The sequence below is a fragment of the Nelumbo nucifera genome, chromosome 8 (genome assembly GCF_055504915.1).
Source record: "Nelumbo nucifera cultivar China Antique chromosome 8, China Antique-T2T, whole genome shotgun sequence".
NCBI lineage: Eukaryota > Viridiplantae > Streptophyta > Magnoliopsida > Proteales > Nelumbonaceae > Nelumbo > Nelumbo nucifera.
This window is the reverse complement of record NC_142656.1, coordinates 36,099,215-36,171,303: the sequence shown is the minus strand read 5'-3', so window position 1 is coordinate 36,171,303 and position 72,089 is coordinate 36,099,215. Positions and strand designations below refer to the sequence as shown.

General features: G+C 41.0%; 2 protein-coding genes and 1 pseudogene across 2 annotated transcripts; 2 read left to right on the top strand and 1 right to left on the bottom strand.

Moving 5' to 3' along the window:
- Positions 1–40,000: 40,000 nt before the first annotated feature.
- LOC148789864 (uncharacterized) lies at positions 40,001–40,990 on the top strand. The gene has a single exon (XM_088893792.1). The coding sequence runs from the start codon at positions 40,001–40,003 to the stop codon at positions 40,988–40,990; it is 990 nt and encodes a 329-aa protein (XP_088749918.1).
- Positions 40,991–50,550: 9,560 nt separating this feature from the next.
- Positions 50,551–51,630, top strand: LOC104590725 (uncharacterized). Its single transcript, XM_010249463.3, has 2 exons — positions 50,551–50,999; positions 51,107–51,630. The coding sequence occupies exons 1-2, from the start codon at positions 50,810–50,812 to the stop codon at positions 51,226–51,228; spliced, it is 312 nt and encodes a 103-aa protein (XP_010247765.1). The 5' UTR covers positions 50,551–50,809; the 3' UTR covers positions 51,229–51,630.
- A 3,601-nt stretch (positions 51,631–55,231) lies between these two features.
- Positions 55,232–55,342, bottom strand: LOC148789863 (U6 spliceosomal RNA; annotated as a pseudogene).
- Positions 55,343–72,089: the final 16,747 nt, after the last annotated feature.

The window sequence follows — 72,089 nt, the reverse complement described above, 5'->3', positions numbered from 1 at the left end:
GGGCTTTACAGCAGTTAATCGATTGAATCAATTCTTCCTTTACATGTGATGTTTGGATGTTGGATGTGCTGCAACCATGGGCCATAAGCACCTGGCCCATGATGACTCGTTAGTGGCTCTTACGCACACCATGGCTGAATAAACATCATTGCCATGGTGTCCCATAAGGTCATTGGATGACTCCTCCAAACTTGGTGGGCCCCACAACCCTGAAAAGGGATGCGTACGGAAACCCTAGATGATTAAGACACACCAGAAATCTGAGTTTATGAAAGTCAGTGGGAGCCACTCTAGTTTGACCTAAAATTAGAACTATGGCATAATTTGGTTCCCTCCAGCAAATATGAGTGCATGTGATAAGGAGATCCATATGATGGACTCTCTAAAGGCCTTCTGTCATTAGCACAATGATGGGTCCTTCAGTAATGAGGAAACGCATCATAAAATTGGGCTATCCATTTGCTGTTGGATCTGTCAGAGTGTTTCATAAGATGATAGGGGCATCATAGACCAAAGTGGGAGGGGCTTCCCCAGAAAATGGGAACTCTCTCACGGTACCTTGGCGTAACCTGAATATGATGGGTGAGCACTAACTGCACAAAAAGGTTTACCTGAAAACGGCTCTGAACCACGTCTGACAGAGGCCAAAGAGAAATCTCATATGATGAGTGGATAGGATCCGTCACAGAAAGGTGGTAGAGTTTTACAGTTGAAACAGTTGGCCCCACGCACCCTATGTGATTTCCCACATTTCCAGAGATATTTCGCCGTCTCCATCACTAAAAAACCATATCTATGTAGGTAACATGAATCAAACTAAGGTTGTGGACTAACATCTTTGTTGTTTTATCAGAAAATGGAAAACGGTCAATTCGCAAAGCTTCTAGACGATAACAAGCTTAAGGGCCCAAACGTTGCCAACTGGTACAGAAATCTTATGCAGGTCCTAACTTCCGAAAAGTTAGATAAGGTGGTGAAAAATCCTGCCCCGAAGCATCCGGGTGATAGGGCTTCTAAGGCCCGTAGGAGGGACTACCAAGATTGGGAGGATAAAAACTCCTTAGCCCGCTGCTTTGTCATTGCCTCACTAGACAACTCAATATAAAGGCAGTTCGATCAGATCAAACTAGCCAAGGACATATTGGACAGTCTAAAGACAATGTATGAAGAGCATAATCGTTCTACTCGACAGAAGGTCCTGAAACTGTTCATGACCGCACAGACGTCCAAAGGGAAAAAAGTTCATGACCATTGTCTTCGGATGATGGGCTACATTAACGAACTCGAAGCCCTTGGATCCGAGTAAGATCTTGGCACGCAAGTGTATGCCATCCTAAATTCTTTGCCCTCTTCCATCATTGCATTCACAATGAACTACAACATGAACAAGTTGAAAGTCAACGTCCAGGAACTCAGCAATATGTTGCAGAGGGCCGAGGATCTACTTAAGAAGGATGAGCCTGTGGTTATGCTTGCTGAAACTAACAAATCGGGCAAGAAAAAGAGAAAGGCAAAGAAGCCCCAGAAGAAAGCTGCCAAGCCTAAGAAGCAGAAGAAGAACAAGGCATTTGATGTCTGTCACTTCTGCAAGCAGACTGGCCACTGGAAGAGGAAATGTCCTGCCTACCAGGAATCTAAGAAAGGTAACGTCGAAACTTGTGTCATAGAAACTAATATGTTAGTTACTTCTGTGTCCTGGTGTGTTGACTCTAGGGCTTCAACTAATGCGTGTAACTCACTGTAGGGGTTCAAAGTTGGCAGAAAATTGAGTGAAGGCAAAGTGACACTATTTTTGGGAGTGACTGCAAGTGTTGCAACTGCGGCAATTGGAACCATAGAATTAGTCATTAGAGAAGGAGTGCTTGTACTTAAAGATTGTCTTTATGTACAGAACTTGAGAAGAAATTTAATTTTTGTTTCTAAACTATGTGTTAATGGATGTACTATTTATTTTAGTAATATGATTATTGTTAAACGGAATAACAAATTCATCGCATGCGGGGAACTAGAGAACGGTCTCTATGTTCTACATCCTTCTCTGGAAACTAACTTAACCAAAACTACGTCGGTCAAAAAACCCAAGATAAGGACTTGTGATATAGTAAATCCCACGTGCCTCTGGCATTACCGACTTGGCCATATCGGTGTTGACCGAATCACAAGGCTGGTAAAGGTGGTCCTTTGGATTTTCTGACCGTATAAAATCTTTCCACTTATGAGCCTTGCCTCCAAGGTAAGATGACTAAACGACCATTTGACAGTAAGCCTGAAAGATGTGTAGGCACACTTGACCTTATACATACTGATGTATGTGGTCCCCTGACTGTTAGGACACGAAATCAACACGTGCATTTCATCACCTTTACAGATGATTTTTCACGATATGGTTACGTGTACCTAAAGAGACACAAGTCTAAATCCTTTGAAAAGTTCAAAGAGTTTAGATAGGAAGTCGAGAAATAGTTAGGGAGAGAAATTAAGGCCCTTCGATCGGATCAAGGTGGCGAGTACCTCTCTGACGAATTCAGAGACTACTTAAAGGTCAATGGGATAGTGTCACAATTAGATCCTCCTGCCACACCTCAACTCAACGGTGTTTCAGAGATGAGGAATAGGACCTTGTTGGACATGGTCCGGTTACTTCTCGTACGCTCAAAATTACCCACATCCTTTGGGGGATATACATTATAGACTACTATCTACATGCTGAATCGGGATCCAACCAAATCGGTTCCGAAAACTCCATATGAACTATGGAACGGAAGGAAGCCAAGTGTAAGACACTTGAAGATTTGGGGTTGTCCTGCACACGTTAAAAGAACAAGTGTGGACAAGTTGGAATCCAAACCAGTCGTTGCCTATTTATAGGCTACCCAAAAGATTCGGTGGGTTATCTATTCTATGACCCAAGTGAGCAAAAAGTGTTCGGCAGTCGAAACACACAATTCATAGAAACCAAATACATCCTGGACACCCATCGTCAGGAAATAGTTCTTAATGAGGAGAGCTTAGGAGCAGTGGGAGATGTCCTACAAGTTCCAGGAAGTGACCAACCTAGAAGATCCACTCGGGTATCCAAACCACCAGTCCGATATGGTTATGACCAGGATAGTTACCTGGTGGAAGCCTTGACTAGTGAGGAGGATCCCGTAACTTTCACGGAAGCTGTGTTAGACATAGATTTCCAGAAGTGGGTGGAGGCCATGAGAGTTGAAATGGACTCGATGGAGACCAATAGAGTCTGGACTCTAGTAGATTCGCCCTCTGGGGTAAAAGCAATTGGTTGCAAAGGGATCTACAAGAGGAAGAAGGGCCCCGATGGTAGGATTGAGACCTACAAAGCTCGTTTAGTGGCGAAAGGGTATACTCAGAAAGAAGGCATCGATTATGAGGAAACCTTTACGCCCATGGCCATGCTTAAATCCATTAGGATCCTGCTAGTTGTAACAGCATACCATGACTACGAGATTTGACAGATGGATGTCAAAACCGCATTCCTGAATGGAGATCTTAGTGAAGATATCCACATGCAGCAGCCGCAAGGCTTTATTGTTGTTGGTCAGGAACACATGGTATGTAAACTTAATAGATCCATATATGGACCTAAGCAGGCTTCTAGGAGTTGGAACATCTGTTTCGATTCTGCCATCAAAACGTTTGACTTTGAGCAGAATCCGGATGAGCCCTGTATTTACAGGAAGTCCAGTGGGGATAAGATCACCTTCTTGGTGTTGTACATGGACGATATCGTACTCATTGAGAATGATATAGGAATGTTGACTTCGGTCAAGGTATGACTTTCACAGCAGTTCTCTATGAAAGATCTTGGAGAAGCTTCATATATACTGGGTCTTCAACTCTATAGAGATAGATCAAAGCGGATAATTAGATTATCCCAGGCTGCTAACATTGATAAAATTGTCAAAAGATACAGCATGGAGAACTCCATGAAAGGAAATGTTCCTTTCAGGCACGGAGTCAATCTCTCCAAGAAAATGTCTCCCAAGACTTCTAAGGAGATCGAGGGCATGAGAGACGTTCCCTATGCCTCAGTCGTAGGGAGCATCATATATGCCATGCTGTGCACTCGCTCGGACATTGCTCAGGCGGTGAGTGTGGTAAGCAGATTCCAGGCCAACCCAGGGCAGGAGCATTGGACTGTTGTGAAGAACATACTCAAATACCTTCGAAGGACAAAAGAGTTTTGTCTGATATGCGATGGTCGTTCACTACAAGTTCTAGGGTATACTGATGCCGATTTCCAGTCGGATCCAAATGATAGAAAGTCTACATTTGGGTATGTTTTCATGATAGGATCGTGTGCTGTTTGCTGGAAAAGCAGCAAACAGGGGTTCACTGCATATTCCACAACTGAGGCCGAGTACATTGCTGTAAGTGAAGCTGCTAAGGAAGTCATGTGGATGACGAAATTCATAAACGAATTGGGAGTGACTCCATCCAGCACATCACCCATCCTGTTGTTGCGTAACAACAATGGAGCGATCGCCCAGGCTAAAGAGACTCGGGCCCACTCGAAGTCAAAGTAGATTGAGACGAAGTACCTCGTACTGCGGGAGATCGTTGGTAGAGGGGACGTCCTAATTCAGAAAGTAACATCAGCGGATATTGTGGCAGACCCATTGACTAAGCCACTGACACAGAAGGTGTTTGAGAAACACATGGAAAGTATGGGACTCCGGCTGTTCCTTGCAGCCGAGGGAGAGGTCCTCTCTTGTCGGGCAGTGCTTGATCATTATCGGCTGAAAGGTTAAGTGTGAGACCATTTAGGATAGTACCTGATGAGCTAATCTTGCACCTACCCACAGTCCCTGGGTTTTTATAAGATGGCTTGGCCCGGGGACCACTTAATGTAAGTGTTGGGCCCATAGGATCCATGTGATGGGCCCAGGGGTTCATTGAGCTTTTCAATGAATTCGGCTAGGCCTTGTGATAAAGGCTTGGCCGAACCCATGTGGATGGTGTGTAGATCAATGCTTGGGTCCCACACCATACAAAGAAGCCCAACTGGGCAGCAGATTGGAAACTAATTAAGCACTGAAAACTTAATGGTACAAAAGCCCATTTTGAGCTGGGCTGATATGATCACCCATCTATGAGGCAAATCTGGGATTAAAGTTAGCAAAAGGATTGGGACATTAACCTTATCCACTCTAGGAGACCAAATTCAAATCAGATTTGAATCTGGTAACCTCCTGATAAGATCAGGAGTAAGCTAACTTAATCTGTCGATAGGATTAAGATCATCCCCTATCCAAATACTGATTTGGATTGGGATAACTCCTAATTAGGAGGTTTCTTAATCAAGAAGAAAAGAGGAGAAACCCTAAGAGATCATAATCAGATTTTGAACCTAGGGAAATCATCCTGTGAATTGGAATTGGATCCCATACACACTCCAGAGAGAAGATGAGCAATTCAGCCATCTTCACTTCAGGAGTTCTCCTCCAGCCGCCGCCATTCTTTCTTACAAGATTCGATCTTTGAAGTAGAAAGAAATCAAGAAATTGGTTCTTGACATCAGTTTTGCATAAAAGACTGAAAAGATTTGGTGCTCAGAGTTTCCAGTGGAATTTTGCGAAGGATTCAGTGTGTAGGACGCACTCTGCTGGTTCCGTTCCACATACAGTTGTGTCATCTTTAGCAGGAGCAGATCTTGGTGTCCTCTTTGGGCGTGAACACAAACTTTGGGAGATACTACTTCTCTGGATCAGGTATAAGTCTCTCCTTGTCTTTTGGTTCAGATCTGGTTCAATTATGGTTCAGGTAGGATCCTTGAATATTGTATTCTAAATTTAGGGAATATGATTCCCAGTTAGAAGAAGGTAGGAAAAATTTTTGATATTCTCCCACCCATTCCGCAACCCTTTTGGCGTCCATACAATGGATCCTACCATTCTTTCACCTACCGGTCAAGTAATCCGATGGTAGGAGGGAAAATAAAATGCACTTACCAGCCAAGTCATCTGATAGTAGGACGGAGCATAAAATGCACCTACTTGATAGCAATTCAAATAGTAGGATGGAGCATAAAATGCACCTACTGACCAAGTAGTCCAAAAGTGATATGGATTATAAAATGCACTCACTTCTTCAGAGGAGAAAAAAAAAAGAAAATAAAAAAAAAAGATAGAGAAGAGAAAGAGGTTTTCCCTGATTTACGACATGGTTTGTAGTAGCAAAAATTGGATTGACTGATGGACGGGTCGTGTATCACTTGGTTGTGCTAATTTAATGGTTTGCAATAGTTAACCTAGAATATTTGTGGAGAAGGATGAAGGAGAGTTAAGTTTAAAAATCAGAAGGTAGTTAGTTTGTTTTTGTTTAGGTTTTGTCTTGCCCGAGGACGGGCAAGGTTTAAGTGTGGGGGGATTTGATGAGAGTAAAAAGTACCCTATTTTTATCCCCTAATATTCACTCTTTTTCATTAATTTATCACTTAATTGGACTCATTACTATTGTATTTCGATTCAGGGCAAGCAAGAAGGCAATTGGAAGAAAACAAGGCAAATCGGATGATTTTGCACAGTTTCGGCACAATTAAGTAATCGGGGCATAACTCTCAATTATCAACTCTGATTTGGTTAATTCAAGAGGCATCAGAAAGATGAAAGAAAGGCTAAAAACGTTTATGTTTTGGGTTTTGACAGATTCGGTCCGCATTGAAGACGAAACCGGGCCCGAAGTCAGAGCATAGCAAAGCCCATTTCACAGCTGAAGCCCAACTCGCAGAAGAACCTTGAAGCAGCCCAACTCGAATTCAAGAGCGTAGAATCCAAATTTCGAATGTAACCTCCAGAAAGAGAGTCTTATTAGATTTAAACTTTAAATATAATCCTATAAAGATAAGAAGATTGGATTACATCACTAGATAAGAGATAGGATAGGATTAGTTCAAAACAGATCAGGACTTGAAGTTAATCTCCTAGAAGGAGTTGGAGAGAGCCCTCTCCCTCAGCTATATAAAGAGGGGGGCGGACCAGCTCTAGCATCACTCACTCCAAGATCCAAGAGATCACCAAGCAACTCAAGCTACCAAGAGAGCAATTCGGCCATAGAGAAGAAACGCATGGAGGGTTCGAAAATCATGAGCAGCTAAACTTATCTTTTCTGGTTCAAGGGGGGAGGTTCGATTGAGTCATTGTGAGGTTCTGTATTTAATTTTAAGTTCATGTTTTCTAATTCAAGTATTCATTGATTCTTGTGCATATTTTCATTGGATGTTAATGTTAATTAGTCTGACAAAGTGAATTAATGTTGATTATCCTACTGCTATCCATGATTTCGGTGATCCATAATTGTCACGAATAGTGGTACAAGTAGCAATTAGGTTAATATCTTTTTGGGTCAATTGTTCGTGACAGCCTTTGACCAATGTATTGACATGTTTTAACCTAAGGGAATCGATGGAACAAGATTCGATAATTGCATCTATCTCAATTATTGTTGCTTTGGTTTAACTGTTTTCACAAAGCCTAATGCTATCACTAATTGATATGGAACGCTATCGTACCCAATCAATTAGTGATAAGTGTTGATTGAATGTTGGGTTTGGTCTACTGATTTAGGAAAATACAAGGTTTATTATGGCTATCCTAACAAATCTAAGGTTAAATGCTTGAATTGCAAGATTACCAGTGATACCTATGATCGATGGCCAATTGGTTAAACCGAACCCCTGAACCAGAATTCGGGAAGACTAATTTCTCTTGTTTGTTAAATTTGCTATTTCTTCATTTAATTTCAGTATTTAATTTTCCCACTCAGTAATATTATCCATTTGGCTAAGAGATTAATGTTAGCTCCCTGTGGGATTCAACCTAGTACCACTTTTACTGCAAATATCTTATTGTGGGACTAGTACTAATTTTGAGGGCTTCGACAAACCCGTCACTGGGCATAACTCTCAAACCTGGACTCCCTTTGGGATGATTCAAGATGCACCGGAAATATAAGGGAGAACTCCACAACTTTCATGTTCTGGGTTTTGACAGATTCGGTCTGCATCAAGGTCAAAATCGGGCCCAAAGTCGGAGAAAATTCGTAGAGAAGCCTAGCCCACAGTTGAAGCCCAATTCACAGAAGAGCCTTGTAGTAGCCCAATTTATTGAAGAAGCCCAACTTGAATTCAAGAATAAAAAGTCCCATCAGATTTAAATTTCAAATGTAATTCTAGAAGGATAAGAGGATTGAAATTACTAGATAAGAGAGATTACTAGATAAGAGATAGGATAGGATTAGATCAAAATTGATTAGGACTTTCTATTTTTTAGGATAATCTCCTAAGAGGAGTTGGAGAGAACCCCTCCTCCTAAAGCTATATAGAGGGGGGGGGGGGGGGGACCAGCTTTAGGCATCAATCAAGAAATCAAGCAATCAAGCAAGCAAGTAGTCCATCCATCTTGAAAGCAAAGCTAGAGGGAGACGACAACTATGAGTGGCTGAGCTTTTCTTTTTTTATTCAAGGGGGATTGTTGATTCGATTGTGTCATCGTGAGGTTATGTGTTTAATTTAATTTCTTGCTTTTAATTCAAATATTTGTTGATTCTTGTGCATGTTCTTATGGAAGTTATTGTTGATTAGTCTGACAAATTAATTAATGTTGATCTTCCTACTGCTATCCATAATTCGATGATCCGTAATTGTCACGAATTGTGATACAAGTATGATGAGACTGAAAGGAATACTATTTCTGTCCCCTAATTTTCATATTTTTACATTATTTTAGCACTTAAATGAACTCATTACTCTTGTATTTCGATCCAGGGCAATAAAGAAGGCAATTGGAAGAAAACAGGGCAAATCGGGTGATTTTGCACAGTTTCGGCGATAGTCAGTAATCTGGGCCTAAATCTCAATTCCGGACACCGAATTAGAAAATTTAAGAAGCATTAGAAAGATGGAAGGAAGGCCCACAACTTTTATGTTTTGGCTTTGGACAGATTTGGCCTGCACCGAGTATGAAAATGATCCTAAAGTCGTAGAAAATTCGCAGCTAGGCCCATTTCACAACTTAAGCCCAACTCACAGAAATACCTTGAAGCAGCCCAACTCGAATTCAAGAGTCAAGAGTCCAAATCTCGAATGTAATCTCTAAAGAAAGAGTCTTATCAGATCTAAAGTCTTGAATGTAATCCTACAGAGATTGAGATTAGATCATTAGATAAGAGATATGATAGGATTAGTTCAAAGAAGATCAAGACTCCCTAAAGATAAGATGATCTCCTAGAAGGAGTTGGAAAACAGCCCTCTCCTTGGCTATATAAAGAGGGGGGTGAACCAGCTCTGGCATCACTCACTCCAAGATCCAAGAGATCATCAAGAAGACCAAGAAGCTTAAGAAGGCAGTTCGGCTATGGAGAAGAAAAGCATGGAGATTGCGCAGATCATGAGCAGCTAAGCTTCTTTTTCTGGTTCAAGGGGGGAGGTTCGATTATGTCATTGTGAGGTTCTGTAGTTAATTTATTTTCTTGCTTTCTAATTCAAGTATTCATTGATTCTTGTGCATATTTTTATTGGATGTTGATGTTAATTAGTTTGACAAACTGAATTAATGTTGATTTTCCTACTACTATCCATGATTTCAGTGATCCGTAATTGTCATGAATAATGGTGCAAGTAGCAATTAGATTGATATCTTTTTGGGTCAATTGTCCATGATAGCCTTTGACCAATGTTTTAACATGGTTCAACCTAAAGGAATCGATGGAACAAGATTCAGTAATTGCAGCTATCTCAATTATTGTTATTTTGGTTTAACTGTTTTCACAAATGTTAATGCTATCACTGTTTAATATGAACGCTATCGTACCCAGTTGAGTGGTGATAAGTGTTGATCGAATGTTGGGTTTGGTTAACTGAATTAGGAAAACACAAGGTTTATTATGGTTATCCTAATAAATCTAAGGTTAAATGCTTGAATTGCAAGAATGCTGAATTGTACCTAGGATTGATGGCCAATCGATTCAACCCGAACCCTTGAACCAGAATTCGATAAGACTGATTTTCTCTTGTTTGTTTAGTTTGTTATTGCTTTCTTATTCTTTTAAATTTTAGTTATTTTCCCACTCAATTACTTTATCCATTCGGCTAAGAGATTACTGATTTGCTCCCTGTGGGATTCAACCTAGTACCAATTTTTATTGCAATTATTTGATTGTGGGACTAGTAGTAATTTTGAGGGCTTCAACAAACCCGTCAAAGTAGCAATTAGGTTAATATCTTTTTGGGTCAATTGTTCATGACAGCATTTGACCAATGTATTGGCATGTTTTAACTAAAAGGAATCAACGGAATAAGATTGGATAATTGCAGCTATCTCAATTATTTTTATTTTGGTTTAACTATTTTCACGGAGGTTATTGCTATCATTAATTGATATGAAATGATATCGTGCCCAGTCGGTCAATGATAAGTGTTGATCGAATGCTGGGTTTGGTCAACCAAATTAGGAAAACACGAGGTTCATTATGGTTATCCTAATAAATCTGAAGGTTAAATGCTTGAATTGCAAGACTTCTGATTTTTATCTATGATCGATGACCAATTGACTCAATTTGAACCCTTGGATCAGAGTTGGTAAGACCGAATATTCCTTGTTAGTTGTTATTTGCTCTTTTGTTATTTTAGAATTTTAATTATTCAAATTTCTCACTCTTTAAATTGCGCATTCGGCTAAGAAATTAATTACTGGCTCCTTGTGGGACTCGACCTAGTATCACTATTACTACAATTTTGTTGTAAGGTGAGACTAGAATTAATTTTGAGGGCTTCGACAACCCGTCAGTAGGGAGGTGCCCTAGGGTTTACTAAGGAGAGGGGAGTACGCTAATACAGTAGGAAGGGCACCTATCTGGGTTTGGCAGATAGGTGGTGCCCTCTTGTGCTCAGTTTTTCACAGAAACACTCCCTCTCTCAGCTAGAATCCACACCAACTTCTCAAAAACTGTATTTCAGCCCAGAAACTTTCCTAGTTTTCCCTAGGATTTGCACAGGGACCCTCAGAGGTCACAATATTGAATTTAACTAGGAAAAGGGCACATTTTGACTATTTTAAGGCCTAAAATACCCCTGAAATGATGCCCTTAAGGCAACAAAATACAAAGTTATCACACCCCCTAACTTGATCATTACGAGTCCCTTAGCAATGCAGCCTTAAAATCCTATTGAGTATAAAAAGAAGTCATTCACATAGCAAGATCATCCTTAAACTTTGTATAGATCAATATTAGGCTTAAGGGGTAAAAACGTCTTTCTTTGAATATTTTAGAAACTTAGCTTAAAAATCTTGTATGCTCTTCCATTTGCAGTTTGTCAAGAAAATATGAGATTGATTTCAAAATCGGACAGGTATTCTTCTTACCATTTCTGACAATGGATTTCTACCCTTGAACTTCAAGGAGAGGGATGTTAATATGGACTTGCTTGGATAACTCCTTGATCTCCTCGTTGCGAGTCTCTTTCATCTTTCGCAATGGCTCGGCTATGAAAGCGGTTGGAAAGGGAACTACATCCGGTTCATTATAGGTTCTTCTTCTAACTTTTCCTTTCCTTTTTCTCCCCCCCCCCCCCAACTTATGGTCTTCTTGCTCTTTTTCTTCTTTAGTGATGTTTTCAAATTTCTTTTTCTCATACGGGTCCTCTAAAATCCTCCCACTCCTTAAGGTCGTAATAGCCTTGGTCAAACTGAGGATTCTTAGGAGGTGGTTGAATCTGCTATGGAGGAAAACCCGGTGGTTAATTTCTAGGATTTGCAACCGGTTGACTTGGTAGTTGTCCTACTTCTCTTCTCGCATTGGCTTTGGCTAGCTGTCCTATTTAGCTCTCTAATCTAGTGATGGACTGCTACTGAGATAGAATCAGCTACTGAAGCTGCATGAATTTGTCATCAACTGTACTAGTCTGAGGAGCTTGTGGGTAAACCTGATAAGGTTAGACCGACTGGTTCCTAGGGTAAGTCTACTGGAATTTGCTCTGCACTTGTGGCCTATGAAATTACTGGGCCAGGGAGTTAGATGGATGGTACTACTAGGACCGTGTTAGGTTGATGTGTCCTCCAAAAAAAGCTAAGGTGATTTCTCCACCCAGGGTTATAAGCATTTGAAAATGGGTCATTATTAGGCCGCGAGAAACTCTGGGCGGCCTTAACCTATTCTTGGATAAACGGCGGAAACTGGGCCGTCGTTGGACAATCATCAAATTAGTGGGCCGAGCTGGCACAAATGGAACAAACTTCAGGATAAGGTATAGATGGGCCCGACTACTGGTTATAGGTGAATAATTGATCAATCTTTTGGGCTAGAATATCTACCTTGTCCAATTTTCTAGAGATTGCATTCAGGTTCATTCTTGCCTTGGGTCTATACCGTTCCTAACTTCATTTCACTCAATGTTTCGAAAAGAGCATGCGCTTCATCCTCACTTTTACTCATAAATGCCCCCCCACAGGATGCATCTACCATTTGCCTGTGTTGATCAATCAAACCTTCATAGAAGGCTTGACAATTTGCCACTTGGACAAGCCATGGTGTGGGCACTTTCTTAACAACTCTTTCAATCTCTCCCAAGACTTGTGAATTTGTTCACCCTGTGTTTGGTGAAGGGATGAGAGATCCATCCTATGGACGCCCAAAAGATTATGGAATAAGGGGCGAATTTCAAAAATTTTTCTCTCCCTTCAACTGGGAATCGTATTCCCCATTTAGAAAATCATATTTTCAAGGATCAATTCTGAACCATAAACTGAACCAGATCTGAACCAAAAAGGAGTGGAAAGGGTTATACCTGATACGGAGAAGTAATATCTCCCAACGAAGATGTTCATGCCCAAGGAAGGATCCAAAGACTGCTCCCACTGAAGATGGCACAGTGCAGGTGGAGCAGAATCAGCAGTGTTCTTCTCCAAGAACTCTATCCTTCGCAAGAATCAGCAAGATGGTACGTGAGCACAGCTTCCTTTCAATCCTTTCTCAAAGGACTGATGTCAAGATCCAATCTTGACTTCTCCCACAAGTGGAGATCGAACTGGCAAACAAGGCGGCAAGAACAGGGAGGCGGCAAGAGAGTATTTGCAGGGAGCAGAATTCTCTCTTCTTGATTTCAGCACTAAAGAAAACCTGATGATCTGTGTGCGTTTTAGGCTGCCGCCCCCTTCTTCTTTTATAATCTTAAAGGGATCAGCTCCTAATCAGATTAGGAGTTACTAATCCAAATCACATTTGGGTTAGAAGTCCCTTTAAGTGATAAGGGATAATCCTTATCTTATCTGGAGATCAGATCAGCCATCTCCTAATCTGATTAGGAGGTTTCCAGATCTAAATCTTATTTAGATCTTGGACTCTCTAAGTGGATAGGGTCTAAACCCAATCCTATTAGCTGATCCACTTCAGATTTTGCCCCTTTATTAACTAAATAAACAGCCCAGTTCGAAATGGGCTTTAGGCCCATTAAGCTTATGTGCTCACTTAACCCTCTTAACTGCTGCCCAGTTGGGCTTCCTTGTATGGCGTGGGACCCAAGCATTGATCTACACATCAGCCACATGGGTTCGGCCCAGCTTTTGTTACAAGGCCTGGCCGAATACACTGTTAAAGACAGTGCACCCCCTGAAACCCATCAAATGGGCTCTACGGGCCCAACACTTACCCTAAGAGGTCCTTGGGCCAAGCCACCTTGTAATACCCAGGGACTGTGGGCAGATGCAAGATTAGCCCATCAGGTATTATCCTCAATGGTCTTACACTTAACCTCTCAGCCCATAATGATCATACACTGCCCGGCAAGAGAGGACCTCTCCCTCGGCTTCAAGGAACAGAGTTGCACTCTCCACTCATATGGATCCCGGGAATTAAAACCTTCTTGCAAACATTTTAGAAACCATATATATACTTTTATATCTTATATAAAATATATTTTGCAAAACAAATCTCAACGGTTGAAATCGGCTGCCGGTAGTCTTGGTTTCCATCAGTGAGAGTGCATCCCCGATCATTACCTTTGTCCGACAAAGGGGCTGATCCTGTCACTATGATCACCCACTCAGATGAATTCTCGGACTGTCCCAACATACCCAGGTTTTGACCCCCGCTAAGGATCTCACTGATTGGTACATCAAAGATAGTCCAATCTGACACCTAGTGCAGTATCATAATCGAGTCTAGGGGTCGGGTGTAACTTTCCAGTTTGGCCCATCAATCTCCAAGGTCCAAGGAAAAACTGGAAATCTGGTCCAGTTCAAAGATTCAATTAATCCTACACTATATGTGCCTAGGGTCTCACCCTGGCAGCTGAGACAGGCCACCCCAACCGACTTGGTGGCACTACAGTGTCAGCCTTGTCAGGATAGGTCTCCCAGACCGACCCACTGGCTGTGAACATTCTAAACTAACACGAGTCTCATTAAGTGTCCAATTTAAGGGTATTACACAGAAACATACCAAGGGGACAAGAATCAAATATGTATCTTTATTCATTTACAATAAACTCATAAAGTACATCATTCTGATTGAAGCTAAGGGCATACAAAACTGTCTAACAGCTCCCACTTGCACTTAGGTCCAATCAGGTACTAGCCGGAGTCCCATGCATTCCACGTGTTTCTCAAACACTTTCTGTGATAGTGGCTTTGTCAATGGGTCTGCTACATTTTCCGCTGACGCTACCTTCTAAATCAGGACGTCCCCTCTACCAACAATCTCCCGTAGTACGTGGTACTTCCTCTTGATGTGCTTCGACTTCGAGTGGGCTCGTGGCTCCTTAGCCTGAGCAATGGCTCCATTGTTGTCACACAACAATGGGATGGGTGATGTGCTGAACGGAACAACTCCTAATTCATGAACGAACTTCTTCATCCACACAGCTTCTTTGGCAGCCTCACTTGCAGCAATGTATTCGGCCTCGGTCGTGGAGTCTACAGTGGACCCCTGTTTGCTGCTTTTCCAGCAAATAGCACACGATCCTATCATGAAAACATATCCAGATGTAGACTTTCTATCATCTGGGTCTGAATGGAAACCGGCATCTGTAAACCCTTGGATCTGTAGTGAGCTACCTTCGAACACCAGACAAAACTCTTTTGTCCTTCGAAGGTACTTAAGTATGTTTTTCACAGCAGTCCAATGCTCCTGCCCTGGGTTGGCCTGAAATCTGCTTACTACACTCACTGCCTGAGCAATGTCAGGACGAATGCACAGCATGGCATACATGATGCTCCCTACGGCAGAGGCATAGGGAACGTCTTTCATGCCATCAATCTCCTCAGAAGTCTTGGGAGACATCTTCTTGGAGAGAGTGGCTCCGTGCCTGAAAGGAACATTTCCTTTCTTAGAGTTTTCCATGCTGTATCTTTTGACTATTTTATCAATGTAAGCAGATTGGGATAACCCTATTATCCGCTTCGATCTATCTCTATAGAGTCGAAGACCCAGTACATAGGAGGCTTCTCCAAGATCTTTCATAGAGAATTGCTGTGAAAGCCATACTTTCACCGTAGTTAGCATTCCTACATCATTCCCAATGAGTAGAATGTCATCTACATATAGAACCAAGAAGGTAACTTTATCTCCACTGAACTTCCTGTAGACACAGGGTTCATCCGGATTCTGCTCGAAGTCAAACGATTTGACAGTAGAGTCAAAACGGATGTTCCAACTTCTATAAGCTTGCTTAAGTCCATAAATGGATCAATTAAGTTTACATACCATGTTTTCCTGACCTGCAGCAATGAAGCCTTACGGCTGCTGCATATAGATATCTTCAGTAAGATCTCCATTCAGGAATGCGGTTTTGACATCCATCTGCCAAATCTCATAATCATGGTATGCTGCTACAGCTAGCAGGATCCTAATGGATTTAAGCATGGCCACAGGCGAAAAGGTTTCCTCATAATCGATGCCTTCTTTCTGAGTGTACCCATTCACCACTAGACGAGCTTTGAAGGTCTCAATCCTGCCATCGGGGCCCTTCTTCCTCTTGTAAATCCATTGGCAACCGATTGCGTTTACCCCGGAGGGTGGATCTACTAGAGTCCAGACTCCATTGGCCTCCATTGAGTCCATCTCTGCTCTCATGGCCTCCACCCACTTCTGGGAATCTATGTCCAACATAGCTTCCACGTAAGTCACGGGATCCTCCTCACTAGTTAACGTTTCCACCAGGTAACTATCCTGATCATAACCATAACGGACTGGTGGTCTGGATGCCCGAGTAGATCTTCTAAGTTGGTCACTACCTGGAACTTGTGGGACATCTCCCACTGCTCCTGAGTTCTCCTCATCAAGAACAACTTCCTGACGATGGGTGTCCAGGATATAGTCGGTTTCCAAGAATTGTGCATTTCGACTGCAGAACACTTTCTGCTCACTTGGGTCATAGAAAAGGTAACCTACAGAGCCTTTTGGGTAGCCTACAAATAGGCAACGGCTGGTCTTAGATTCCAACTTGTCTGCACTCGTTCCTTTAACGTGTGCTGGACAACCCCAAATCTTCAAGTGTCTGACACTTGGTTTCTTTCCGGTCCAAAGTTCATATGGAGTATTCGGAACCGATTTGGTTGGAACCCGATTCAGCACGTAAATCGCAGTCTCTCATGCGTAACCCCAAAAGGATGTGGGTAACTCTGAGTGTATGAGAAGCGACCGGACCATATCTAATAAGGTCATATTCCTCCTCTCTGAAACACCGTTAAGTTGTGGTGTAGCAGGAAGAGCTAATTGTGATACTATCCCATTGTCCTTTAAGTAGTCCCTGAATTCGTCAGAGAGATATTCACCACCTCGATCTGATCGAAGGGCTTTAATTTCTCTCCCTAACTATTTCTCGACCTCTTGTCTAAACTCTTTGAACTTTTGAAAGGATTCAGACTTGTGTCTCATTAGGTACACATAACCATATCGTGAAAAATCATCTGTGAAGGTGATGAACTACACGTGTTGATTTCGTGTCCTAACACTCAGGGGACCACATACATCAGTATGTATTAGGTCAAGTGTGCCTGTACATCTTTCAGGCTTACCGTTAAATGGCCGTTTCGTCATCTTGCTTTGTAAGCAAGGCTCACAGGTGGGAAGATCTTCTACAGCTAGAAAATCCAAAGGACCATCCTTTACCAACCTTGTGATTCGGTCAACACCGATATGGCCAAGTCGGTAATGCCACAGACACGTGGGATTAACTGTATCACGGGCTCTCTTCTTGGGGATTTCAGCCGACGTAGTTTCGGTTATGTTAGTTTCTAGAGAAGGATGTAGAACATAGAGACCGTTCTCCAGTTCCCCGTATGCGATGAATCTGTTGTTTCTTTTAATAGTAATCGTATTACTAAAGAAGACAGAATAACCATCTACACATAGTTTTGAGACAGAAATCAAATTTCTTCTTAAATTTTGTACATAAAGACAATCTTTCAGTACAATTATTCCTTCTCTAAAATATAATTCCACAGTTCCTACAGCCGTGGCTGCAACAGTTGCAGTAGTCCCCAAGTAGAGTGTGACTTCTCCTTCACTCAGCCTTCTGCTTACCTTGAACCCCTGCAGTGAGTTACACGCATGAGTTGAAGCCCCGGAGTCAATACACCAGGACGCAGAAACTACCAACAAATTGGTTTCTATAACACAAGTTTCGAAGTTACCATTCTTGGATTCCAGGTAGGCAGGACAATTCCTTTTCCAGTGGCCGGTCTTCTTGCAGAAGTGACAGGCATCCGATGCTTTGTCTTTATTCTGCTTCTTGCTTTTTGTGGCTTTCTTCTGAGGCTTCTTTGCCTTCCTTTTTCTCTTGCCTGTCTTGCCAGCTTCAACAAGCATGGCTACAGGCTCATCCTTTTTAATCAGTTCTTCAGCTCTTTGCAACATATTGCTGAGCTCTTGTAAGCTGACATTCAGCTTGTTCATGTTATAGTTCATGATGAACGGATTAAAGGAAGGAGGCAAAGAGTTAAGGATAGCATCTATCTGGGTTGCAAGGTCCAGCCCGGATCCAAGAGCCTCTAATTCATTGATGTATCCCATCATCCGAAGACAATGGTCGTGAAATTGTTGACCCTTGGACATTTGTGTGGTCATGAACTGTTTCAAGACCTTTTGTCGAGTAGAACGATTCTGCTCTTCATACATTGTCCTGAGACTGTCCAATATGTCTTTGGCAAGTTCGATCTGATCGAACTGCCTCTGTATCGGATTGTCCAAGGAGGCAATGATGTAACACCGGGCAAGGGAGTTTTTCTCCTCCCATTCTTGATAGTCTCTCCTTCGGGCCTCAGAAGCCCTATCTCCCGGACGCTCCGGGGAAGGATTCTTTGCCACTTTGTCAAGTTTTTCAGAAGCAAGGACCAGCATAAGGTTTCTATACCAGTCAGCATAGTTCGGGCCCTTCAACTTGTTGTCATCAAGTAGCTTTGCAAAGGATCCGTTTGCCATTTTCTGATAAAAGAGCAAACATCAGTCCATGACCTAATTTGATTCATGTTCATTTCATAGATATGGATTTTAATCTACGATCCATTTCCATTTATTCGTCTCTGAGATTTCCCTCATTTCTCAATGACGGAGACCACAGGTTGTCTCTGGAAATGTGGGAAATCACATAGGGTGCATGAAACCAACTATTTCAGCTGCATAACCCCACCACCTTTCTGTGAAGGATCATATCCACTCATCATATGAGTTTTCCCTTTGGCCGCTGTCAGACAAGGTTTAGAGCCGTTTTCAGGTAAACCTTTCTGTCCAGTGAGGTGCTTACCCATCATATTCGTGAACGCCAAGGTACCGTGAGAGAGTTCCCATTTTCTGGTAAAGCCCCTCCCACATCGGTCTATGACGCCCCTATCATCTTATGAAACACTTAGACAAGTCCAACAGCAAATGGATAACCCATTTTCTGGTGTGTTTCCTCATTACTGAAGGACCCATCCTCGTGCTAATGATGGAAGGCCTTTAGAGAGTTCATCATATGAATCTCCCTATCACATGCACTCATATTATCTGGAGGGAACAGATAATTACGCCCTAGTTCTATCTTTAGGTCAAACCAAAGTGGCTCCCACTGACTTTCATAAAGCCAGATTTTGGTGGGCCTAAATGGGCTAGGGTTCCGCACGAGACCTCATGATGAGGTATGGGGCCCACCAATAAGGGAGGTCATCCAATGACATCTTTCAGGCTTACCGTTAAATGGCCGTTTTGTCATCTTGCCTTGTAGGCAAGGCTCACAGGTGGGAAGATCTTCTACAACTAGAAAATCCAAAGGACCATCCTTTACCAACCTTGTGATTTGGTCAACACCGATGTGGCCAAGTCGGTAATGCCACAGACACGTGGGATTAACTATATCACGGGCTCTCTTCTTGGGGATTTCAGCCGACGTAGTTTCGGTTATGTTAGTTTCTAGAGAAGGATGTAGAACATAGAGACCGTTCTGCAGTTCCCCGTATGCGATGAATCTGTTGTTTCTTTTAATAGTAATCGTATTACTAAAGAAGACAGAATAACCATCTGCACACAGTTTTGAGACAGAAATTAAATTTCTTCTTAAATTTTGTACATAAAGACAATCTTTCAGTACAATTATTCCTTCTCTAAAATATAATTCCACGGTTCCTATGGCCGCGGCTGCAACAATTGCAGTAGTCCCCAAGTAGAGTGTGACTTCTCCTTCACACAGCCTTCTACTTACCTTTAACCCCTGCAGTGAGTTACACGCATGAGTTGAAGCCCCGGAGTCAATACACCAGGACGCAGAAGCTACCAATAAATTGGTTTCTATAACACAAGTTTCGAAGTTACCTTTCTTGGATTCCAGGTAGGCAGGACAATTCCTTTTCCAGTGGCCGGTCTTCTTACAGAAATGACAGGCATCTGATGCCTTGTCCTTCCTCTGTTTCTTGGGTTTGGCAGCCTTTTTTTGGGGCTTTCTTTTTGCCTTCCTTTTCTTGCCCGATTTGCTAGTTTCAACAAGCATGGCAATGGGCTCATCCTTTTTAATCAATTCCTCGGCCCTCTGCAACATATTGCTGAGTTCCTGCAAGCTGACGTTCAGCTTGTTCATGTTGTAGTTCATGATGAATGGATTAAAGGATGGAGGCAGAGAGTTGAGAATAGCATCGATCTGAGTTACCAGATCCAGCCCGGATCCAAGAGCCTCTAGTTCGTTGATATAGCCCATCATCCGGAGACAATGGTCGTGAACTTGTTGGCCCTTGGACATCTGCGTGGTCATGAACTGTTTCAAGACCTTCTGCCAAGTAGAACGATTCTGCTCTTCGTACATTGTCCTAAGACTGTCCAATACGTCTTTAGCAAGTTCGATCTGATCGAACTGCCTCTGAATTGGATTGTCCAAGGAGGCAATGATATAGCAGCGGGCAAGGGAGTTTTTCTCCTCCCATTCTTGGTATTCTCTTCTTCGGGCCTCAGAAGCCCTATCTCCCGGACGATCCGGGGCAGGATTCTTTGCTACCTTGTCCAATTTCTCAGAGGTTAAGACCAACATAAGGTTCTTGTACCAGTCAGCATAGTTTGGGCCTTTCAACTTGTTGTCATCAAGTAGCTTTGCAAATGATCCGTTTGCCATTTTCTGATAAAAGAGCAAACATCAGTCCATGACCTAATTTGATTCATGTTCATTTCATAGATATGGATTTTAATCTATGATCCATTTCCATTTATTCATCTCTGAGATTTCCCTCCTTTCTCAGTGACGGAGACTACGGGTTGTCTCTAGAGATGTGGGAAATCACATAGGGTGCATGAGGCCAACTGTTTCAGCTGCATAACCCCACCACCTTTCTGTGAAGGATCATATCCACTCATCATATGAGTTTTCCCTTTGGCATCTGTCAAATAAGGTTCAGAGCCATTTTCAGGTAAACCTTTCTGTCCAGTGAGTGCTTACCCATCATATTAGTGAACGCCAAGGTACCGTGAGAGAGTTCCCTTTTTCTAGTGAAGCCCCTCCCACATCGGTCTATGATGCCCCTATCATCTTATGAAACTCTTAGACAAGCCCAACAACAAATGGATAGCCCATTTTCTGGTGCATTTCCTCATTACTGAAGGACCCATCCTTGTGCTAATGATGGAAGGCCTTTAGAGAGTTCATCATACGAATCTCCCTATCACATGCACTCATATTGTCTGGAGGGAACAGAAAAATACGCCCTAGTTCTAACTTTAGGTCAAACCAAAGTGGCTCCCAATGACTTTCATAAAGCCAAATTTTGGTGGGCCTAAATCGGCTAGTGTTCCGCACGAGACCTCATGATGAGGTGTGGGGCCCACCACTAAGGGAGGTCATCCAATGACCAAAAGGGACACCATGGCAATGATGTGCATTCAGCCATGGTGTGCGAAAGAGCCACTGTCGATTGAGCATGGGCCAAGTACTTATGGCCCATGTACGTAGCACATCACGCATCCATACATCACATGCAGGGATAAATTGATCCAATCAATTAATTATCTGTAAAGCCCATTTGAAGCCCATTTTAAATCCATAATATTAACCATTAATATTATCTAGGTATATCGAATGGATCAACCCATATAGCTTTAAGGGTTAAGTGGGCTTTTAGCAGTTTTAACTGTTTAAAACTGGGCCTTTACAGGTTGGGCCGAATTAACCATTTAATTAAATATCAATCCTTAGGCCCATTAGTGGGAAAATTAGGGTTGACTTTCAGCCTTGATTAAACCCTAGATTCGGTCCAAACAGTTTGAACCAATCTTGGTTCGAATGGGTCTAGGGTTTGATCTTTAATTAAATCTTTAATTCAAGAAAATAATCTAAAATTAATTACTGATAAAAGAAAAACAACAATCAGTAAATCAGGGCTGTTCGCACAGTCCATCCTGCAAAACAGAGGTTAGATCACAGAATGCAATTTCACAAACTGCAAATCGCATATAGCGATTCTCCCATCTGCGAAATCTTCTTCTCTGCACCGCCATCTTCGATCCAAAAATAAATTAAATAGAAACCCTATTTCTATTAATTATTACATCAGATCGAATACCTATACATTGAGTCTAGAAAATAAAAAAAAAAATTATTTACTGACCAAATGTAATAAATAAATCAAGAAACTGCAAAAAAAAACACAGGTTCCCTACGCAAATCAAGATTTCGATCTCCCTTTGTACGAACAACCCATAAATCAAGAAAATCATAAAGAACAATTCTAAATAATAATCAGATTTATATAAAATTAATTTCAGATTATTCGCCCATTAATTTTGGGAACAAATTTCCCAAAACCCATATCTGCGCAAATTGGGTAGAACACCTTCTGCCCATTTGCGCAGGTTCAGATCTGAAACAAACTGGTTCAAGATTTGAACCATGGCTCTGATTCCACTGAAGGGATGAGAGATCCATCCTATGGACACCCAAAGATTGCGGAATAAGGGGCGAATTTCAAAAATTTTATCTCTCCCTTCAATTGGGAATCGTATTCCCTATTTAGAAAATCATATTTTCAAGGATCAATCTTGAACCATAAACTGAACCAGATCTGAACCAGAAGGAGTGGGAGAGGATTATACCTGATATGGAGAAATACTATCTCCTAATGGAGGTGTTCACGCCCAAGGAAGGATCCAAAATCTGCTCCCACTGAAGATGGCGCAGTGAAGGATGGAGCAGAATCAACAATGTTCTTCAAAAGAACTTGACCCTTCGCAAGAATCAACTGGACGGCTTGTGAGTACAGCTCCAACCAATCTTTTCCCAAAAGATTGAGATCAAGATCAATTCTTGATTGCTCCCAAGAACTGGAGATCGAACTGAAGGAATGGCAAAGGCAGGAAGGTGGCGGCAGGAGAGAATTCGTAGTATGCAAGAAATCTCTCAATCTCTCTTTCTTCAAAGAGAAGAATGTTGTTGATCATGTAAAAGGCTGCCGCCCCCTTCCCCTTTTATAATCTCAAAGGGATCAGCTCCTAATCAGATTAGGAGTTGCTAATCCAAATCATATTTGGGTTAGAAGTCCCTTAGTGATAAGGGATAATCCATATCTTATCTGCAGATCAGATCAGCTATCTCCTAATATAATTAGGAGGTTTCCAAATCTAAATCTCATTTAGATCTTGGACTCTCTGAGTGGATAGGGTCTAAGCCCAATCCTTTTAGCCGACCCACTTCAGAATTCGCCCCCTTTAAATGACTGATCAAATCAGCCTAGTACGAAATGGGCTTAAGGCCCATTTAAGGTTATGTACTCAAAAAGCCTTCCAAACTGCTGCCCAGTTGGGCTTCCTTGTATGGCGTGGGACCCAAGCATTGATCTACACATCAGCCACATGGGTTCAGCCCAGCCTTTGTTACAAGGCCTGGCCGAATGCACTGCTGAAGACAGTGTACCCCCTGAAACCCATCAAATGGGCTCTATGGGCCCAACACTTACAGTGAGAGTGCATCCCCGATCATTACCTTTGTCCGACAAAGGGGTTGATCCTGTCACTATGATCACCCACTCAAATGAATTCTCGGACTGTCCCAACATACCCAGGTTTTGACCCCCGCTAAGGATCTCACTGATTGGTACATCAAAGATAGCCCAATCCGACACCTAGTGCAGTATCATAATCGAGTCTAGGGGTCGGGTGTAACTTTCCAGTTTTGCCCATCAATCTCCAAGGTCCAGGGCAATACTGGAAATCTGATCCAGTTCAAAGATTCAATTAATCCTACACTGTATGTGCCTACGGTCTCACCCTGGCAGCTGAGACAAGCCACCCCAACCGACTTGGTGGCACCACAGTGTCAGCCTTGTCAGGATAGGTCTCCCCAGACCGACCCACTGGCTGTGAACATTCTAAACTAACACGAGTCTCATTAAGTGTCAAGTTTAAGGGTATTACACAGAAACATACCAAGGGAACATGAATCAAATATGTATCTTTATTCATTTACAATAAACTCATAAAGTACATCATTCTGATTGAAGCTAAGGACATACAAAACTGTCTAACAATGGAAACTTAAACTGGCGGCAGTTGATTTCAACCGTTGAAATTTGTTTTTGCAAAATATATTTATATAGAGATATACATATATATATATATATATATATAATGGTTTCAAAATGTTTGCAAAAGGATTTAATTCTTGGGATCCATGTTAGTAGAGAGTGCAGCACTGTTCCTTCAAGCCGAGGGAGAGGTCCTTTCTTGTGCCCGTATTTGATCATTATGGGCTGAGAGGTTAAGTGTAAGACCATTGAGGGTAATATCTGATTGGCTAATCTTGCATCTGCCCACAGTCCTTGGGTTTTCATAAGGTGGCTGGACCCAATGACCATTTAATGTAAATGTTGGGCCCATTAAGAGTCCATAGTGATGGACTCAAGGGTTCACTATCTCCTACTGTGAATTCGGCCAGTCCTTATAACAAAGGCTGGCTGGGATGAACATATGTGGTTGATGTGTAGATCAATGTTTGGGTCCCACGCCATACAAAGAGAGCCAACTGGGCAGCAGGTTAAGAGGTTAAGTGAGCACATAAACTTAATGGGCCTAAAGCACAATTTTGAACTGGGTTAATTAGATTAATTAAGTAGGGGTGGATCTGGGTTTGTATCAGCAGATAAGGATAAGAGGATAAGTCTTATCCACTTAAAAGAGTCCAAATCCAAATAAAGATTTGGATCAAGAAACTCCTAATTTGATTAGGATTAAGTTGATCTTAAACTATAAATAAGATAAGGGATTATCCTTAACACTTAAAGAGTCTAGATCCAAATAAAGCTTTGGATCAGGAAACTCCTAATCAGATTAGGAGGTTGTCTCTTTAAGGCTATAAATAGGAGAGCCGGGCGGACATGCAAAATACACCAGACATGACACAAAAAAGTGCAGAGTTCTTCCCTATTCTTGTCACCCCTACCCAATTCGATCTCCACTTGTGGGAGTGATCAGGAATTGTTCTTGATATTGCTTCTAGGTAGAAGAAGCAATCTGAAGTCGTGCTCACCAGCCCTCTACTCCATTCTAGCTGAAGAATTCGGTTATTGCTGAAGAGTCGTCCTATAGACCTGCTTCACCTCACACTGTACCATTTTTAGTGGAAGTAGGTTTTGGTTTTTCTCCTTGGGTGCTCATTGGGAGTTATTGCTACTCCGTATTAGGTATATCCCCCACCTCCCTTTTGGTTTTAGATCTGGTTCGGTTTGGTTCAAGATTGATCCTTGAAAATGCAATTTTCTAAAATAGGGAATGCGATTCCTAGATTGGAGAGAGAGAAATTTTTTGAAAATTTTCCCAACCATCCTGCAAGATTCGGCCATCCATATGATTGATCTCTCATCCCTTCAGTGGTATCAGAGCCAGGTTCAAATTTTGAACTGAATTAAACCAGATCTGAATCTGTGCAAATGGGCAGAAGGCGTTCTACCCGATTTGTGCAGTCAACGTTTTTCTGGAAAATCGGTTCCTAGTTTTTAGGAAAATGATCTGAATTTAAATCTTTATTAATATGATTTATATTTAGAATTGTTCTATATATTTTTCTTGGATTTTGGGATGTTCGTATGGTGGAGATCGAATTCTTTTATTGGAGCAAGAACTTTGCGCACATGTTGATTTATTCTATTCATTCTTGGTCTGTAATTAATTTTATTTTTAATTCTTAGGCAGAATGTATAGGAATTTGAATCAGATGTAATATTAATAGAAAATTAGGTTTTCTATTTTATTTCATTTGAAAACGAAGCACAAAGCACAAAGGAGTGAATTTTGTAGATTCGGGTTCAGCGATCTGCGATTTACAATTTTGGAAACTACATACTGCGAACTGAATATACCTGGATAATATTAATTGGTAATATTATGGAATTAAAAGGGCTTTATTTATGGGTTTTACAGTTATTTAATTGATTGGGTCAATTATGAATTTCATGCTTGTGATGTATGGATGTGTGATGTGCTACATTCATGGGCCAAAAGAACTAGGCCTGTGCTGATTCGATAGTGGCTCTTTTGCACACCATGGCTGAATTCACATCATTGCCATAGTGTCATCAAGATCATTAGATGATCTCCCTGCCTGGTGAGCCCCACACCAACTTCCTCCCCAAGAAGAATCATGCAGAACCCTAGCCGTTTAAGGTCCATCTAAATCTGGCATTATGAAAGCCAATGGAAGCCACTTTGGTTTGACCTAAATCAAATCTAGGGAGTTTTCATTCCCTCCATTAAATATAAGTGCATGTGATAGGGAATTTCATATGATGAATTCTCTAAAAGCCTTTCATCATTAGTATGAAGGTTGATTGTATTGGTGGGTGGAGATGCACCATAAAATTGGGTTATCCATCTGCTAATGTAGTTGGCTAGATTGCTTCATGAGATGATAGGGGCGTCATAAACCGATGTGGGAGGGACCTATCCTAAAATGGAAGACTCTCTCACGGTACCCTGGCATTCATGAACATTATGGGTGAGCACTTACTGGACAGAAAGATTTAACCTAAAATGGCTATGAACCTTGTCTAATAGAGGCCAAAGGGAAAGTTCATAAGATGAGTGGATGAGATCCTTCACAGAAGGTGGTGGGGTTTTGCAGCTGAAATAGTTGGCTCCATGCATTCCATGTGGTTTCCCACATTTCCAGAGATACAACTATCTCTGTCATTGAGATTGGAGGGAATCTCAGATATGCCCAAAATGGAAATGGAACATAGATTAAAAGCCATATCTATGTGATGACCTGAATCAATTAGGTTGTGGACTTACAAATCTACCTTACCGTTACCGGAAATGGCAAATGGAAACTTCACCAAATTGTTGGATGATAACAAACTCAGGGGCCCTAATTATGTTGACTGGTTCCGAAACCTTATGCTGGTTCTGACGTCCAAGAAATTGAACAAAATTGCTAAGAACCCTACTCTGGATCGTCCGGGTGACAGGGCTTCTGAGGCTCATAAAAGAGAGCATCAAGAATGGGAAGAGAAAAACTCTCTTGCCTGGTGTTATATTATAGCCTCTCTGGACAATCCAATACAGTGACAATTTGATAAGATCGAAGTGTCCAAGGATATTGGATAGTTTGAAGAATACGTAGGAAGAGCAGATCCGTTCTACTCGACAAAAGGTCTTAAAATTGTTTATAACCGCACTGATGACCGAGAACCAACAGAATCATGACCATTGTCTAAAGATGATGGGTTATATCAATGAACTGGAGGCTCTCGGATAAGGGCAAGATCATGACACCAAAATTGATGCTGTCCTCAATTCCTTACCTCCGTCCTTCAGTCAATTTATCATGAATTACAACATGAACATGCTAAACGTTAGCCTTCAGGAACTCAGCAATATGTTGCAGAGGGCTGAAGAACTAATAAGTCGATAACTATGCTTGTTGAAGGTGGCAAATCGGGCAAGAAAAAGCAGAAAGCTAAAAGGAACACTCAGAAGAAGGGTAGTGAAACTTAAAAGCAGAAAAAAAAAAGGCATCGGATGCCTGTCACTTCTGCAAACAGACCGGCCACTAGAAAAGGAATTGTTCTCAATATCTGGAGACTAAGAAGCAAGGTAATTTCAAATCTTTTATCATAGAGACCAATTTGTTGGTCACTTCTGCTTCCTGGTGTATTGACACTAGGGCTTCAACTCATGCATATAACTCACTGCAGGGGTTCAAGATAAGCAAAAGACTGAGTGACGGAAAAGTGATGCTCTACTTGGGAACTTCTATAATAGTTGCAGCTACAGCCATAGGAACTATAGAACTAGTTTTCAGAGAATGAACAATTGTACTTAAAGATTGTCTTTTCGTTCCTAATTTAAGAGGAATTTGGTTTATGTCTCAAAATTGTTGATAGATGGTTATTCTATTTTATTTAGTAATGTGATTACTATTAAACAGAATAACAAATTCCTCGCATACGGAGAACTTGAGAACGGTCTCTATGTTCTCCATCCTTCTCTAGAAACAAATATTACTGAAACTATGTCGAAATAATCCCCAAGAAAAGGACTCGTGATACAGTCAACCTCACGTGTCTGCGGCATTACCGACTTGGCCATATTAATATAGATCGTATCACAAGGTTGGTAAAGGATGGTCCTGCGGATTTTCTAACTATAGAAGACCTTCCAACCTGTGAACCTTGCCTTCAGGGTAAGATGACGATGCGGCCATTTACCGGTAAGCCTGAAAGATCTACATGCACACTTGACCTAATACATAATGATGTATGTGGCCCCCTGAATGTTAGGACTCGTAACCAGCATGTTTATTTCATAACATTTACTGATGATTACTCATGGCATGGTTACGTGTACCTAATAAGACATAAGTCTAAATCTTTTGAAAAGTTCAAAGAATTCAAACAAGAAGTCGAGAAACAGTTAGAGAGAGAAATTAAGACCCTTCAATCAGATCGAGGCGGTGAGTATCTCTATGATGAATTCATGGACTACTTAGAGGAAAATGGGATAGTATCACAACTGCCTCCTCTTGCTAAACCACAATTAAATGGTGTGTCAGAAAGGAGAAATTATACTCTATTAGATATGGTTCAACCACTTCTCATCCACTTAGAGTTACCTACATCCTTTTGGGGTTTCGCATTAGAGACTACAATTTACGTGCTGAACCGGGTTCCAACCAAATCCATTCCTAAGACTCCATATGAGCTATGGACCGGTAAGAAACCAAGTGTAAGACACTTGAAAGTTTTGGGTTGTCTAACACATGTTAAAAGAACTAGTGCTAACAAATTGGAATCCAAGACCAGCTGTTACCTATTTGTAGGCTATACCAAAGGCTCTGTAGGTTAATTGTTCTATGATCCAAAAGAGCAAAAAGTGTTTTGCAGTCGAAATGTCCACTTCCTAGAGGAAGATTACATCCTAGATAATCATCATCAGGAAGTTATTCTTGATGAGGAGAGCTCATGGGTAGTGGGAGATGTCCCACCAGCTCTACAAAATAACCAACCTAGAAGATCTACCCGGGTTTCTAGGCCTCCAGTTCATTACAGCTATGACCAAGAAAGTTAATTGGTGGAAGCCACAACCAGTGAGGAGGATCCTGTGACTTATTTGGAAGCTATGTTGGACATAGATTCCTTGAAGTGGGTAGATGCCATGAGAGCTGAGATGGACTCAATGGAGACCAATGGAGTCTGGACTCTGGTAGATCCGCCCCCTAGGGTAAAGTCAATTGGTTGCAAATGGATCTATAAGAGGAAAAAGGGCCCCGACAGTAAAGTTGAGACCTACAAGACTTGTCTTGTGTCGAAAGGGTACAATCAACTGTTGAGATTTGTTTTTGCAAAGTATATTTTATATGAGATATAAAAGTATATATTATGGTTTCTAAAATGTTTGCAAAAGGTTTTAATTCCCGGGATCCATATAAGTAGAGAGTGCAACACTGTTCCTTGCAGCCGAGGGAGAGGTCCTCTCTTGTCGGGCAGTGTATGATCATTATGGGCTGAGAGGTTAAGTGTAAGACCATTGAGGATAATACCTGATGGGCTAATCTTGCATCTGCCCACAGTCCCTGGGTGTTACAAGGTGGCTTAGCCCAGGGACCACTTAGGGTAAGTGTTGGGCTCATAGAGCCCATTTGATGGGTTTTCAGGGGGTGCACTATCTTTAACAGTGTATTCGGCCAGGCCTTGCAACAAAGGCTGGGCTGAACCCATGTGGCTGATGTGTAGATCAATGTTTGGGTCCTACACCATACAAGGAAGCCCAACTGGGCAGCAGTTTGGAAGGCTTTTTGAGTACATAACCTTAAATGGGCCTTAAGCCCATTTCGAACTGGGCTGATTTGATCAGTCAATCAATTAAAAAGGGGGCGAATTCTGGAGTGGATCAGCTAATAGGATTGGGCTTAGACCCTATCCACTTAGAGAGTCCAAGATCTAAATGAGATTTAGATCTGGAAACCTCCTAATTAGATTAGGAGATGGCTGATCTAATCTGTAGATAAGATAAGGATTATCCCTTATCACTTAAAGGAACTTCTAACCCAAATATGATTTGGATTAACAACTCCTAATCTGATTAGGAGCTGATCCCTTTAAGATTGTAAAAGAAGAAGGGGGCGGCAGCCTTAACATATATGATTCACAACATATTTTCTCTTCAAAAAAAAAAAAAAAGAGAGAGAAAGAGAGATTTCCTACATACTGCGAATTCTCTTCTGCCGCCTCCTTCCTGTCATTGCCATTCCTTTCAGTTCGATCTCCAGTTACAGGGAGAAATCAAGATTTGATCTTGATCTCAATCTTTTGGGGAAAAGATTGCTTGGAGCTATACCCACAAGCCATCCAGTTGATTCTTGCGAAGGGTCAAGTTCTTTTGGAAGAACGTTGCTGATTCTGCTCCATCCTACACTGCGCCATCTTCAGTGGGGGCAGATTTTGGATCCTTCCTTGGGTGTGAACACCTCCATTGGGAGATATTGATTCTCTGTATCAGGTATATCCTCCCTTCTACTACTTTTGGTTCAGATCTGATTTGGTTCTTGATTCAAGATTGATCCTTGAAAATATGTTTTCTGAAATAGGGAATTCGATTCCCTGCAAAGATGGGAGAAATTTTTGAAATTCGCCCCATCCCTTCCGCAAGATTCGGGCGTCCATGTGATGGATATCCCATCCCTCCAGTGGTATCAGAGCCAGGTTCAAATCTTGAATCAATTTAATTCAGATCTGAACCTGCACAAATGGGCAGAAGGTGTTCTACTCGATTTGCGCAGATATGGGTTTTGGGAAATTTATTCCCAAAAATTAATGGGCAAATAATCTGAAATTAATTTTATATAAATCTGATTCTTGTTTAGAATAGTTCTTTATGATTTTCTTGATTTATGGGTTGTTCGTACAAGAGGAGATCGAATTCTTGGTTTGCGCAGGGAACCTGCAAGATTTGCAGTTTCTTGATTTATTTATTACATTTGGTCTGTAAATAATTTTTTTTATTTTTAGACTCAATGTATTAGGTATTCGATCTAATGTAATTATAATAGAAATTAGGTTTTCTATTTAATTTATTTTGATCGAAGATGGCGGCGCAAGGAAGGAGATTTCGCAGATGGGACATTCGCTACCTGCGATTTGCAGTTTATGAAACTGCATTCTGTGATCTAACCTCTGTTTTGCATGATGGATTGTACGGACAGCCCTAGATTGACTGATTCTTGTTTTCTTTTATCAGTTCTTTAATTTCATATTATTTTCTTGAATTAAAAGATTTAATTAAAGATCAAACCCTAGACCCATTCAAACCAAGATTGGTTCAAAATTGTTTGGACCGAATCTAGGGTTTATTTAAGGCTGAAAGTCAGCCCTAATTTTCCCACAAATGGGCCTAAGGATTGATGTTTAATTAAATGGTTAATTCGGCCTAACCTGTAAGGCCCAGTTTTAAACTGTTAAAACTGCCAAAAGCCCAATCCAAAGGAACAAGCTATATGGGCCGAACTGGGTAACCCTAATTCAGCCCATATACCTAGATAATGTTAACTGTTAATATTATGAATTAAAATGGGCTTCAAATGGGCTATTACAAATAATTAATTGATTGGATCAATTCCTCCCTGCATGTGATGTATGGATGCGTGTGATGTGCTATGTTCATGGGCCATAAGTGTTTGGCCCATGCAGATTCGATAGTGGCTCTTGCGCACACCATGGCTGAATGCACATCATTGCCATGGTGTCCCTTTTGGTCATTGGATGACCTCCCTCAGTGGTGGGCCCCACATCTCATCAAGAGGTTACGTGCGGAACCCTAGCCGATTTAGGCCCACCAAAATTTGGCTTTATGAAAGTCAGTGGGAGCCACTCTGGTTTGACCTAAAATTAACTAGGGCGTAATTCTTGTTCCCTCCAGTAAATATGAATGCATGTGATAGGGAGATTCATATGATGAACTCTCTAAAGGCCTTCCATCATTAGCATGAGGATGGGTCCTTCAGTAATGAGGAAATGCACCAGAAAATGGGCTATCCATTTGCTGTTGGGCTTGTCTAAGTGTTTCATAAGATGATAGGGGCGTCATAGACCGATGTGGGAGGGGCTTCACCAGAAAATGGAAACTCTCTCACGGTACCTTGGCGTTCATGAATATGACGAGTAAGCACTCACTGGACAGAAAGGTTTACCAAAAAACGGCTCTGAACCTTGTCTGGCAGAGGCCAAAGGGAAAACTCATATGATGAGTGGATGTGATCCTTCACAGAAAGGTGGTGGGGTTTTGCAGCTGAAACAGTTGGCTCCATGCACCCTATGTGGTTTCCCACATTTCTAGAGACAAACCGCTGTCTCCGTCATTGAGCAGGAGGGAAAACTCAGAGATGAAAAAATGGGAATGGAACATAGATTAAAAATCCATATCTATGACTTGAACATGAATCAAATAAGGTTGTGGACTGATATTTGTTGTTTTATCAGAAAATGGCAAACGGACAATTTGCAAAGCTTCTTGACGACAACAAGCTTAAGGGCCCAAACTATGCCGACTGGTACCTTAACCTAATGCTGGTTTTAACATCTGAAAAATTGGACAAGGTAGTCAAGTCTCCTGCCCCGGAACGTCCGGGTGATAGGGCTTCTGAAGCCCATAGGAGAGAATTCCAAGAATGGGAGGATAAAAACTCCCTAGCCCGCTGCTATGTTGTTGCTTCTTTGGATAACTCAATACAGAGGCAGTTCGATCAGATCGAAATCACTAAGGACATATTGAACAGTCTGAAAACAATGTATGAAGAGCAGAATCGTTCTACTCGGTAGAAGGTCTTGAAAATGTTCATGACCGCTCAGATGTCCAAGGGGCAGAAAGTTCATGACCATTGTCTTCGGATGATGGGTTACATTAACGAGCTGGAAGCCCTTGGATCCGGGCTAGATCTTGGAACTCAAGTAGATGCCATTCTGAACTCCTTACCCTCTTCCTTCAATGGGTTCATATTGAACTACAATATGAACAAGCTGAATGTCAGCGTCCAAGAGCTAAGCAATATGTTGCAAAGAGCCGATGACTTACTTAAGAAGGATGAGCCTGTGGTAATGCTTGTTGAAACTAACAAAACAGGCAAGAAAAAGAGGAAGGCAAAGAAGCCTCAGAAGAAGACTACCAAGCCCAAGAAGTAGAAGAAGGATAGGACAGCAGATGCATGTCACTTCTGCAAACAAACCGGCCACTGGAAGAGGAACTGTCCTCAATACCTGGAATCCAAGAAAGGTAATTTCGAATCTTGTGTCATAGAAACCAACTTATTGGTAGCTTCTGCGTCCTGGTGTATTGACTCCGGGGCTTCAACTCATGCGTGTAACTCACTGCAGGGGTTCAAGGTAAGCAAAAGGCTGAATGATGGAGAAGTGATGCTCTACTTGGGCATGAAGTTCCCTATACAACGCCATAGTAGGTCGGCCCATCATGCATATTCTACGCGCGGTAGTATCCACTTACTATTTGGCGATGAAGTTCCCAACTGATTACGGGGTGGGAGTCATGCAAAGTCACCAGCTCGAATCGTGCAAATGCTACATAGCTGCTCTTAAAGGAAAAGCAAAGCTAGCAGAAGATGTCGAGCCCGAGCGACCTGCGGAGTACACCAACGAGCGAGCTGCCCCGACTGAGGAGATGGTCCACATACCAATCTTTGTTGACGAACCAACCATGACTCTCCAGATCGGTGCCTCAATCAACGAACCACTCCGCTCCCAGATAATAAGTTTCTTACTCAAAAACTTAGATATTTTTGCTTGGTCCGCAGCAGAAATGCCCAGAATTGATTCAAAAATTATAACTCACAAATTGAACACCGACCCTTTAGTCAGGCCAGTAAGCCAGAAGAAGTGAAACCTCGCCCCGGAACATTGGAGGGTAGTCAATGAAGAGGTTGGGAAGCTCCTTGTGGTAGACTTCATCAGGGAAGTCTATTACTCGAGCTGGGTGGCTAACCTGGTTCTGGTGAAAAAGGCCAATGGTAAGTGACGCATGTGTGTCGAATACACCAACCTGAATAGAGCATGCCCGAAAGATTGATTCCCGCTACCCAAGATCGACCGCCTAGTGGACGCAACATCAGGGCATGAGTTGCTGAGCTTCCTGGATGCCTATTCCGGTTACAACCAAATTAGGATGGATCCTGCTGACGAAGAGAAGATCACCTTCATAAGCGAGCTTGGGTTATACCATTACAAGGTCATGCCCTTCGGATTAAAAAATGCTGGGGCAATCTTTCAGCGCCTTGTAAATAAGATTTTTGAGTCGTTAATCGACAATAAAATAGAGTGTTATGTTGATGACATGGTCGTGAAGACTTAGTTTTCGGATTTTTTATTGAATGACCTAAAAAGTGCTTTCCAAATTTTACGAAGATATAACTTGAAGCTAAATCCAAATAAGTGCGTCTTCGGTGCCTACCCTTTTTTAAAGCGATAAAAAAGAGTAAGGACTTCGAATGGACTGAAAAATGCCATCTCGCCTTTGATGAGCTAAAAAGATACCTAGGTACCACCCCATTTTTAACCCAACCCATAAAAGGGGACGTGTTAAAATGGTGGGTTTCGAACCCAACCAAAGATAAATAGTCTTGCTCTGGGTTAATAATTTGCAGATAGTGATGAGCAAGGTCGTTCTCCACAGGGATTGGGTGGATTTATTTCCAAGTAGATGGATTAAGGGGGGTTTGTAAAGCTAAGGAAAACAAGTAAATAGCATAAAATAACAAAAAACAAAAGATCAAATCGATGGGAGAAAACTTCCGGTTGAAGGGACAAGTTCAGCTTTGATTCGTAGCATTGATCCTTGATGCAAAGATAGATTCATATTTTTATGAATAAATTGGTTATAGCTATTAATAAGCTCCAACAGCCAGCCTCTACTCTTATTATTCGACAACTAAAACAAGCTCTTTGATTGCTTCCCTTATTAATAGGCAGTCCTAAACAAGCTCTTAGGATTTAACCTATTAATAGCATTAAGAGGGGAGAGACCCAATTCTGGTCAGCAATCTCACAAGCTCGGATCGTTTAAACCAGATCATATATTTTCCTAACATAGATCGAAAACTTTTTTGCAATCAATCTATGTTAGTTGCCACCATGATCGAACCTACCAATCATATACGAAACTGGAGGTTCAATTGGCCATAGATTATTTCCATTGAATGAGCAAGGGGCCCTTCTTGTTTTATCAAAGAAAATAATCCTCACATTTAATTCGCAGAAAAAATATGAATACCCATAAACAATGAACTGAAATAAAAATCAATTAGATCTCACAATGTTACAGAATCAAGGCTTCCCTAACCCTTCAACCAAAAATAAAAACTTACAGACACTTCATGATGAAATCACAGCTTCCAGATGAGAAAGGGGGGCGAACTCTTGCTTTTTCCTCCTTGGTTGTTGATTTCTCTCTCTGAAGACTGAAGCTCTTTCTTGGAGGAATTGATGCCTTGGGTGCTGGTCCGCCCCCCCTTTATATAGATTTGGGGAGAGGGATGCTCTCCAACTCCCTTAAGGAGATTATCCTCAAACTGGAAAGTCCTAGTCTAATTTGGACTTATCCTACCTAACTCTTATCTCTTATCTTTTTAAGATTACAATTTGAGAATTTAAATCTGATAAAACTCTTTTGTTGAGATTACATTCAACTTCTATTATAATGGGACTCTTGGATCTTGAATTCGAACTGGGCTTCTTTAACAATTCGGGCTTGCTTCCAGACTCATCTGCGAAATGGGCTTCAGCTTGTGAAATGGGCCTTGCTATGAAATTTCTCTGACTTTGGGCCCGAATTCATCTTCGATGTGGATCGATTCTACCAAAACCCAAAACATAAACGTTGTGGGCCTTTTCCTTATCTTTCCAGTGCTTCTTGAAATGTCCAAATCAGAGTCCGGAATTAAGAGTTATGCCCATATCACTGATCGGTGCCCAAACTATGCAAAGACATCCGATTAGCCTTGTTTTCTTCCAATCGCCTATCTGCTTGCCCTGAATCAAAATACAAGAGTAATGAGTCCAATTAGGTACCAATTAAGTGCAAAATACTAAATATTGAGGGATAAAGATATGACAAATTTTATTCTCATCATAAAACTATACCTCTTTGCGAGCGACGAGGTGGTTAGCTCGGTACTAATCAAAGAAGTAGATCGGGTCCAACGACCCATCTACTATGTTAATAAAATTTTGCAAGACGTAGAAACCAAGTATTCGGAAATTGAGAAATTAGCATACGTACTGATCACAGCAGCCCGAAAGCTTCGCTTGTACTTCCAGGCCCACACTATCATCGTTCTCACCAACAAACCCCTGAGGCAGATCCTACTCAAACCCGAGATATCTGGGAGATTGATGAAGTGGTCCATCGAACTGAGCGAATACGATATCCGGTATGAGCCTCGTCCAGCAATCAAAGCTCATGTCTTGGGCGATTTTATAGTAGAATGCAAGTTCAGCACAGTGACCCCCGAGCTGACCGAGCTCGATTGCACGATGGGAGCTTCGACTAGTGCAGCACCGGTCCCGGTCAGAGTAGAACCGACCTGGGATGAGGAGCCATGGATCCTCCACATCAATGGCTCATCCAACCAGTAGGGAAGTTGTGCAGGACTGATACTGTACGACCCAAGCAAGGTGAAACTGGAATATGCTCTCCGGTTCAGATTCGAGACATCAAACAATGAGGCGGAATACGAAGTATTGGTCGCCAGGTTAACCCTAGCAAGGGAAATGAAGGCCAAGCACCTCATTGTATGCAGTGACTCACAACTGGTGGTTAACCAAATCACTGGTGAGTACGAAATGTTAGACAGTTTTGTATGCCCTTAGCTTCAATCAGAATGATGTACTTTATGAGTTTATTGTAAATGAATAAAAGTGCATATTTGATTCATGTTCCCTTGATATGTTTCTGTGTAATACCCTTAAACTGGACACTTAATGAGACTCGTGTTAGTTTAGAATGTTCACAGCCAGTGGGTCGGTCTGGGGAGACCTATCCTGACAAGGCTGACACTGTGGTGTCACCAAGTCGGTTGGGGTGGCCTGTCTCAGCTGCCAGGGTGAGACCCTAGGCACATACAGTATAGGATTAATTGAATCTATGAACTGGACCATATTTCCAGTATTGCCCTAGACCTAGACTCGATTATGATACTGCACTAGGTGTCGGATTGGGCTGTCTTTGATGTACCAATAAGTGAGATCCTTAGTGGGGGTCAAAACCTGAGTATGTTGGGACAGTTTGAGAATTCATCTGAGTGGGTAATCATAGTGACAGGATCAGCCCCTTTGTCGGAAAAAAGTAATGATCGGGGATGCACTCTCACTGATGGAAACCAAGACTACCGGCAGCGGATTTCAACCGTTGAGATTTGTTTTGCAAAATATATTTTATATGAGATATAAAAGTATATATATTATGGTTTCTAAAATGTTTGCAAGAAGGTTTTAATTCCCGGGGTCCATATAAGTAGAGAGTGCAACACTGTTCCTTGCAGCCGAGGGAGAGGTCCTCTCTTGTCGGGCAGTGTATGATCTTTATGGGCTGAGAGTTTAAGTGTAAGACCATTGAGGATAATACCTGATGGGCTAATCTTGCATCTGCCCACAGTCCCTAGGTGTTACAAGGTGGCTTGGCCCAGGGACCACTTAGGGTAAGTGTTGGGCTCATAGAGCCCATAAGATGGGTTTTAGGGGGTGCACTGTCCATAACAGTGTATTCAGCCAGGCCTTGTAACAAAGGCTGGGCTGAACCCATGTGGCCAATGTGTAGATCAATGTTTGGGACCCACGCCATACAAGGAAGCCCAACTGGGCAGCAATTAGGAAGGTTAAGTGAGCACATAAGCTTAATGGGCTTAAAGCCCATTTCGAACTGGGCTATTTAATTAGTCTTTTATGGGGCGAATTCTGAGATGGATTAGAACATAGGATAGGGTCTTGACCCTATCCACTCAGAGAGTCCAGATCTGAATGTGATTCAGATCTAGAAACCTCCTAATGAGATTAGGAGAAAGTTTATCTAATCTTCAGATAAGATAAGGGTTTATCCCTATCACCTAAAGAGAGGTCTTATCCAAATATGATTTGGATTAGCAGCTCCTAATTGGATTAGGAGCTGTTCTTTTAGGTTAACAAAAGAAAGAAGGGGGCGGCAGCCTTTACAAGACACACAATCAGATTTTCTTCAGTGCTGAAATCACAAAAAGAGAGAATTCTGCACCCTGCGAATACTCTCTTACCGCCTCCTTACTACCGCCGCCATTACCTTCAGTTCGATCTCCAGTTCTTGGGAGAAATCAAGATCTGATCTTGATACCAATCTTTTGGGAAAAGATTGATTGGAGCTGTACTCACAAGCCATCCAGTTGATTCTTGCGAAGGGTCAAGTTCTTTTGGAAGAAAATTGTTGATTCTGTTCCAAATCAAGATCTGTTCTTAATACCAATCTTTTGGGAAAAGATTGATTGGAGTTGTACTCACAAGCCATCTAGTTGATTCTTGCGAACGGTCAAGTTCTTTTGGAAGAACATTGTTGATTTTGTTCCTTCCTGCACTGCGCCATCTTTAGTGGGAGCAGATTTTGGATCCTTTCTTGGGCGTGAACACCTCCATTGTGAGATACTGTTTCTCCGTATCAGGTACATTCTCTCCTACTCCTTTTGGTTCAAATCTGGTTCAGTTTATGGTTCAAGAATAATCCTTGAAAATATGATTTTCTAAAATAGGGAATGTGATTCCTAGTTGAAGGGAGAGAAACAGTTCGCCACTTGAGGAAAGAAGCCAAGCAATGCCGCAACCAATCAGCATCACTCCCCACTTCCGGAGTGAAGTCGGCTGCAGAAATCGTTGAGCCATCCAACCATTTTGAATAAGAAGTCATGGCCAACAATGAAGAAAGAACCCTTAGAGAGCTAGCTGCACCGGATATGCACCAACAACCTCTCTGCATCGAATATACAGATCTGGCGGTACCCTTTGAACTTAAATCAGGTCTTATACACTTACTCCCTACTTTTCGTAGACTTACAGGCAAAGACCCTCACAAGCACCTAAAAGAATTCCACGTAGTATGCTCAAGCATGAAGCCTCAAGGTGTTACCGAGGAATAGATCAAACTGCGTGCCTTTCCTTTCTCATTAGCTGATAAGGCTAAGGATTGGTTGTATTACCTACCCTCCGGTTCCATCACCACGTGGAATGATATGAAAAAGCAATTCCTTGAGAAGTTCTTCCCTGCCTCCCGAGCTGCTAACATCAGAAAGGAGATATGTGGCATAAGACAATTCAATGGGGAAACTCTCTACGAATACTGGGAGAGATTCAAGCAACTGTGTGCCAGCTGTCCACAACATCAAATACCAGACCAGCTCCTTATCCAATATTTATATGAAGGGTTACTACCAATGGATAGGAGTATGATCGATGCAGCAAGTGGAGGAGTGCTGGTGAACAAAACTCCTACATATGCAAGAGAGTTGATCTCAAACATGACAGCCAACTCTCAACAATTCGGCTATAGGCTCAACCCTCCAACAACTCATGCTAACGAGGTAAACATCTCCTCCCTAGAACAGAAAATTGCAAGCCTGGCCTCTCTTGTCTGTCAAATGGCCACAGGTAATACACAAACGGTGAAGGCTTGCGGGATTTGCTCAACTCCAGGACATCCAACTGACATGTTCCCTACGCTTCAAGATGAACCTTACGAACAAGCTAATACTGTCGGAGGATTCCCGCAAAAGAGATACGATCCCTACTCGAACACCTGCAATGCAGGATAGAGGGATCATCCCAACCTGAACTATGGAACCAAGCCCTTCGGCTTCCAACATCAGCATCAAACCAGGCCGTCGGCTCCACCATATTCAGCCTCTCCCAACTCAGGTATGTCTCTCGATGAAATTGTGAAAGCCCTTGCAACTAATAATCAACAATTTCAACAGGAGACGAGGACAAGTATCCGAAACCTGGAGAATCAGGTCAGCTAGCTAGCAACAGCTATGAGTCGAATGGAATCCCAATCATCAGGGAGGCTACCTTCCCAGACCACGACCAACCCGAAACAAAATGCTAGCGCTATCACGTTGAGAAGCAGGAAGGAACTGAATGAACCCTATCAAGAAGCATCCAAAGATACAACCAAAGAGGAGACACCATCCCAAACGGATTCAAGTGGAAAGCCACCCCAATCCATAGTCATCGCTCCACCTTTCCCAAGCCAATTCGCAAAATCCAAAAAGGAGGAGCAAGACAAAGACATTCTCAAGACCTTCCGCAAAGTTGAGGTAAACATCCCCCTCCTTGATGCAATTAAGCAAGTACCCCGCTATGCCAAATTTCTCAAGGAGTTGTGCACTACTAAGAGAAGGCTGAAAGGCGATGAGAAGGTCCATATAGGAGAAAATGTTTCAGCCATTCTCCAGAAAAGACTACCCCCTAAATTTAAGGATTCAGGTATGTTTACCATTCCTTGTAAGATAGGAAATGTCCAGATCGAGAAAGCTATGCTAGACCTAGGAGCTTCAATAAATGTCATGCCCCATTCTATTTATACAACCATGAATCTCAGACCATTAAAAGAAACGGGCATGATCTTACAAGTTGTTGATCGGTCTACTACATACCCGAAAGGAGTCTTAGAGGACGTCCTAGTCCAAGTTAATAATTTGGTCTTTCCTGCCAATTTTTATGTGATTGACATGGAAGAAGATAACTCTTCCAACTCGACCCCAATTTTGCTAGGAAGACCCTTTCTTAAGACATCCAGAACAAAAATCGATGTGCATAGGGGGACACTTACCATGAAATTCGATGGTGAGATCATTAATTTTAATATCTATGATGCCATGAGATACCCTAATGATGCGCATTCTATTTTCTCTATAGATGTTATTGACTCGTTAGTGCAGCAAACTTTTGAGCTAGAAGATGAAGACACACTGAGAGTTGCACTTAACAATGGGCCTGATCAATTGCAACGAGCAAAGTAGAAGTTTATGCTGAATTCAGAACTACGAACTTTGACTTCTGAACTGAACTCTTTTGAATTTGCTCGTAATTCTTCTTTCATTAGTTTGCCCCTATCTCACACAAGGCTCCTTCCATCTATTGTACAGGCACCCCAGCTGGAGCTGAAATCATTACCAAAGCACCTAAAGTACTTGTTCCTAGGCAAGGGGGAGACACTACCTGTGATAGTTTCCTCCAAACTCGATGCACTAGAAGAAAGGAAACTAATTCAAGCACTTAAGGAATGCAAGGAAGCTATCGGATGGACTATAGCTGATATCAAGGGGATGAGCCCATCTACCTACATGCACAAAATACTCTTGGAAGAAGACTCCAAACCTGCAATCGGAGCCCAACGCCGATTAAACCCACCGCTGATGGAGGTAGTGAAGAAAGAAGTTTTAAAACTTCTAGATGTCGGGATAATCTATCCCATTTCAGACAGTAAGTGGGTAAGTCCAGTACAAGTAGTCCCAAAGAAAACAGGTATGACTGTGGTCGAAAATCAAGATGGTGAGTTAGTGCCTACCCGAATTCAAAATGGGTGGCGGGTGTGTATAGATTACCGGAAGCTGAATTCGTTAACCCGAAAAGACCACTTCCTGCTCCCTTTTATCGATCAAATGCTTGAAAGACTAGCTGGAAAATCTCATTACTGTTGTCTTGATGGTTATTCAGGGTTTCATCAAATTCCAGTTGCACCTGAGGACCAAGAAAAGACTACCTTCACCTGCCCCTTTGGTACCTTTGCTTATCGGTGCATGCCATTCGGTCTCTGCAATGCTCCCGCCACATTCCAAAGATGTATGGTTAGTATATTTTCAGATTATGTGGAAAGCATTATAGAGGTATTTATGGATGACTTCACAGTGTATGGAGTGATTCTTTTGATTCATGCTTATCTAACCTTACAAAGGTACTTGAAAGGTGTATAGAAAAGAACCTCGTGCTGAATTATGAAAAATGCCATTTCATGGTCGACCAGGGCATCATTCTAGGGCATGTAGTCTCTTCTAAGGGAATCGAAGTTGATAAAGCAAAAGTAGATGTTATTAAATCCCTGCCCTATCCCACGAACATTCGGGAAGTTTGCTCTTTCCTTGGACATGTAGGATTCTATCGGAGACTCATCAAGGATTTCTCCAAGATAATTCGCCCCTTATGTAATCTACTCCAGAAAGATGTGATGTTTGATTTCGATGAAGGGTGTAGGGCAGCCTTTGATAAGCTGAAGGAATCATTGACTTCAGCCCCAGTCATCCAGCCACCGAATTGGGATCTTCCCTTTGAGATTATGTGCGACGCAAGCAATTATGCCATCGGTGTTGTTCTGGGACAAAGGGTTGGAAGAGCCGCTCATGCAATATATTATGCATTGAGGACCCTTGATGCTGCCCAATGCAATTATTCAACAACAGAGAAGGAACTCTTGGCTGTAGTTTTTGCCTTAGAAAAATTTCGTTCATATTTATTGGGTACTAAGGTGATTGTTTATTCTGATCATGTAGCCCTAAAATATTTGCTCGCCAAGAAAGAAGCAAAGCCGAGGCTTATCCGCTGGATTCTCCTGCTACAAGAATTTAACCTCGAAATTCGCGACAAGAAGGGTGCAAAAAATTTGGTTGCAGACCATCTTAGTAGGCTGACTACAAGTGAAGAGGCAACACCCTTAAAAGACGAGTTCCCAAACGGGCACCTTTTCGCGATTCAAGAAGGAACTCCATGGTACGCAGATATAGTTAATTATTTGGTTACTAGAACCATACCAGGAGAATTAACAAGAGCTCAAAGGGATAAGGTAAGAAGCGATGCCAAGTACTACATCTGGGATAACCCATATCTATGGAAGCAATGCTTTGATCAGGTCCTTCGAAGGTGCATGCCCGACCCCGAAATCCCCTCCATTCTTCACTTCTGTCATTCATATGCCTGTGGGGGCCATTTTGGCCCAAAGAGGACAGCACGTAAGATACTGGAGTGCGGATTATTTTGGCCTACCCTATTTCGTGATGCTTATATGTTCTGCAAGGCCTGTGAAAAATGCCAAAAGACAGGTAATTTAAGCCATAAAGACCAAATGCCACTTACCCCTATACTGATATGTGAAATATTTGATGTATGGGGTATAGATTTCATGGGCCCATTCCCTTCCTCTTTCGGTAATGTTTACATCCTACTAGTTGTGGACTATGTTTCGAAATGGGTAGAAGCTAAATCTACCCGGACTGATAATGCGAAGGTTGTTGTAGATTTTGTCAAGTCCCACATTTTCTCCAGGTTCGGAATGCCCAGGGCGATAATAAGTGACCAAGGGACTCACTTCTGCAACCGAGTGGTGGAAGCTCTATTCAAGAAATACAATATCACCCATCAAATTTCCACTGCATACCACCCACAAACAAGCGGACAAGCCGAAGTGTCCAACAGGGAGATAAAATCCATACTTGAAAAAACGGTTGACCCTAGAAGGAAGAATTGGAATTTGAGACTCAACGATGCACTATGGGCCTACCGCACAGCCTACAAAACTCCTATAGGTACGTCTCCCTACCTATGCAGAGTAGGGCATGAAACTATGTCTCCCCACCCACCTTCCACTTTATCAGGGAAGTTTGATCCTTTTCTTTTTTTTCTCTCTACTTGTTTTCCTTTTAGTTTCCACCTTTTATTAAGTTTTAAGTGTGGAGGGGGGGGGGTACAGGCTTTAACCATTTCATTTCAAAAAAAAAAAAACACTCAACTCTTTTGAAATCAATTGAAACAATATTTTGGGAAAATTCTTGTGGACCTAGTAATGAGGCACAATTAAGGAGTACATGACCTTTCTGAAGCCATTCCCTTTTTAACTAGTCATAAATTCAGGTTTAAGTAAACAGGGCAAATACTTTACCATTGCTACAAATGGTAGGATGGAGCATAAAATGCACCTACCAGCCAAGTCATCTGATAGTAGGACGGAGCATAAAATGCACCTACTAGCTAACAAATCAAACAGTAGGATGGAGCATAAAATGCACATACTGACCAAGTAATTCAAATAGTAGGATGGAGCATAAAATGCACTTACTGACCAAGTAATCCAAAAGTGAGATGGAGCATAAAATGCACTCACTTCTTCAGAAGAGAGAAAAAGAAAATAAAAAGAGAGAGAAGATAAAAAGGTTTTCCCTGATTTACTACCTGGTTTGCAGTAGCAAAAATTGGACTGACTGATTAATGAGTCATGTATGACTTGGTTGTGTTGATTTAACGGTTCGCAACAATTAACCTAGAATATTTGTGGAGAAAGATGAAGGAGAGTTGAGTTTAAAAATTGGTAGGATAGCTAGTTTATTCTTGTTCTTTTTTACTTGAATTCTGACTTGCCCGACGACGAACAAGGTTTTAAGTGTGGGGGGATTTGATGAGAATAAAATGTTAGACAGTTTTGTATGCCCTTAGCTTCAATCAGAATGATGTACTTTATGAGTTTATTGTAAATGAATAAAGATACATATTTGATTCATGTTCCCTTGGTATGTTTCTGTGTAATACCCTTAAACTGGACACTTAATGAGACTCGTGTTAGTTTAGAATGTTCACAGCCAGTGGGTTAGTCTGGGGAGACCTATCCTGACAAGGCTGACACTGTGGTGCCACCAAGTCGGTTGGGGTGGCCTGTCTCAACTGCCAGGGTGAGATCCTAGGCACATACAGTGTAGGATTAATTGAATCTTTGAACTGGACCAGATTTCCAGTATTGCCCTAGACCTTGGAGATTGATGGGCAAAACTGGAAAGTTACACCCGACCCCTAGACTCGATTATGATACTGCACTAGGTGTCGGATTGGGCTATCTTTGATGTACCAATCAGTGAGATCCTTAGCGGGGGTCAAAACCTGGGTATGTTGGGACAGTCCGAGAATTCATTTGAGTGGGTGATCATAGTGACAGGATCATCACTATCTGCAAATTATTAACCCAGAGCAAGACTATCTTTGGTTGGGTTCGGCACCCACCAAATTTTGGCGCCGTTGCCGGGGATTGGTGTCCTAAGTAGGTTTATTTCCTTTTGTTTGGTTTATGCCTCGCTCTTCTCGTGTAAGTGAACTCCACTACGACCCTGAGATCGAGAACACAGTTCGCCGCTTGAGGAAAGAAGCCAAGCAACGCCGCAACCAATCTGCATCACTCCCCACTTCCGGAGTGAAGTCGGCTGCAGAAATCGTTGAGCCATCCAACCATTCTGAATAAGAAGTCATGGCCAACAACGAAGAAAGAACCCTTAGAGAGCTAGCTACACTGGATCTGCACCAACAACCTCTCTGCATCGAATATGCAGATCTAGCGATACCCTTTGAACTTAAATAAGGTCTTATACACTTACTCCCTACTTTTCGTGGACTTACAGGCGAAGACCCTCACAAGCACCTAAAAGAATTCCACGTAGTATGCTCAAGCATGAAGCCTCAAGGTGTTATCGAGGAACAGATCAAACTGCGTGCCTTTCCTTTCTCACTAGCTGATAAGGCTAAGGATTGGCTGTACTACCTACCCTCCGGTTCCATCACCACGTGGAATGATATGAAAAGGCAATTCCTTGAGAAGTTCTTCCCTGCCTCCCGAGCTGCTAACATCAGAAAGGAGATATGTGGCATAAGACAATTCAATGGGGAAACTCTCTACAAATACTGGGAGAGATTCAAGCAACTGTGTGCCAGCTGTCCACAACATCAAATACCAGACCAACTCCTTGTCCATTATTTTTATGAAGGGTTACTACCAATTGATAGAAGTATGATCGATGCAGCAAGCAGAGGAGTGTTGGTGAACAAAAATCCTACAAATGCAAGAGAGTTGATATCAAACATGGCAGCCAACTCTCAACAATTCGGCTATAGGCTCAACCCTCCAACAACTCATGCTAACAAGGTAAACATCTCCTCCCTAGAACAGAAAATTGCAAGCCTGGCCTCTCTTGTCTATCAAATGGCCACAGGTAATACACAAACGGTGAAGGCTTACGGGATTTGCTCAACTCCGGGACATCCAACTGACATGTGCCCTACGCTTCAAGATGAACCTTACGAACAAGCTAATGTTGTCGAAGGATTCCCGCAAAAGAGATGCGATCCCTACTCGAACACCTACAATGCAGGATGGAGGGATCATCCCAACCTGGACTATGTAACCAAGCCCTTCAGCTTCCAACATCAGCATCAAACCAGGCCACCGGCTCCACCATATTCAGCCTCTCCCAACTCAGGTATGTCTCTCGATGAAATTGTGAAAGCCCTTGCAACTAATAATCAATAATTTTAATAGGAGACGAGGACAAGTATCCGAAACCTGGAGAATCAGGTCAGCCAGGTAGAGACAGCTATGAGTCGAATGGAATCCCAATCATCAGGGAGGCTACCTTCTCAGACCACGACCAACCCGAAACAAAATGCTAGCACTATCACATTGAGAAGCAGGAAGGAACTGAATGAACCCTATCAAGAAGCATCCAAAGATACAACTAGAGAGGAGACACCATCCCAAACGGATTCAAGCGGAAAGCCACCCCAATCCATAATCATCGCTCCACCTTTCCCTAGCTGATTCGCAAAATCCAAGAAGGAGGAGCAAGACAAAGACATTCTCAAGACCTTCCGCAAAGTTGAGGTAAACTGAGAGAATGGTAGGATCCATCTAATGGACGCCATAAAGGTTGCGGAATGGGGGGGGCGAATTGCAAAAATTTCCTACCTTCTCCCAACTGGGAATCATATTCCCTGAATTTAGAATACAATATTCAAGGATCTACTTGAACCCTAATCAAACCAGATCTGTACCAAAAGATAAATGGGAGGATTATACCTGATCCGGAGAAGCAGTATCTCCCAAAGTTGGTGTTCACGCCCAAAGAATGCTCCAAGATCTGTCCCTGCTGAAGATGACACAGCTGTGGATGGAACAGAACCAGCAGGGTGCGTCCTACACACTGGATCCTTCGCAAGAATCCCCTAGATGTACTAAACACTGAATTCTTTCAGTCTTTCTTGCAAGACTGATGTCAAGAACTGGTTTCTTGACTTTCTTTTCTGCAAAGATCAAATCTTGCAATAATGCAGATGGCGGCGGCAGGAGGAGATTTCCAGAAACGAAAAGGCTGAACTGTTTTCTTTTCTGGAGAGAATGAGATCTAATCTCAATTCGCAGGAACCCTTCTTGCTTACCAAAACCCCTTGGATCGAAATCTGATTTCTCTCCCTCTTGGTTCATTCGAAAATCTCCTCCCTTTCTTCTTGATTAAGAAATCTCCTAATTAGGAGTTATCCCAATCCAAATCAGTATTTGGATAGGGGATAATCTTAATCCCTTTCCCAGATAGAGTTAGCTTGCTCCTGATCTTATCAGGAGGTTACCAGATTCAAATCTGATTTGAATTTGGTCTCTAAGAGTGGATAAGGCTAAGAGCCCAATCCTTTTTGCTAACTTCAATCTCAAATTCGCCCCATTGATGGGTGATCATATCAGCCCACCTCGAAATGGGCTTTTGGCCCATTAAGTATTCAGTGTTTAATTACTTTCCAATCTGCTGCCCAGTTGGGCTTCTTTGTATGGCGTGGGACCCAAGCATTGATCTACACACCAGCCACATGGGTTCGGCCCAGCCTTTAATACAAGGCCCAGCCGAATTCACTGAAAAACTCAATGAACCCCTTGAGTCCATCGTATGAACCCTATGGGCCCAACACTTACATTAAGTGGTCCCTGGGCCAAGCCATCTTATAAAAACCCAGGGACTGTGGGCAGGTGCAAGATTAGCCCATCAGGTATTATCCTAAATGGTCTTACACTTAACCTCTCAGCCCTTAATGATCAGGCACTGCCCGACAAGAGAGGACCTCTCCATCGGCTGCAAGGAACAGTGCCGCACTCTCCTCTCACATGGATCCCGGGAATTAAAACCATTTGCAAACATTTTGAAACCGTACATATATATGTAAATATATTAATTTTGCAAAAACAAAATTCCAACGATTGAAATCAACTGCCGGCAGTTTGGTTTCCATCAGAGAGAGTGCATTCCCGATCATTACCCTTTGTCCGACAAAGTGGCTGATTCTGTCACTATGACCACCCACTCAGATGAATTCTCAAACTGCCCCAACATACCCAGGTTTTGATCCCCACTAAGGATCTCACTGATTGGCATATCAAGGGCAGGCTGATCCAGCACCTAGTGAAGTGTCATAATCGAGTCTAGGGGTCAGGTGTAACTTTCCAGTTTTGCCCATCTATCTCCAAGGTCCAGGGCAAGACTGGAAATCTGGTCCGGTTCAAGGATTCAAGTAATCCCATGCTGTATGTGCCTCGGGTCTTACCCTGATGGCTGAGACAGGCCATCCCAACACTTGGTGGCACACCAGTATCAGCCTTGGAAGGATAAATCTCCCCAGACTTATCCAACGGCTGTGAACATTTAAAACTAACATGAGTCTCTACAAATGTCCAGTTTTAGGGTTTTACACAGAATTAAACCAAACAACATGAATCAAACATGCACTTTATTTATTTCCACTAAATAACAAAAGTACATCAAAATGATTGAAGCTAAGGGCATACAAAACATCCCCCTTGATGCAAAGTTGAGGTAAACATTCTCGAGACCTTCCGCAAAGTTGAGGTAAACATCCCCCTCCTTGATGCAATTAAGCAAGTACCCTGCTATGCTAAAATTTTCAAGGAGTTGTGCACTACTAAGAGAATGCTGAAAGGCGATGAGAAGGTCTATATAGGAGAAAATGTTTCAGCCATTCTCCAGAAAAGACTACCCCCTAAATGCAAGGATCCAGGTATGTTTACCATTCCTTGTAAGATAGGAAATGTCCAGATCGAGAAAGCTATGCTAGACCTAGGAGCTTCAATAAATGTCATGCCCCATTCTATTTATACAACCATGAATCTCAGACCATTAAAAGAAACGGGCGTGATCTTACAACTTGTTGATCGGTCTACTACATACCCGAAAGGAGTCTTAGAGGACGTCCTAGTCCAAGTTAATAATTTGGTCTTTCCCGCCGATTTTTATGTGATCGACATGGATGAAGATAACTCTTCCAACTCGACCCCAATAGTGTATTCGGCCAAGCCTTGTAACAAAAGTTGGGTTGAATCCATAGAGCCCATGTGATGGGTTTCAGGGGGTGCACTATCCATAATAGTGTATCCGGCCAGCTCATTTAGCTGATGTGTAGATCAATGTTTGGGTTCCATGGCAGCAGTTTGGAAGGCTAAGTGAGCATATAATCTTATTGGGCCTAAAGCCCATTTCGAACTGGGCTGATTTGATCAGTTAAATGAGGGGCGAATTCTGATATTAGATTAGCAGATAGGATTGGGCCTTAACCCTATCCACTCAGAGAGTCCAAATCTGAATGTGATTCAGATCTGGAAACCTCCTAATAGGATTTGGAGGGGCTGATCTAATGTTAAGATAAGATAAAGGGTTTACCTTTATCAGTTAAAGGGAATTCTGATTCAAATATGATTTGAATCAGCAAATTCTAATGGGATTAGGAGCTGATCCCTTTAAGCTTATAAAAGGAGGAAGGGGTGGTAGTCTTTAGAAGATATTCATATTCACATCCTCTTCAAAGTTGAAATCACAGAAGAGAGAATACACTTCACTGTGCTAAATCTCTCTTGCCGCCTCCTTCCTGCCGCCGCCATATTGCCAGTTCGATCTCCTCTTATCAATAGGAGTGATCAAGATTGGATCTTGATATCAGTCCTTTGTGAAAGGGCTGATTAGAAGAAGTGATCACGTGCCATATAGCTTATACTTGCGAATGATCTGGTTCTTTTGAAGAGCGCTACTGATTCTGCTCCATCCTGCATTGCGCCATCTTCAGTGGGAGCAGTTTTTGGTTCCTTCTTTGGGCGTAAACGCGTCCATATGATGGATATCTCATCCTTTCACCAACATCAACAACAACAACAACAACAACAACAACAACAACAACAACAACAACAACAACAATAATAATAATAATAATAATAATAATAAATAAAATAATAATAATAATAGAACTAAATTTATTATTATTAAAATTACTTCAAATTATTAATAGAACTAAATTTATTAAAAAATATTTATTCATATTAAATTAACAATAATTATTTTCTGTAAATCATATTAAATGAAAAATACAATTATTAAAATTTTAAATATTAAAAATAATTTTGAATATTTTTAATTAATTAATAATAAATTTTGATTATTAATTTAATATTAATTAATAATAAATAAAATTATTAAATCTTTCGGATACAAGCTTCCCCGCTAGTAAATTATAAAAGGGCAAAAGTAATATTTTCACAAATTATAGGATTTGTAAGAGTCAAAAATCTTAAAAAAATTATCAAAGAGTTCGGATGTGGCCTCACAGCCTTTTTCAGTTAGGGGAGATATTCCCAATACACGGCTGAAATTTGAGGACCAAAGCTGATTTCCCAATCAAACGCGTTTCGAGCTTCGTTGCGACGTGCAAACACAAGGGACTCGGTGCGCAATGCGCACTACAGACGCAGTAAACGAGAGTCGTCGACACGCTTCGTCCTCTCTCTCTCGCTCTCTTACCTCGTTGGTTTTGTCCAATAAAAGTCGATTACGCCTAAAAGTCTCCTTGTTAGACTTTTGCTCTGGTTTCTTTACGAATTCTGCGTGCGTTTCTTTCACATTTACAGATTTACTCCCCCGTCCGCTAAAAGAAATAGAAAACTAATTTTCTTCGGTATATTGAGGATTTCTGCATCTCGAGCAACATCAATGGCGTATGTCGATCACGCATTCTCGATTACAGATGAGGACCTCGATTTTGAGGCTTCTTATGTCGTTCACAATCGGCCACCCATCAAAGAGATCGCTCTCGCAATCTCCCTTCTCATATTCGGAACTCTAGGTATCGTTTTGGGGATTTTCATGGCTTACAACAGGGTCGGCGGTGATAGAGCTCATGGTATGGAGTCCTAGCTAGGGTTTCTGGACTTTCTTCTACCATGATATTCTGTTTTAATTTTTTATTGGGCAGTTTCGAATTATAGCTTTGGTATTCTGTGGTTTTAGGGCTTTTCTTCACGGCGTTAGGAGCGGTTCTTTTCATTCCTGGTTTCTATTATACGCGGATTGCGTACTATGCATATAAGGGGTACAAAGGATTCTCGTTCTCCAACATACCTCCCGTGTAGAGGAATTGAAGTGGCAGAGGAGCCTGAGTTGGTTTACTGCTTACTTGTGTACAGATCTCTCCTGCTGAGTTTCTCTTGTTTCTTCTTCTAATATAGTTTTGTTTCAATAAAAATGTAGATGTAGAGGCTTATACGTGAGCAAGGGGCTTAATGTTTTGCTTGGTTGCAAATATTATACAGTAGTCCAAAGGTTCATGTAGCCACAAAGTGATTACTTTTGATCAATCAATGTTTGTCTAGTGGGTCTTGAATTTCTTTTGAAGCCTCTAATTGCAATGTACTAAATTGATATTGAAGTTTATTTTTATACTGTATATCATGTAATCAGAACATCTGCTCTAATGGATCTATTACATGCATACATGCTTGCTACTTAGCTAAGCTGTTGCACTGGGTTTTAGCTTTTAGGTCGTCAAAGAGTGTTCTTAGGTTGTGGTGTTGGATAGAATGATCTCATTAGGGTCTTTGCTCCCAAGAAGGGAGTTTGGATATTTTGCTGCTTGCCATGGAATGATTTTTTAATAAAAATATATGATGAAATGACACTTCAGAAAGGACCTCGGATTTTAGGAATTGATTGCAGCTTACAGGCTATAGTAAGCTTTGCATGCTAAGATTACTAACTCGTATGATGTGTCTGCTTCTAACATTCAAGTCGTTCTTATTTTCTTTATGGCACTGATTCCTTTAATAAGCTATTAGTCCTAATTCCTAATTGTGTCCTTAGGTGTTGACTCCTAGATGATCTTAGGTGTTGATTTCTTGGTACTTTTCAAAATTTTCTTTTTCTTATTTTTTTCAGACTCCATCTAGCATCAATGAGATTCCTAATCTTAGGTTATGGGAACTTTTTGGCAGATGGAGTAGGGGGCCTCTTACAAAGGAATCTGTATTTAGTAAATGATAACCGTATGTAAAAGTTGTATGTCAAAGTAATGTTAGTGGTTTATTTATCAAAAACAAATAATGTTGGTGGTTAGGTGGTGAAGGCCAGCCTATAAAGGGAGACAAAGTTCTTGTACATAATATTCTTTTTTTTTTTCCACATTCAATAAAGTTTGTCATTAACAGTTTAAAACTTCTTACAAAGGAATGTCAAAGGGTGGGAGGTCTCCAGTTCTATCTTCTTTCTTCTTTTTATTACTTTGTGTCTTAGAATAAGTTGCTGACGTGGTTGCTCAATTCAATGAATTCAGAGTTCAAAAAGCCTTATATGCCAACTATTTTGGGTTTGGTTAAAATGTTCATCTGAGTAAGACATTTTATCCTGAATACCATGATGTCCTTTGGTTGAAGTGGGACAAGAAGCACAGGTCTGTTTACAGATTCAAAAGGGAAGAGGGAGAAATATAGAGCTTATCTAATTACCTGGAAATGTGATATGATCTGTTAGTTTTAACTCCATTAGTCTATCAATGTTGATTTCTGTGTTGGTCATTAACAATAAAAAACATAGGTGGTGATAACTACCACTGATGATATTTTTTCAGGCTTCATCCTGCATCAATGAGATTCCTAAACTTAGGTGTATGGTAACTTTTTGGCAGATGGAATAGGGAGCTTCGTACAAAAAAATATAATTACATGTTAAAGTTGTATGTCAAAGTAATAGCAGTGGTTAGGTGGTGAAAGCCAGCCAATAAAAGGGAGCCCGGGTTCTTGTACATACTATTCTTTTATCACATTTAATGAAGTTTACCATTTTTTTTTTGATAGATTTCAATAAAGTTTATCATTAACGTAGTCAAAACAAAGTTTGTCATTAACAATAAATACCTCTTAGCTGATCAAAAAAAAAAAAAAAGAACAATAAAAAACCTCTTACAAAGGAACCCCTATGTAAAAAAATTATGCCCTGTGAAAGACTGGGGGTCTCCAATTCTACCTTGTTTCTTCTTTTCACTACTTTGTTTCTCAGAATAAGTGGCTGACTCGGTTACTCAATTTGTCAACTTCAGAGTTCAAAAATCCTTATGCTAACTATATTGGGTTGGTTAAAAGGTTCATTTGAGTAAGGCATTTGCATCCTGAATACCATGCCCTTTGGTTAAGTGTGATAGAAACATGGGGCTTCTTACAGATTCAAAAATGAAGAGGAGAAACATAGAATTTATCCATTTACCTGGAAATGTTATATGATCTGTTAGTTTTAACTACATTAGTCCATTAGTCTATCAATGTTGATTTCTGAATTGGTTTTCCTATCAAAGGTAGATGCTTTGGAGATCATATGCATGGTGTTGTCTTGTAAAATTGTCCTCTGAGCTAAGGATTGGAATTACATTGAGTTGTATTTTCTTCTATTCTTTCTTTATTAGTATTTTCTGTTCTCTCTGATATGGCAATTCTTTTTCTTTTAGCTGGAACCTTTGTTAAGCATTACCATTATAAGTTTAGCCAGCCACATTTTTTCTGAATTCTTATAATACTGTGATGTGGATACAGAAAAGGGAAAGAAATATGGAATAAGAAACCAAGCTTCTTCAAATTCGTACACAACTGTCTATTTATAAACTCAATAAGGGATTGGATATCCCTTTACAAACATGAAATCAACCAAGAAACTGATCTAAATAACTGCTAATTATGTTAGAACTAACACAAACCTATAGGTAACCCATAGCCGCACTTAAAGAAGTACTTCAACTTCTAAAATAACTAATAATTAATTACTAATCCTACCGGAACTAAACAAACCAAAAACAACTCTAAGAGAGACTAAGGGGATGTTTGGTACTGTGGTGTTGCATTCCTGTTTCAGGGCTACATCAGGATATTCCAACAATGATTGAAAATCATGTTTGGTAAGAGCTGTTTCAACTTGAAGCAGGAAAAAACACATGCCATACATTGTGTTTTGTGTGAAAGTGGTGCCTGGTGGTATCTATGTCTCTTAAACATCCCAATTAATGCTATGCTCTGTGTTTTGTACCTAAATGTTGGGCATGTAATTTCTAGTTCTACCTTAAAGCCATTGGATGAAACGCCAACAGTACCAAACAGCATGTAAGAAAATAGAAAAATTAAAATTTTCGTATCACATGTAAAACAGCCATAACTCTCTCAAAGCATATACCACATGGGCTATTTTGTAAAGACAAGTTTTCATAATAGGCTGAATGCTCCCCAAACCTGTAAGGAAAAGGAGACTCACAGGCACTCTATGCTGCAACAACAGCACATATGGGCTTATGACCCAAGATGGTTGTCTGCATTGAAGCATATGGTAAGTGTTGGCCGATGCTAAATGAGTAGGAAGGATCCCACCCATGAGAATCACAACTCAATACTCTTTTGTATGGCCCTGAAAAATTGTTAGAAACTAATAATCAATATTTCTTCCTTAATTTTTATATTTTTGATTTTTTACTGCAAGTTTTCATTATAATAATATTTTTTAATTCTTTTTTCTTATGAAGTTTTTTAGTTAGGATTATAAGCTTGGAGTTTTTCTGGTTGGATCATTTCTCATCATACTTCTATATCAAAAACTGAGACAATAGAAGTATTCATGAAAATCCTGCAAATTATTGGACATATTTGTCAAGAACTGCTATGCAATGGTATGGCCTATGTGATATGTATAACCTTACCTTCCACCTTTACAACTATATCTCACTTGTAGGATACAATAATACAAACCTTTGACCTGATGGCTATGGTCAGAAATCCTCACTGGAAGGGAGGAGGTTGATCGGAGGATAGGAAGATGAAGCAAAAAGAAAGAGGACAGTTCAAAAAGAGAACAATAGGAAGGGGGTGGCGTGGCAACAAGTGAGAGATAATTGGCGTAAGATGGTATGGATGTAAGAGAGAAGGTGATGGTGACTATTCAATGCAAAGGGTACTACTTCCAGGTCAAGATGGTTAGAGAAAAATCCTAAATTCTAAATTTAAGCAAAGAAGTTTCTTGGGGGTGGATAGGGTCAAAAGAGGACCTTAAGTCTTTATTAAGAGAGTGTATCAAGGACTTAGGCTCTGTTCGTTTCCTCTTAACTCTTATCTCTTTTTGGACCATTTCTCGATTTGTGCATGTCATCCTTGCGCAGGGGCCGTGCTAATCTCCTCTTAACACTTATCTCTTTAGAGGAATCTTTTAACTTTAAGAGAAAAATGGTTGTTCATTGTCAAGACTGTTGGAACAGACCAACAGAAGGCAGTTAGTTAGTTTTACAAGAGGACCACATCAGCTCAACTAACCAGCCACTTGTAATAACCGCCATCCACTTGTAATAACTGCCACCCAATTGGACTGTCAAGACTGTTGGAATAGACCAACAGAAGTCAGTTACAAGAAGAGGCCACATCAGCAACCACTTGTCACAATTGCCATCCACTTGTAACAGTTGTAACAGTCAAGATTGTAACACTATAAGTAGTAGAGCCAAAAAGGAATAAAGGAGGACTCTTTCAGAATTAAGGACACTTTCAACAGTAAACTCTCTCTCTCTCTCTCTCCTTCCAAGAATTTAGGAGGTTGGCCCCTCGAAGAGCCCTGAGTTAGGCAGGTTCCTAACATTCGTTTCCTCTTTTTCTCTTATCTCTTAAAGTGCAATCATACACCCTACCCTTTTTTATTTTTTTTGAGGGTGTAAATGACAATTGTGCTAAACCAAAGAGAGGTGGTCTCAAGTTAGGTATTGTTGTTGGACAGTTTTTGTATGCCCTTAGCTTTAATCAATTTTGATGTACTTTTGATATTTAATGTAAATAAATAAAGTACATGTTTGATTCATGTTGTGTGGTATGCATCTGCCCACAGTCCCTGGGTTTTTATAAGATGGCTTGGCCTAGGGACCACTTAGTGTAAGTGTTGGGCCCATAGGGTGCCCATAGTCCCTGGGTTTTTATAAGATGGCTTGGCCTAGGGACCACTTAGTGTAAGTGTTGGGCCCATAGGGTCGATGTGATGGGCCCAAGGGGTTCATTGGGTTTTTCAGTGAATTCGGCTAAGCCTTGTAACAAAGGCTGGGTCGAACCCATGTGGCTGATGTGGAGATCAATGCTTGGGTCCCACGCCATACAAAGAAGCTCAACTGGGCAGCAGTTTGGAAACTTATTGAGCACTAATTACTTATTGGGCCTAAAAGCCCATTTCGAACTGGGCTGATCTAATCACCCACTTAAAGGGGTGAATCTGCAGATAGGATTAAGACTAAACTCATGATGAGGTCAGGAATGGGCTGATCTAATCTGCAGATAGGATTAAGATTATCCCCTATCCAAATACATATTTGGATTGGGATAACTCCTAATTGGATTAGGAGGTTTCTTAATCACTAAGGAGAAAACCCTAACAGAGATTTACAAGAATTCGACCTAGGGTTTTGCAGTTAACACTCTCTGCAATTTGAGATAGGATCTCATCCTCCTTAAGCTGAAAAACTGCATTCACGCCATTTTCAGCTTAGGGATCTCCTTCAGCCGCCGCCACCTTGTTGCATAGTTCGAACTCCATTGAAGGGAGAATCAAGAAATCTGTTCTTGATATCAGTCTTTGCTGATTTGGTTTGATGCTCTAAGCCTCCAACGAGTTCTTGTGAAGAGTTCGGTACGTGAGACGTACACTGTTGGTTCTGTGCCACTATCGCTGTGTCATCTTCAGCGGGAGTAGATCTTGGATCTATTTTTGGGCGTGAACACTGACGTTGGGAGATTTTGATTCTCTGTATCAGGTATAACCCTTCCCTTGATCTTTGGTTCAGATCTGGTCTGGTTTGGTTCGAGTAGATCCTTGAATATTTGATTCTAAAATAAGGGAATGCGATTCCCAGTTGGAAGAAAGGTAGGAAATTTTTGAAATTCGCCCACCCATTCCGCAACCTTTTTGGCGTCCATACGATGGATCCTACCATTCTTTCAATTGTGTCTGTAGTGGGTATGGAAGAAGAGGTTAGGGAGCTTATTTCCTCTGGAAAAAAGGGGATTTAACTTGTTTTTTTATATCTTTATGCGAGGGGCTGCATGTTGATTTTTCCTTGGGAGGCTTGTACTGATTGTATATATTGTTGCTTTATAATAAAATTCCTAGTTGTTACTTGTAACAACGAAAAAAAAAAGAAAAGAAAAGGGGGTGTATGAATGTAAAAAGGGGGTGGGATGCTGGAAGGGTCCAAAGGGAGAGGAAAGAAAAATAGGGAAATATTAAGGTTAGCATGGGGTTCACATGTTAAAGCTGGGAGTTTGGACTTTGGAGGGAGTAGGGATGGGTAGATGGGGGCCGTGGAGTTAGCACTTGGTGCTTTCAATGGAAATTTTCTGGCTGTTACCAGATATGGTAGGGGCACAGTTGGATATAGTATTGGATATGGAATGTACAATAAAAATTGAAGTATCTGACATGATATGGCCAGTAATTTAAAAGGTGCGCCTAGGCGCATAGGCGAGGCGCATAGGTCCTGGGTGCGGCCCTTTCAAAAGGTGCATCCCCTGGTGCGCCTTGCGCCTCAGCCTTGGTAATGTTGTTCATTCATTAATCCTAATAAAATGTCTTCTTAAAAAGCAATTAAAACTATAAAATCATTGTTTTTTGTGTGAAAACTAAGAATTTAAGACCTAACGTAGACTTGTTTGGGCTTGCCTCGAGGGGCGTGGCACAAAGGCGGCTCGTAGAATCAGGAATGTAATATGTTTTGCATTACATTAGCTACTTGAAGTAATGCAATTGAATAAAAAAAGAGAATAGAGGTGCGTGACACAAAAATCATTATTTTTTGTGTGAAAACTAAGAATTTAAGACCTAACATGGACTTGTTTGGGCTTGCCTCGAGGGTCGTGGCACAAAGGCGGCTCGTAGAATCAGGAATGTAATATGTTTTGCATTACATTAGCTACTTGAAGTAATGCAATTGAATAAAAAAAGAGAATAGAGGTTTTACATGCTTGAAAATGTCTTATATGTTTGATTTTATTTTTAAATTCTCATTTGAATATGCTTTACATCTTATGTTTATGTATTTTAATTTTAGATAATAGGTTTTTTAAAACATTATTTTAAAATTTAAGTTTATATATTTTTTTTAATTTTATGTTTAATATTTTTTTTTGAATTTTTTGGTAATTTTTTTGAAATTCCTGACATTTATTTTTTGATTTTTATCATTTTTTGTAAATTTGTGCCTTGTTTCAAAAAGGTGCGCGCCTCGCCTTGCGCCTTAGGTGCAAATTGACCCCTGCGCCTTTTTTGCGCCTTGCGCTTATAAACCACTGGATATTGGCACTATCCCGATGTCATAGATTTCAGGTCATCTTTGAATTTGAGGGGTTTGGTTCAGTGTTTAAAAGTGCAAGGGGCTTTTTGCGCTCAAAGTGCAAGGCAAGGCCCATGCCTTTTTGAAGTTTGGTGCAAACTTTCAAAAAAATTCAAAAAACTAAAAAATTGAAATGAGTTCAAAAAAATTCACAATAAAAGTAATAGTAATTAAAAAAAAAGGAAAACTTAATTTTAAAAGTACCTCAATGTTTTAACAAGCCTATTGGTTCAAATTAAAATACATAAACATAACATATAAAACATATAGAAGTGCTCAACAATTTCTTTTTTTTTTTTTGAAAAAAAGGTAAGGTAAATTTATTAGAGCAGAACAAGAGATTACAATGGAGCCCTACTGTGGGAGCTATAGACAGGGCCCAAGACCCCAACCTAAATTACAACTCTGACAGACCTCTAGACCTCAACTGAGCTCCAAGCACCCTGGTCTGGAGACCTTTCACAGCTGCTGTCCAAGAAACTAACTTGCCAAAAGTACAAGAAATTAGACAATCTACTTTCTTTGATCTGTTTTGGAAAATTCTTCTATTACTTTCCACCCAGGTGGTACTAATCACTGCTGCAGGAACAGACATCCACACTTTTTGCCAGCTTAGACAAGCCTTGGAGTCCCCAGCACCAAAACAGGACCAACACAGTATTTGGCATGCCCCAAGATAAGCCCAAGGAGAGAAAGTGCCCCCAAGTTGCTGCAGAAACAGGGCAATGTATAAACAAATGGTTGTTATCCTCCTCTACTTGGCCACACAGCACACACAGCAAGTCTTGATTCTGTATCCCCTCTTCTAACCAGGTTCTTAGATAGACTTCTGTCCAATACTACAATACAAATCAAGGCATTTACTTTAGAGGGGGGTATCGGGTTCCAGATTTTATCAGCAGGAACATCAGCTTTATCTCTCACTGTTAAATTTCTGGCGAAGGAGTTGACTGAAAAAGGCCCATCTGCAGTCCAGTTCCAGGTCCAAGTGTCTTCTTCCAACTGGTTCAACGACTGTTTGGACAGCAACTCAAACAGCTCAACCACTTGATCAATTTCCCAATCTTGAAAATGTCTTCTGAAGTAAGGACTCCAGGAAATGCTATTACCCCTCACTTCAAAACAATCAGCCACCATTGAATCCTGATTCTTTGTAAGTTGGTATGGCTGGGGGAATAATTCTACTATTGGCCTGCTGTCTTTGACCAGTTTCCAGCTTTGGAGACAAGCCTCTATTTACAAGTGGAAAAGTTTCCATAATTTTTTTTCCATAAAGAGCACCCCAAAGAAGAGAAGTTTGATATGGTTGCCCAATCACCTCTGTCTGTATCATATTTTGCTGTTAATAATTTCCTCTACCAGATTTCCCTTTCTTTTCCAAATCTCTATATCCATTTCCCCAATAGAGCCTTGTTAAAAATCTTTAGATTCCTAACCCCCATTCCTCCTTTTTCTTTTGGAGCACACACTTGGTCCTAGTTGACCAAATGGATCTTCTTTTCCTCCTCCCATCCTCTCCATAAAAAGTCCCTCTGTAACTTATATATTCTTTGAGCCACTCTTGTCAGGATTGTGAATAGAGAGAGATGGTAAAAGGGTAAATTAGAGAGGGAACTCTTTAGGAGAGTGATTCTACCTCCCAAAGACGGTTATTTTGCTCTCAAAAAGGCTAGCTTCCTTTCTAAATGTTCCACCACAGGGTCCCACGCTAAAGAGGAAGTGCACTTATCTCCCAAAGGAAGCCCTAGATACATAGCAGGCACAAAGCCAAACTGACACACAAGCACCTCTGCAAGAGCTTCTGAGTTCTCTATCCTTTCTGACACAACTTCAAACCAACTGAGCACCCTTAAAAGTACTCCCAATTGATCCACATCAGCATCAATGAAGCAGAGTGTGTCATCTACGAACTGAAGCATTTGAACCTTCTCCCATGGAGTTGTCTCAAAACCTTTCCACAGTCCCTCTTCTCCTACTTGGTTAACAAAGATAGCTAGAATTTCCATTACACAAATGAAAAGAAGGGGAATAGGGGATCCCCTTGCTGTAAAACTCTAGAGCTCTTAAAGAAGCCTACCGATTGTTCATTCATTAGAACTGAAAATTTTGGAGAAGTAATACATACCTTGATCCAGTTCCTCCATTTTTGGCTGAAGTTCATCATTTCCAAAACAAAATCCAGGCATTTTCAGTTGACATGGTTATAGGCCTTTTCCAAGTCTAGTTTACATAACAACCTTGCCTGATCTATCCTCCCTTGTCCTTGAGTTTATCAGCTCATTTGCCACCAAAACACTGTTTAACATTTACCTGCTTGGAACAAAACCAAATTGATTTTTTTGCTATCATAGTAATTAAAACCTTCTTTAGTCTCTTCTAGAACCTTAGGCAGGATTTTATAGAAACTATTCAGCAAACTAATTGTCTAAAAAGTCGATGTTTATTGCACCTTCCACCTTTTGAATTAACAAGATGAATGTAGAATTCAGGCTTCTTTCCAAAGCAGCATTTTGATGGAAATCCTGAAATACCTTCAACAATCCAATTTCAGCACCTCCCAATGCTGCATGCAGAAGAGATTGGTAAGACCATCCAGCCTTGGGGACTTGTCAATTTCCAAATTTTTTATCACTTGCCAGATTTCCAACTCTTAGAAGGGGACTTCCAGCTCCCTTTGCTGATTATTTGAAAGTCTCTTAAAGTTGAGGTCAATCGGGAGAGGTCTTCTAGTCCAACTTTCCTTGAAATGGTTTGAAAATATTTAGTGGCAATTCTTTTCATTTCTACCCAATTCTCTCCCACCTGATCTTCAAGTTCCAGCCTCTCGAGCTGATTTAACCTTTTCCTAGTGTGAGCATCGAGAAAACGACTCACTTGCCACTTGGGATGGAAATGGAGTCACCATCCATCAGATTAAGAAATGGAGGTGATGAGATCTTCGAGAATGGTATAGAGATCAATTTTGGGTTCAATAGTGACTCCAATAGCCCGAGACACCGACTAACCAGTCCGGGTAAGACTTGAATGGGGGAGGGAAGGGGTTAGGCACCCCCTCTCCCGGGTCCAATAGGTGGGGCCCACATGAGATTCCAAAGCAAGCAGAAATAACAATTATTTAAGCAAACCTAAAAAAGGGAACAAAGCAAACCACAAGAATAGCTATCATAAAAATAATTTTTTCTTATTTTTGTTTATCTATTTATTATTATTATTATTATTATTATTATTTTACTATGTCTTGTCATTGATCTAATTAACTTACTCCTATCATAAACTCAAGAAGCTAGACTGATTGATTCCCCATTGAAGATTTAATTTATTTGGAAGGTAACAACAACCATAAAAGTAAGTAATCATTGTTATTTACACTAAGCTAACTTCCCGAGCAAAGAGGCTAGAACATGCTAAAATGAGTAATAACATAGGTGATTTCATCACAGTAGGGAAATAACTTAATCACAAAATCATTGATCAGATAAGCACACAATAGATTCAAAAAGAGAATACAACTATTGAATGTTGGTACTGATAGTTACAAGGGCTGAATCTGCTTTGTCTCTCTCCTCCCAGCTCTAGATGCGGGAAAACAATGGTTAAACCAGAGAAAAAACAGATTAGAGGCAAACACTGAGGAAGCAAAAACGGTGCCTTACTTGAGTAGGATGTGGCCTGAGAGTGAAATCGATTGTTGGGAAGAGAAACCTGGCCGAGTTCGATTTACTTGACGTGTGAACTAGTGATGAGGAGAGCGAACACGAATTAATCAGATCTGAAAGGGGGTTCTACTTCGAATAGAGAGGACCTTTGGGGGCTGCTTCTAATTCCTCAAACAGATGAGGGAATCGGCTTCACTAGTGAAAACAAGGATGTGTTGACATGCGGGATCATCCCGGGTTCGGTCTAGTGGTAGTAGTAGTCATCAACGACAGTTGTGTGAAATCGAGAAGAGAGAGAGAGACTGACACTGAGACTGGCTGCACTCCAATATGCTGCTGCTGTGACGAGCGGTGATGAAAAGCCACCGTTGCCCTTATTTGTTTGTAAGGAAGAGATGATGAATAGTGTTTATTCGAATTCTGCCCGTCAGGATTGGGATAATTTTTTTTGATCAATTCAGGATAGGGATAATGGGGATGGCTAAGAATGAAGGAGAGGAGGAGAATGAATGCAAAAAAAAAAAGAAGAATGAGGATAGATCAAATTGCGATTGTTGTGAGTAGCAGTGGCGATCTGGAAGAAACAGAGGGTGAATCAAGAAGAAGAAGAAGAAGAAGAAGAAGAAGAAAGATGAAAGATGGAGCGTGGGCGGGCGGAGAAGCTGCCACTGAGCGAAGCAGTGACGGTGACTGGTAAAGATGAAAGAATCTTGTGACCAAGCTAGAGATATGAGAGGAGGTGATTGCCAACCAGGATGACATAGCTAGAAAATTTATGGACTACTTCAAATTGACTTATAGAAGACCTTTGATTGAGAGAGTAGTGGTGGAAGGGGTGGAATGACCAAGAATTGAGGACGGATTGGCAAGGTGGTTGGAAAGGGATTTTGAAGAAGAGATTAAGAAAACTGTTTTTCTAATGGATAGATCCAAGGCTCTAGGTCCAGATGGATTTACAATGGGTTTCTATCAAGATTCTTGGGAGGTGTTGAAAGATGATTTAGTTAAAATCTTTAAGGAATTTGTTGACAATCATGCATTGGAATCAATGCCACTTTTTTGGCTTTGATACCTAAGAAGATTGATGCCAATCACCCAAAAGATTATAAGCCTATTAGTCTGGTGACGAGCTGAAAGAATGGTAGGATCCATCTAATGGACGCCAAAAAGATTGCAAAGTGGGTGGGCGAATTTCAAAAATTTTCCTACCTTCTTCCAATTGGGAATCGTATTCCCTAAATTAAAATACAATATTCAATGATCATATTTGAACCATAATCGAACCAGATCTGAACCAAAAGGAAATTGAGGAATTATACCTGATCCAGAGAAGCAGTATTTCCCAAAATTGGTGTTCACGCCCAAAGAGGACACCAAGATCCGTTCTTGCTGAAGATGATACAACTGTAGGTGGAACGGAACCAGCAGAGTGCATCCTACACACTGGATCCTTCGCAAGAATCATCTGGAAACTCTGAACACCAAATCTTTTCAGTCTTTTTTGCAAGACTGATGTCAAGAACTGATTTCTTGACTTATTTCTTCTTTAAAGATCGAATCTTGTCAGAAAAAGAGGCGGCCGCTGGAGATCTCCTGAGATGAAAATGACTGAATTGCTTCTCCTCTCTAGAGTGTGTATGAGATCCTATCTCAATTCGTAGGAAGCCATCTTATAAAAACCCTATGGGCCCAACACTTACATTAAGTGGTCCCTGGGCCAAGTCATTTTATAAAAACCCAGGGACTGTGGGCAGGTGCAAGATTAACCCATCAAGTACTATCCTAAATTGTCTTACACTTAACATCTCGGCCCTTAATGATCAAGCACTGCCCGACAAGAGAGGACCTCTCATTCGGCTGCAAGGAACAGTGCCGAACTCTCTGCTCACATGGATCCCAGGAATTAAAACTATTTGCAAACACTTTGAAACCGTATATAATTATATCATATATAAATTTTGCAAAACAAAATTCCAACGATTGAAATCAAATGCCGGCAGTTTGGTTTTCATCAGAGAGTGCATTCCCGATCATTACCTTTGTCTGACAAAGGGGCTTATCCTGTCACTATGATCATCCACTCAGATGAATTCTCAGACTGTCCCAACATATCCATGTTTTGATCCCCGCTAAGGATCTCACTGATTGGCATATCAAAGACAACTCGATCCGACACCTAGTGAAGTGTCGTAATCGAGTCTAGGGGTCAGGTGTAACTTTTCAGTTTTGCCCATCTGTCTCCAAGGTCCAAGGCAATACTGGAAATCTGGTCTGGTTCAAGGATTGGAGTAATCCCATACTACATGTGCATTGGGTCTTACCCTGATGGTTGAGACAGGCCATCCCAACACCTGGTGGCACACTAGTATTAGCCTTAATAGGATAAATCTCCTTAGACTTATCCAACGGCTGTGAACATATAAAACTAACACGAGTTTCTATAGGTGTCTAGTTTCAGGGTTTTACATAGAATTATACCAAACATGTACTTTATTTATTTACATTAAATATCAAAAGTACATCAAAATAGCACACGATCCTATCGTGAAAACATACCCAGATGTATACTTTCTATCATTTGGATCCAATTGGAAATCGGCATCAGTATACCCTAGAACTTGTAGTGAACTACTATCGAATACCAGACAACTCTTTTGTCATTCGAAGGTATTTGAGTATGTTCTTCACAGCAGTCCAATGCTCCTGCCATGGGTTGGCCTAGAATCTACTTACCACTCACCGCTGAGCAATGTCTGGGCGAGTGCACAGCATGGCATACATGATGCTCCCTACGACTGAGGCATATGGAACATCTCTCATGCCCTCAATCTCCTCAGAAGTCTTGGGAGACATCTTCTTAGAGAGTGACTCTGTGCCTGAAAGGAAAGTTTTCTTTCTTAGAGCTCCATGCTGTATCTTTTGACAATTTTGTCAATGTAAGTAGCCTGGGATAATCCAATTATCCGCTTCGATCTATTTCTATAGAGTCGAAGACCCAGTATGTATGAAGCTTCTCCAAGATCTTTCATGGAGAACTGCTGTGATAGCCATACCTTGATCGAAGTCAACATTCCTACATCATTCTCAATGAGTAGGATATCGTCAACGTACAATACAAAAAAATGTGATATATCCCCACTGGACTTCTTGTAAACACATGGTTCATCCGGATTCTGCTCAAAGTCAAATGTTTTGACTGCAGAATCAAAACGGATGTTCCAAATCCTAGAAGCCTACTTAAGTCTATATATGGATGGATATATTAAGTTTACATACCATGTGTTCCTGACCAGCAGCAATGAAACATTGCGGCTGCTGCATGTAGATATCTTCATTAAGATTTCCATTCAGGAACGCGATTTTGACATCCATCTGCAAAATCTCGTAGTCATGGTATGCTACTACATCTAGCAGGATCCTAATGGATTTGACCATGGCCACGGGCAAAAATGTTTCCTCATAATCGATGTCTTCTTTCTGAGTATACCTTTTCACCACCAAATGAACTTTGTAGGTCTCAATCCTGCCATCGGGGCCCTTCTTCCTTTTGTAGATCCATTTGCAACCAATTGCTTTTACCCCAACGGACGGATCTACTAGAATCCAGACTCCATTTGCGTCCATCGAGTCTATCTCAGCTCTCATGGCCTCCACCCATTTCTGGGAATCTATGTCTAACATAGCTTCTGCGTGAGTTACGGGATCCTCCTCACTAGTCAAGGCTTCCACCAGGTAGCTATCCTAGTCACAACCATATTGGACTGGTAGCCTGGATACTCAAGTGGATTTTCTAAGTTGGTCACTACCTGAAACTTGTAGGACATTTCCCTTTGCTCCTGAGTTCTCCTCATTAAGAACTATTTTCTGACGATAGGTGTCCAAGATGTATTCGGTTTCTAAGAATTGGGCGTTTCGATTATAGAACACTTACTGCTTATTTGGGTCATAGAATAGATAACCCACCGAATCTTTTGGGTAGCCTATAAATGGGCAACGACTGGTTTTGAATTCCAACTTGTCCGCACTTGTTCTTTTAACGTATACAGGACAACCCCAAATCTTCAAGTGTCTCACACTTGGTTTCCTTCCGGTCCATAGTTTATATGGAGTCTTCGGAACCGATTTGGTTGGAACCCGATTCAGTACGTAGATAACAGTCTCTAATGCATATCCCCAATAGGATATGGGTAATTCTGAGCGTATGAGAAGTGACCGGACCATGTCCAACACTGTTCTATTCCTCTTCTCTGAAACACCGTTGAGTTGAGGTGTGGCAGGAGGAGGTAATTGTGACACTATCCCGTTGACCTTCAAGTAGTTCCTGAATTCGTCAGAGATACTCGCCACTTCGATCTGATTGAAGGGCCTTAATTTCTCTCCTTAATTGTTTCTCAATTTCCTGTCTGAACTCTTTGAACTTTTTAAAGGATTCAGACTTGTGTCTCATTAGGTACACGTAACCATATCGTGAAAAATCATCTGTAAAGGTGATGAAATACATGTGTTGATTTCGTGTCCTAACACTAAGGGGACCACATACATCAGTATGTATTAGGTCAACTGTGCCTGCAAATTTTTCAGGCTTACCGTCAAATGGCCGCTTAGTCATCTTACCTTGAAGGCAATGCTCACAAGTGGGAAGATTTTCTACGGTTAGAAAATCCAAAGGACCATCATTTACTAGCCTTGTGATTTGGTTAACACCGATATGGCCAAGTCGGTAATGCTAGAGGCACGTGGGATTCATAGTATCACGAGTCATTTTCTTGGGATTTTCGACCGACGTAGTTTCGGTTAAGTTAGTTTTCAAAGAAGGATGTAGAACATAGAGACCGTTCTCCAGTTCCCCGCATGCGATGAATTTGTTATTCCGTTTAACAGTAATCATATTATTAAAATAAATAGTATATCCATCAGCATACAGTTTAAAATCAGAAATTAAATTTTTTCTCAAGTTCTGTACATAAAGACAATCTTTAGGTGTACTCCCTTCGATTTCCTTTTGCAGATGGGCCACATCAGCTTCCTTATCATCCTTATGGGGTTCGCCAAATGTCTTCCCACTTCCTAAAGTTATGACATTTACTTGCTCTTTCGGATTCTTCTCCGTATTGCTGGGCAGCTGTTCATCTTTTCTTTCCGACAACAGATTTATAATCTGCCCCACTTGAACTTCAAAGTTCTTAATCGATGCTTCATGGCTTTGGAACCTTGCTTCAGTGGCATTAATGAACTTAGAGATCATTTCCTCCAGATTTTTTTTTTCTTGTGGGGGCGGCTGTAGTTGGAAACCCATGGGTGCCTTTTGTTGATTGTTACTCTATGAAAAGTTTGGGTAATTCCTCCACCCTGGGTTGTATGTTTGGAGTATGGGTTGAAGTTTGACCTGCCAGCATGAGAGATAAAATTAGCATTCTCATGGAAAATAAAAGGACTATTTAATTGACAATCAAAATTAGTATGTCCTATTTGACCACATAAATCACATGAGATGTTAGATGGTGTATTCATGGCTGCAATACTAAAATTATCCAGTCTTTTATTTAGGTTGGCAATTTGTGCAGATAAGGATGCAAAGGAATCAATGTGGTGTACTCCCCTCTGATTGGTTCGATCATTACTTCATTGGTAGCTGTTTGATACCATCTCCTCCACTAGGGCATATGCTTCCTCTGGAGTTTTCCTCATGATTGTATCACCTGTGGTTGCTGAAGGGATGAGAAATCCATCCCATGGACGCCCAAAGATTGCGGAATAAGGGGCGAATTTCAAAAATTTTTCTCTCCATTCAACTAGGAATCGCATTCCCTATTTAGAAAATCATATTTTCAAGGACCATTCTTAAACCTTAAACTGAATCAAATCTGAACCAAAAGGAGTAGGAGAGAATTATACCTGATACGGAGTAGTATCTCCCAACGGAGGTGTTCACGCCCAAGGAAGGATCCAAAAACTGCTCCCACTGAAAATGGCGCAGTGCAGGAAGGAGCAGAATCAACAGTGTTACTTCTCCAAAAACTCTGTCATTCGTAAGAATCAGCAGGATGGTACGTGAGCACAACTTTCTTTCAATCATTTCTTAAAGAACTGATGTCAAGATCCAATCTTGACTTCTCCCACAACTGGAGATCGAACTGGCAAACAGGGCGGCAAGAACAGGGAGGCAACAAGAGAGTATTCGCAGGGTGCAGAATTCTCTCTTCTTGATTTCAGCACTAAAGAAAATCTGATGATCTGTCTCTTAGGCTGCCGCTCCCTTCTTTTGTTAACCTAAAAGATCAGCTCCTAATCCAATTAGGAGCAGACTTCTCCTTAGGTGATAGGGATAAACCCTTATCTTATCTGCAGATTAGATTAACTTTCTCGTAATCTCATTAGGAGGTTTCTAAATCTGAATCACATTCAGATCTGGACTCTCTGAGTGGATAGGGTCAAGACCCCATCCTATCTGCTAATCCATCTCAGAATTCGCCCCTTTAATTAACTAAATGAATAACCCAGTTCGAAATGGGCTTTAGGCCCATTAAGCTTATGTGCTCACTTAACCTTCCTAACTGCTGTCCAGTTGGGTTTCCTTGTATGGCGTGGGACCCAAGCATTGATCTACACATTAGCCACAAGGGTTCAGCCTAGCCTTTGTTATAAGACCTGGCCGAATACACTGTTAAAGACAGTGCACCCCCTGAAACCCATCGAATGTGCTCTATGAGCCCAACACTTACCCTAAGTGGTTCCTGGGCCAAGCCATCTTGTAACACCCAGGGACTGTGGGCAGATGCAAGATTAGCCCATCAGGTATTATCTCAATGGTCTTACACTTAACCTCTCAGCCCATAATGATCATACATTGCCCGACAAGAGAAGACCTCTCCCTTGGCTGCAAGGAACAGTATTGCACTCTCCACTTATATGGGTCCCGGGAATTAAAACATTTTTGCAAACATTTGAGAAACCATAATATATATATACTTTTATATCTCATATAAAATATACTTTGCAAAACAAATTTCAATGGTTGAAATCGGTTGCCGACAGTCTTGGTTTTCATCAGTGAGAGTGCATCCCCGATCATTACCTTTGTCCGACAAAGGGGCTGATCCTGTCACTATGATCACCTACTCAGATGAATTCTCGAACTGTCCCAACATACCCAGGTTTTGACCCCCGCTAAGGATCTCACTAATTGGTACATCAAAGACAGCCTAATCCGACACCTAGTGCAGTATCATAATCGAGTCTAGGGGTCGGGTGTAAGTTTCCAGTTTTGCCCATCAATCCCCAAGGTCCAGGGCAATACTGAAAATCTGGTCCAGTTCATAGATTCAATTAATCCTACACTGTGTGTGCTTAGGGTCTCACCCTGGCAGCTGAGACAGGCCACCCTAATCGACTTGGTGGCACTACAGTATCAGCCTTGTCAGGATAGGTCTCCCCAGACCGACCCACTAGTTGTGAATATTCTAAACTAACACGAGTCTCATTAAGTGTCTAGTTTAAGGGTATTACACAGAAACATACCAAGGGAATATGAATCAAATATGCACTTTTATTCATTTACAATAAACTCATAAAGTATATCATTCTGATCGAAGCTAAGGGCATATAAAACTGTCTAACAGCTGCATCAATAATAGATTGATTAGGGGGGGTAATGCCATTATAAAAGGTTTGATTTTGATACCAAACTGGTATTCCATGGTGAGGATACTCCGTAAGCATCTATATAAATAAAGAAGGGTTCTTTCTACTTCAGGATCGAATCTTGCTAATCCTTCTCTTCTAGTGTGTGTCATGCACTAATAAATCTGAACACAGCAAGAATTCGAACAAATAAAATAAAATAAAAATAATAATAAAATAAATAAATAAATAAATAAGGAACAAAACAGAAATAAAAATAAAAAGAATCCAAATTAACCAAGGTTAACAAGTTCCAATATTATTTTATGAAAATCCCTGGCAGCGGCGCCAAAAACTTGATAACTATGAATATATAACCCTAGCAAGTGCACTAGTTATCAAGTAGTATAATAATATCGTTTCCACGGGGATTTAACAAAATAAGTATTAGAACCACCGTCTTCCCTAATTATTTGGACAATCGCAATTCAGATTTGAGCAAGACAACTGAAAATAAAATCTAGAAAAAAAGAAAATGGAAACAAAGGTGATCACTAATCGAATATGCAATGGATGAAATCGCTATAACTTTAGGTCCACCTAACCAATGTAATGAATACTGATGGGTTCTATAAACCAAGATTATTTGTCTTTCCCATAAGCTGAGGTCTTTCCAATGTTATTTAATATTCTCTCTCGAGATATACTAAACCTATGCCCATCAGGTAGCCCTTCGATCTCTCGAGTAGAGCTCTCAAGATGGGAGTGCATTAAGTCCAAGAAATCCATTAAATTCAGATGAATCATGTATATATATCTCTATATACTATTTAATTCACATTATGAATTATTCAGTCGATTATGTGAATTCCTCTCTCGATTCATTCACATAACGCAAATCAATTAAGAGGTGGCCAAGCTCTTAATTGCTTTAAGCACAATAATTCATAGACTATATGAAAATCACAATTTTGGATAAATCATAAAGATAAAAATATATTCATTAACATGATTAGGCTTTCCTCAGCCCTAGCAAGAAACAAATCAGTTCATGATAGAAGAATTAAAGCAAACAAAGGGAAAGAAAGAACTCTTGGATTTGGCCATGGTGTTGAAATCTCATCTTCTTGCCGCCACATTCTTCTTGAAGTTTCTTGAATTCTTGATCCTTTCTTGACTGTTTGCTCGTTGCTTCTTGATTCAATCCCCAAGATTGAGTGATGTCTAAAGCTGGTCCGCCCCCTCCTTTATATAGCTTAAAGGGGAGGGGGTGGTCTCCTACTTCCTCTTGAAGTTGATCTTTACAAAAATAGAAAGTCCTATCCTAATTCTAATCTTATCTTTTTATCTAATGAACTCAATCCTCTTATCTCTCTAAGATTACATCAAGAATTTAGATCTGGAAGGACTCTTCTCAGTTTCTTGTTCTTAGATTCGTATTAGATTTCCTCTACGAATTGGGCTTCAGTTGCGGATTGGGCCTTTCTATGAATTTTTCGCGGCTTCGGGCCTAGATTTGACTTCGATGCAGGCTGAATCTGCGAAAGCCCAAAACATGAAAGTTGTGGCTTTTTCTCTTATCTTTTCAGTGGATCTTGAATCAGCCCATTTAGAGTTCGGATACAAGAGTTAGACCCAGATTACTGAACGAGGTCGAAACTATGAAAAATCATCCGATTTGTCTTTCTTTGCTCCTGATGCCTTTTTTCATGCCTTGAACAGAAATATGAGTCCAATTAGATTCTAATTTGGTATAAAAGACATAATAATTGGGGATAAAGATATGATAAATTCTACTCTCATCACAGACCATCTGCGCTAACTTTGCACTGCGATCTCCAGGTTCGAACAGTCCCTTAAATCAAAATAAATAAAGAACAGTTCTAAATAAATTTTGGATTTAACAAAAATTACTTTCAGATCAATCGCCCTTAACAAGAAACAGTTTCTTGAAATAAAAAAAACAATCTGCGCAAATCTTGGCAGAACAGCTTCTGTCCATCTGCGTAGGTTCAGATCTGATTTTCATTTGGTTTAAGATTCGAACTTGTGGCTCTTATGCCACTGAAAAAATGGTAGGATCCATCTAATGGATGCCAAAAAGATTGCGGAATGGGTGGACGAATTTCAAAAATTTTCCTATTTTCTTCCAACTCGGAATCGTATTCCCTAAATTAAAATACAATATTCAAGGATCCTATTTGAACCATAATCGAACCAGATTTGAACCAAAAGGAAATGGAGGAATTATACTTGATCCAAAGAAGCAATATCTCCCAAAGTTGGTGTTCACACCCAAGAGGACACAAAGATTCGCTCTTGCTGAAGATGACAC

Coding starts and splice junctions, on each gene's coding strand:
- LOC148789864 (XM_088893792.1), top strand. CDS start 40,001: ATGAGTCGAATGGAATCCCAATCATCAGGGAGGCTACCTTCCCAGACC.
- LOC104590725 (XM_010249463.3), top strand. CDS start 50,810: ATGGCGTATGTCGATCACGCATTCTCGATTACAGATGAGGACCTCGAT. Junction 51,000..51,106: donor CGGCGGTGATAGAGCTCATG/GTATGGAGTCCT, acceptor CTGTGGTTTTAG/GGCTTTTCTTCACGGCGTTA.